This window comes from Papaver somniferum, chromosome 10, assembly GCF_003573695.1.
Source record: "Papaver somniferum cultivar HN1 chromosome 10, ASM357369v1, whole genome shotgun sequence".
Lineage (NCBI taxonomy): Eukaryota > Viridiplantae > Streptophyta > Magnoliopsida > Ranunculales > Papaveraceae > Papaver > Papaver somniferum.
Window position 1 is genome coordinate 148,053,172 of NC_039367.1, and position 72,089 is coordinate 148,125,260.

Genomic DNA, 72,089 nt, shown 5'->3' on the forward strand with positions numbered 1-72,089 from the left:
AAAGTCCCGAATGTACGATGGCCCAAAAATCAGAATTTGGGAAAAACTTATACTTTTCAAATTTTGAAATTGAAATAATCGGAAGTATAATTAGTTACCCAAACTTTCGAATATGGGCTGTCTAACATTCTATATTGGCCCTTGGAACCACCTAGAGCCATGGCGTCACTGGCGTGGTTTGTTTTGAACTTGAAATATTCGGAGGATAATTTTTTTGTAAAGTTCCGAATGTACGATGGCCCAAAAATCAGAATTTGGGAAAAACTTATACTTTTCAAATTTTGAAATTGAAATAATCGGAAGTATAATTAATTACCAAAACGTCCGAATATGGGCTGTCTAACATTCTATATTGGCCCTTGGAACCACCTAGAGCCATGGCGTGGTTTTTTTTGAACTTGCAATATTCGGAGGATAATTGTTTTGTAAAGTCCCGAATGTACGATGGCCCAAAAATCAGAATTTGGGAAAAACTTATACTTTTCAAATTTTGAAATTGAAATAATCGAAGGTATAAAACATTATATTGTCTTCCGAATAAATACTGGCCCCAAAATGGGATTTTTTTTATATCAGAAATTTTGAGATTTTTTCAATATATATATTCGGTAGTGAGTGTACTTCCGAATACTGTGTGTCTACTTAAATATATTCGGGAGCCAAAAAATTCATTAAACTACCGATTATTGCCAGTTTGTATCCAGGAAGATATGGCCAACAATATTCGGCCGATAACCATCAAATATTTCTCCCGAATACTGTCGATGTTCTTGAGAAATGAAGAACACGACTACATTCAGAAGTAAAGGAGCATGAATATCGCCCGAATCTGGATAAATAACCGAAAGCCCTAGAATTTTTTTTTCTCGATTCGTCGAATTAAAGCAAAATAAACCCCAAAAATGGTAGATTCTTAGTTTCTTACCTAATTGGGGCCATTTGACTTTGGAGTGGAATTTTTTTTTTCTTCCACAATCGGAAGATAATAGGAAACTGGAAGAAGAAGAGTTGAAATGAGTAGAATTGTTTTTGATTTGGTTTTTATACAGTTTTACCAGAAGGGCATTTATGTAACTTCAATATCATATAGAGTACCCCTTAACTAAAGTCTTTGGCTGGGTATAAATTGATGGCCCCTAAATCCTTTCGGGTGGCCCCTAAAAACGCCAGGTTATTTTGGGATCAAATCGGTTTAGCACCGTTCTTCTAGATTGGTTGTTGCATCTTATCTCTGTACAGTTGAATTTGCTGGATAGTTCGGATGTTTTACTTATCATGCATCTGTTTTTCATTTTAGCTCGGACTCTATTTTCAGCAATGGGTTATCTGAAACTCTAATTTCGGCCACCTATACACTTTTATGGTGCCTATTGGATGGTGTGTTGTTTCTTGGCTTATCACGTCCTATCGTTTTATGAGAAACTCTATTTTTAGAAATGTATTCTTTTTAGAGGTGCTTTTGAATGGTTTTATCTAGGTTTTACGGATTGGTTCGGAAGTTATGATTTAGGAACTAGAACAAAATTACATGGTAATATGGTACATTTATCCTTGGGATGAAAATAGGATGTATGCGTTTTTTGATGCATACCCATGTTTATTCATAACTGTCATTTCTATGTAAAAAATTACCGAACTACGTAATATAATACATGTTTTTTTTGGTGCACATCAGGATAGTAAGCATTAGAGAACGCATCCCGCTGAATAAAAACTAGTAAGGATGCTAAACATAAGCCATATCCGATGAGTGATCTTGCATTCTATAATTTTTTTTATCATTATTTTTACACAAAATTGGTTAAAAAGACCAAATCAACAATTTCCGGGTGAAAATGACATTTAGATTTTGATACTGTTTAAAATGGAGAAAAATGTAAAAATAGCCACCATGTAAACAGTTTCATCCTACCCATTTTCAAATATTTTTTCTTATTTTTAATTTACATCAGGATGCATCCAGTTTCATCCTCGCTATTTTTTAAGTTCAAGTCAGGATGAATCCAATTTCATCCTTGCTATTTTTTAGTGTCCATTTCACCCATAATAATTTTTACTGGTCCATTTAAACCATGTTTTAAAAATATTTGGACAAATGACCAATTTTTCGTTATTTTTACTTGTCAGCATATTTCAGACAGTTATCACATAGTAAAAGAATTGTACCAAAATTTTGGCTCTTGTGTAGGGATGCGGAACACATAATATGCAGATTGTAGCACATAAATGTGATTAAGATGAGTAATAGCAACAGTCTCAATCCAAATCTTAGGTTTACTACATGTGTGGTGTTTTTTTTTTTGGACGGTGAAATATGTATTCTTTAGATACTCAACTTTTCATTTGTTTTTCTCATTGTCTTACTCACGAAAGTTCAATTATATATCCTTCTTTTTTTAGTTTAGATAACTCAGTTTTAATTATCCTAAACGGAAAATAAATATCTAGATATTGAGCATATTCTAATATCAAAAATGTTATATGTCTGAATCACTGCTTTGGAATAGAATAATGTTTGAAAATTATAAACCCGAATTATCTTAATTAGGAGTGGTAATCCTTTTGGATTATCTAAACCTAAACATGCCAACAGGGTGGTTGATTTTATCTCTTCTTCATAATTCAGACTTTAATAGTGTGTTTGCGTGTTTGGATACAGGAAATCAAAAGCAAAAGTATTTTGCTTCACAAAAAGCTAAATTTTTTTAATTCAAAAAGTGGTTCTGAAAAATTAATGCCAAATTGACTTTTAACAAAGTCGAAAAGCAACTTTTGAGTGTATATCAGTAACCTACTAGCACGTCTGGATACCATAAGCAGAAGTGCTTCTACTTCTCCTAAAGCAGAAGTTAGAAGCAAAGATATTTTGCTTCATAAAAAGTCAATTTTTTTTTGCTTTTAAAAAGGTCGTTCTGAAATTTTACATCCAAACTAACTTTTTGCTTTTTGACTTTTAGAGGTCAAAACACTATTTCTGGATGTGTATCAAAACGCGTTATACACCTTAGTCGACTTTGAAGGCTTGAATCTTGATCAATTCCACTACTGAACTCACAAACGAATGCGCAAATTTATTAATTTCTAGAAAAGTGCACAAAATTATTTTTCTCTTTTATACTCACTTGACATGTTTATGACTTAGTTTTTCGGCCTTTTATCTGAGAGGATTATTGAGCTCTGATTTTGTGTATGTTTCTTTTGAAAGCTTAATTCAGAAGCTAAGAGGGTGTTTGAGTGCACTCACAAAAATTGCTTTCAACTTATAGAGCAAAAATATAAAATAATTAAAAGTTAAGTTGATAATAAAATTTAAGAATGTATTCCAGAAACAAATAAAAATGAACTTTTTTAGCATGTTTGAAGTGCTTCTACTTATCCAGAAACAGAATGCTTCACAAAAAGTTCACTTTTTTATTTCTAAAATCATAACTTATGACTTTTTGATTTTGAAAAATCGAAAAATAAGTTTTGAATAGGTCCAAACTTTTTATGACTTCTGGAATTGACTTATCAACGAAACTTAAATGTTATATAATGAAGCTACACCTACCTAGGGAAACCCGGAAAACAATTTCATCACTCTTTCTCGCTAAGTGCCAATAATCTCACACGAAAGCGATGTAAACCCAATATCAATCTTTGAATCTAGCCACATAATTTTCCACGAAATTTCACATAATCAACTTGAAAATTATTTCAAAACCTAAGAACATTTCTGCACAAACCGAGCCACAGACACTTTCAAAACAGTAACTCTTAATTTGGAAGTCATGACCAAATTCGAACACAAAATATAAGGTCTTGTGGTTCACACTTGAATAATTACGCGTTAAGTGACTGCTAAAACATGCAAAATCCACCTAGTCAGAAAATTCAATCCTGTTGTCAGACTTGAGTGGATAACTTGTTGGACAGTTGCTTTAGATGTTCCTTTAAATGGTAACCGTCAATTATACAATGTATCTTAGATCATCTTTTCTTCTCCCCGAGAAATGGATATTTCTGCATCTGGGCCCACATAGAGATATTTTGACTCCAGTAGTGAGGGGTCCATTCGGTTAACCAATGCGGTACACTTTTGGTTAGACAGTCGACAGAAGAGATGAGATAAGGTGTACTGTTTTAGAATAACCAGTGAAGCAGAGAATTCATTTCTAGTTTGATCATTTTTAGGGAAATCGGTTTTTAGAATTTTGGACATGAAGCACTAGTGAATTTACAAAATCAGGACTGTTAGAATCTTTTCCTTGGCACAAGGGATTATTCTTGCAATGTGCTACACCCTCGCCAAAAATCTGGAATCTTGCGGGATGGTCATGGACTTTTTTTAGTTAATGAAAAAATCGGTGTAGAGTTTCGAATTCAGATCACTGGTAAAATCATTCGATAATTTTAGTGATTTTTGTTTTTTTTAAAATTTTAATCCTTAAACTATAGTGGATTTGAGCAATTACATGGTTCGAACTCCTGTCTCCTCTCCGCAGTGAGAGGAAGCATGCCAACTACTAGACCACTTGGTGATTGGTTAATTTTAGATGTAGCTAGGAGACCTTTTACGGTCAACTTCTACAAGTTTTAGTAATTTAGTCATAAAGTTTTACTAGTAAATTGCAAAGATAGTGAATGAATGCAGAATCTTTTCTTCAGCGTTGAGAGATTATTCTTCACTTTTGCATTGTGATTACTTGGAAAGTGCTAGTAATCAACATCAGCTTGACTTTTCTGTGGACTAGAGGGAGATAATGGATTACAAGTGAGCCAATTGGAGTTGGACAAGTTTGTGGTGTGATAATCCGATTTGGCAGCAGTTGATTATTAGACGTGGATAAAAAGGGATAAGTTGTTGTTGGATCGGTTGGTTTCTGACTGCTTTCCAACAGGGATCCTCAACATCATTCGACCCGGATGGTGCATGCAGCATGCCGCATGAGCGTGCAGTCATTGCGAGTTATGTGACAATCATTTTGATATCTAGATCTAAATGATAATTTCTTTGTAGTAAATTAATGTCATGATTCAAAAGCTACGTGTCTCCCGCGGCACCAAGAGCTACCATATTGTTCATCATTTTAATTTTGAACGGCAAAGGTTGAAGACAGATGAAAATCCTACAAGGAGTATGAAAACAAGGACAAGAGCTACAAATTGACAACCATATTGCTTAAGACCTACAAGGAGTATAAGCTAACGGTTATCAAGTTGATCGGCTGCCGCTCGAAATTTTGTGCACTCTTGCAGCTAAAAGTATTTATGTCCGGAGAATGAAATTATTTTCTGAGCCTTTCTTAACTAACTGACCCATTTGACGTAGTTGCAATTCTGGAAAGTAAATCTGTAAGCTTGAAGAGTGATGAATACATATAAGTGGATACTAACGATAAAAGACTAATGCTATCATACATATAAACAGGTGCGGAGCCAAGAATTATGGGATGGGTGCAAAACTTTGCTATGGAATGCAAATAATCATTTTAGAAGGTGAAAAAAATAATCAAAAATAGGCTTATTTATATATATTTTTTTAAATTGGATCTAAAATAAGCTTTGGAGCCAGCTGGACTGGGGTTGCAAGTGCGCACCCTCAGGGGCGGAACCATGCCCGGACTAGGACTGGCTCAAGCCAGCCCCAACGATTTTTTTTTTTGCGTACATAGTAGTATTAGTCAAGCCCAATTCGAAGCAAATCCAGTCCAAGCAAGTCCTAGTCTTTATCCCAAAAAGTCACGGGAAAAGAAAAAAAAATCATTATTCTCTGTGTGAACAGCGGGAGAAAGACAAAAAAAGGGAAACGGGAAAAGCTGTAAAGGAAAACCCTAATATGGAGGCTCGCTATATGATGGGTACATGTCGTTCTTGTCAGCAACGTGATAATATCACAGTAGATCATCATTATCGTGTTGATATATTTACTGCTACCATTGATTTTCAGTTGTCAGAGTTAGATCGTTGGTTTCCAGAGGACACAATGGAACTACTCATTCTTAGATTGTGTTTGGATCCTCGATAAGGGTGCACAGGAACCGAACCGGACCCGATGGAACCGGACCCGATGGAACCGTACCTGATTTTGGACCGAACCAAGGTACAAGGTACAAGTACCGGTCCCAAAAATAGGAACCGAGCTCTGGGGGTACAGGTACACGGTCCAACACATGAACCGTCTCGTACCGGACCGAAGTCCCGAATAATTCTGACCGTTAGATTTAGGGGATAAGGGATCTGTCTCAGCCATTGGATTAATAGGGGGTATATAAGCTCACATTATTAGATTAGGGTTTCAGTTCCCTTAGTTTTTTCTCGCCTTTTCTCAGTACTTCTCTCTGAGAAGGAGAAGAAATTCTCCCCTTCTTCTGATCTTCATCTTCTCTGTTAACCTTCAATCAAACGATTAAAAGTTCAAACCGTATTACTTCGTCTGTTTCTTCGTTTTTAATTCCGGTGTGAAGAAAATTAGAAGAACAATTCCGGTGGTAAGTAATTTTTAATTTTTTGATTTTAATTTTTGTATGCATTTTGATCAAATCAACTCTTCTCAAGTATATATAAAAACATAATATACATGCAATGATCAAGTATACAACTACCATTGAGGATCCAACAACTGTATCTGTGGCAGTGGTAGGTGTAGAAGTTGTAGGTGTAGGAGTTGTAGTATCTGAAAGCGAGTCTTAAGTCCTTGTAGAAGCTCTTTATCTACAAGGACAGTTGAGGCATTGCTTTGCACACAAAGCTGGCTAAGGAAGCAAATACAACTTGATCTTCTATCTGATTACATACCAGATGATGATGTTGAAATTGAAGAAGGTAACATATTACATTATTACTTGTGTTTGGCAGTAATAGATATAGTCTAATGGTTACTAACTGCTATTATTATTTTTTTGCAGCGTTACTTGGTCCTATCAACAATGATGACACCACAAGTGCTGCTGACATGGATTAGAAGATCAATATTCAAGGCTACTGCAGCACTGCTAGACTGCTAGTTGTTCTTTTATCAGATTTTCTCATTTTCAAGACTTAGTGTGTGTCTGTGACTACTGCTACTTCTTTTTTAAGATTTTCAAGACATTGTTTGTTTGGTTTGCTATTAATATTGCTACTTATTAGTTGTTGCTTTGAGATATTGAAAAATAGGTAAAATAACAGGTAAAAAAGTAAAAAACAGGGCAATAGATTTCTGTTTTTTTTTCCCCTGAAATGGAACCGGAACCGACCGGTCCCGGTACCGGGACCGGTCCATTTTTTTGGTACCGAAGGGTGTAAGGTACAGGTACTCGGTCTCGGCAAGAACCGAGCCGAACCGTACCGTGTGCACCCTTAATCCTCGAGATTCTTTTACGTCATTCGATGTTGACAGTCTATGTAGTCTCGATGAGAATTTTTATCCTCTAGATCTCAGTCCGCAAGAGGTACACATTTTGAGAAATGAGTTACAACATTATGGTCATGATGTAGTTAATCATATGAAATTTCAGAACTTATCAACTATTTTCGAGTTATGTCGGCAACTAGTAGTAACCAAGAAGGCAGAAGCTTACCCTATGATTGACAGATTGATTCGTATTGTGCTTACTCTCCCTGTTTCCACGGCATCTGCAGAAAGATTTTTCTCAATAATGAAATTGGTTAAATTAACTACTCGCAACAAAATGGAACAAGATTTTCTTAGGGATTGCATGATGCTCTACATCGAACAAGACATTGCAGGGGCTATCCATACTGATTCAATCATAGATGAGTTTGACGAGTTAAACAATCGTAGGGTACAACTTAAGTACTAGTCATGGGTTGATGATAATCACTTTTTGGTAAAATATAAATGCGGGTTGGTGATATTTTTTGGTAAAACATTTTGACATGTATATTTGGAAAAATTGATATATATATATATATATATATGATAAGAAAACCCTTTTTTCGGATACATGGTCTTTTATGGTCTCTCTGTATTTATACATTGTTACTTCTTACTAACAAGTGCAGGCTAATATATCGTTAGCAAAAAAAAAAGGCTAAGCATTTTAATCCGATAAATCATTAAAATATCGTGTATGTTGATTAGGCAATTATTATATTTCATTTGCTAGTCGTGTTGTCTTGATTGAATTGTTTCCCAGAAGGCAAGAAAACAATCAGAACTACGTTAGGGAGCCGGTGCGCCAGGTCAGGTGGAAGCAAGACTCAATTTCCCGAAAATAGAAGATAATTTTTTCTCTTTTCTTTACTTGTGTGTAGAATTATTTTTTTTAAGCCATCTCTAGTCTTAAATTTTAGTTCCGCCATTGCACACCTTTCTAATGAGCTGGCTCCGCCTATGCATATAAAATACATATAAGTGGATAGTTATGCTAACGATGAATAATCTGACGATTTAGAATTGAATACTCCATCTATTGTATTTATGCCCACAATAAGCGTAGAGTATATTCCTTTAGCTAGGACCAATTATTAGCTGCTCGTTCAAACAAAAGTTGGTACTCTAGTTAGTTGTTGCACTAAGAGAAGAATGATTGCACGTGACAATAAGATTAAGATCTAATTCCTGATCTAAGGATGCTTTGTAATCTACTAATCTCTATGAACTAATTGATGATAAACCGAATTCTATAGTGGAGGCTGAGTACCAAACAGATATAATATGTTATCTTCCCCATAAACTTGTCTTTAAGAAACTAATTAAGTTTTGACCCCTTCATTTTAATATTCCTCCGATCATGTGCTCTACCCCAAATATAATATCTTTGCTGTTTTTATTTTGTGCAGACCATTCCTTCTCTTACACACATGACTAGAGATCTCTGATGCTAATATCACAGACCCCACATGCCAAACCTTTTCTTCCACTAGGGAGTTTTTTGTTTTCTTTTGTCAAATTTCTTCATTTTTGTTCTTGTTGAAAAAAAAATCGACAAATATCAGCTCAATTAAACTCCTCTGAATCACAGTCGGCAATCCCATAAGAATTCTCCACTGTGGTCAATTCACTCATTTTCCAAACAGAAATGACTCAAGAATTTGGAAAAAAAGAAAATTCTCATTTACATGTTGTAGGTTGACTTGCCTTAATTTTGACATGTACTGTGCTCTAAATCCTACATGCGAGTAAAAAGTGAAATCTCCATTGTTAACAGTGGATCATATCGCTTAGAAAAACACCAAATTTCATATAAAACAAAATATTTACTGTATCGATTTACTTTCTTTTTTCCCAAGTAAATGTGAGCGTGTTAAAGTGAAGAGTTTTGAGAAGTCCCTATTAACATAGTGATCCTAAAAGCATTGCTAGTTAATTTCGAGGGCAATACTACACACCGGATTACCTGCCTAAACCAATTTTATTTTTATTACTGCCTCCGTCTTCTATATAAAGGTGAAATACCATTTGGAAGATGAATTTTTCCTATATATATGCCCATATTTATTATACATACATAGATAATTATGTGTGGACTGAGACAAAGGTTAAAAAAGGAAAATAGATAGATATTTAGAAAATCAAGATAAATTTTTTAGTTTAAAAGATTCTGTAACATCGGAGTTTATATTAGGGACGGAGGGAGCCGTATATAGTGAATTCAGCATTTCAGCTCAACCTCAAGTAAAACGGTAGTCAAGCTTAAATTCTTTTGTGTAACCCGATTTTGTTTTCAAGCCCTTTCTAGCTAGTCTCAAATCCCAGTTCGGCCACAGGCTAGTTAGGCGGGCCACATTCTCATTTATCAGGATTACAACAAAAAAAATCATCATTTTTCATTTTAAATTTCTTATATCTGGTTTCAGACCTATCCACATGGATAGTCTCGAGCCTCATCATCACAAGATCAGAAGAGATAACTGAAAGTCAGATTTTCTTTCTTTTAAGTAAGAAGAAATGGAAGCAAGCGAGCAAAGTTTGATGATCTAAACAAATGAAAAAAAGAAAAAGTCTAAATTTTGCGGGAACTTTTTTATGTGCAAAACTCCAAGCTATCAACTGTCAAGAGAAAAGCATTGAATGAGAGAATTAGAGATAATAAAAACTAAAAAAGACTTCATTTTTACTACTTTTCTTTATGAGATTGTTGTGGGTGGTGGTGGCAAGAGTGTGGGACTTTAGGAATCTTTAGTCATCGTTTTTTATTTTATCTTCTTAGATAGATAGATTTATAAAGTTAATTAGTAATAAGATAAGCAGCATATTATTGCATCTCGAATGATTAATCTAAATAAGTAAAGTTAGATTAGATAGAGAGAAGATGTTGATTTAGGTTGGTTTGAATAGTAGATTTTGACATCCCAGCCCAAATCATAATCCATCCACACTAATATCTTCTTCTTCTTACTTTTAAGCCGCCCCCGCCTGGGTTCTCGAATTTCGCGTGAAAATCGGTACCAATCTAGTCTACACACGTGGAAATTATGTGTCTTCTTTGAAATGGAGACTTCCGCTTATTCTTCTTGTGTCGTGCTTGGATGGAGTAACCAAATTTGCTTGGGAAAATTGAGTATAACTCAGTTTTTGGTGAATCTAGATTCAATGGAAATATGTACTTGTTCTTTGATGCGGATGTTGTGTTTTATTTATAGGGACAGACAAAGGCTATGTATTAGTGATCCATCAATTACGGATGCGGTCGATGTAAGGCATTATTCTATTTGAATTGGTGAAAAGTTTGAATGTCATAAGATTTAAAAACCAACTTGGTTTAGCCTTACGAGACATTATCAATAGTTTTGAGTACAGAGGTTGGAAGCAAATAAATTTCTGCGTGGGTGTTTTGTATGTGCTTGAACACGTCAGATCATCACCGTTACAGAGGATCCAATGATTGATGATTCATCCACCTGGCTAGCTAATCCATTTTGAGTTGAAACTTTTGTGAGATTAATGGGCTTTTAGAGCCACTGTTCATTGAACGATTTTCTTGTTGATAGTTTTTCTTCTTTAGTGTTTTTGTAGAACACAAGTTATATAAGTAGGTTTGAATTTTTCATAATCTTTCTGTTGCTAGGTTTGTGTAGTAAAGGGATCAATTTACTTTCGCCGCGACCACCCATTATCCGCCAAATTCGATAACGTATTTGAAGTACTAGAAAATCGCGGTCGGTGGATGTAAAATCACGGCATAATACAAATTCACAGGTAAAAGAAAATAATTAACAACGGTTGACGTGGCCGTGATGGCTAAAGCTGTTATTGGGCTTAATTAAATTTCCCGACTCTAAACAAAAGCCCAAATTTTAGGTAGTACTAATCCTGGTCTGGGTAGTGCAACGGCAGAGAAGGCAAGAGTTTGCCACAAGATAGAAGTTAAAGTAATCTTAAGATCAATATTCCCATATCAGATATAAGGATTCCAAGGATATTTCATATATAAGATTAGGATTGGAATATCAATCGCCAATCAGTGATGATTTGGATGCTTAACAGCTATCAGTCAACTAACAAATATTTTCAGTTGGAAATTGAACCAAGGCCTCTCCATCCATTCCCGATTGGTTTTTGTTTTGGTTTATGTGTTCAGGGTTTTGGTAAAGATAGATGAAAGATCATTAAGCTTCAATTTGACGAAATAGGAATTAACGTTTAATCCCAAAGTTATTGGGCTTTGGACGTTCTAGTCCTAGCGTCTGAGGCATAGTAAAGATAGATGAAAGATCATTAAGCTTCAGTTTGACGAAGTAGGAATTAACGTTTAATCCCAAAGTTATTGGGCTTTGGACATTCTAGTCCTAGCGTCTGAGGCCTAGTACTCGTTAATCCTAATTTTCAAACGCGCAAATAGTTTAGTCCAGTTCTCTACGAGTTAGTCCAAAATTTCAGTCGATTTAGAAATTGCGATTTTTCTCATTTCCCTAATTACCATTTTAATGTTTTATTCATTTTTGAGATCTTAGATTTTTTGAGAGAGAAATAGAGCTGTAGGCGATTCAGTGTTGTTGTTTTTTTTCCAGCTAAGATTCGTGCTTCATTAAGCGTTTTGATCTTTTCATTTAATGTTTATTCGATTGATTTCTTCATTTCTTCTTGTTCTTCTTTTTTCTAGGTTTATTCAACTCCGTTTAGCCTTCAATTTTTCATTCAATTTATGGAAATCTCAGATTCGTCGTGACAAAAAAAGATGAACCAAGAAGATGTGATTGCAGCTGTTTGCGAAAGTAAGTTTCATATCTAATTCAACTCTTCCAGATTCTTGCTTATTTTTTATGTGTCCTGGAGTTGTTTTTGTTGAATTTTGTCATTGCTTTTTTCTTTTTAAATCTCATCTTTCCATTTATAATGCATGTGAATTTAATCTTATCTCTATATTAAGATCTATAACTTCTCTGTCAAAATCAACTAACACTATCGTAAATTCCTAATTTAAAAGCATTCGCAAGTTAACTGAATTGATGTTTTTTAGATCCTAACTACGATTATCCTTGTGATATACTTGGAAATGAAGTACCCCCTTGAGATCGTTGCTCTAAGATCGATCTACATATGAAAATCATTAGTCACTTATCCATATATATAAATAAATGTGAATGAGACAAGAATTTAGCATTAGTTTGTAGAGTTCATTTCTAGATTATTCCTTTTTAAACATAAATCATATATATAATTTTTAGTGGTAATGAGTAGTGACTAATGGCACACATGTACAAATAAATTGGGAATACATGGAGAAGCCACTACGTATGCTGAAATTTTAAAAAAAAAAGAAGAAGAAGATATATACTGAGGTATCTAATGAATTTTCTTAGCTGCGATGCAGAAAACAGATCAATGGGTACGTGAATCATAAAGAATCCAGCGACTCTATGAAAAGTGCAGTTGTATTATTGCATTTAAATCAAGCTGATTCGCATTGCTACTGGATTTTAAGCCGATACAAATGTATATTGCTTTTAGTAGATTGCATTTTGGATAATACATATTAGGACATAGGATCTCACTTACTCTGTCTTTTACTAAATGTACCAACAAGGAAGAAGATCCTACCTAATTATAATACTCTTGGTATTTTCCGTTCGTAGTTGATTTTTTAATCTAGAGGTAATGGGAAATGAATTTCTTATCATTTGCAATTTGCAAATGCTTTCAAGATGATTTTCATGGTTCAGATATTCCTCCTGGATTGTGTGGAAGAAGCAGGCAGGTCAGTGAGTAGATTTACATCACATTGTGCTAATAAAGAATTTTTAGTTTTGCCAATAGGATCAGGCGATAAGGAATCCTCTCTTCTTTTAGGAAAGATTGACTTCTTATTGTAAATAGTACTTTATGGGGGATGCATATATTCTACGAGGCTTCTCTTTTACAGGCACCCTATGTTTCAAGTATGTAAGGATGGAGTAAGTGAGTGTTTGACTCGGTATACTCTCTGTCTAATAATATGATTGTATTTTATTAGTATGCATGATGCTCATTCTAAGACTAATAAGGAACTGCAACAAAAAACTGAAATATGAAAATACAATACGGTGATAATTAAGTTGTCTGGTACGACGTATTAACTGTACTATTTATATTCTGCAGTTTGTTTTGATATTATATGGATTTATAGTCCCTTTTATTTTCTCGTGGTCTGTAAGTGTGGTGATATTTGAAGTTCCAACCATAAAAGGGTTTAGTGATTAGCTCGACGATAACATGGGATAGTTAGGGTATGTATGAATTAACATGGGATAGTTGAGGTATGCATCTGGATTTGTCTTCTTTTTTATTGAATATGTAAGAAATGTCAGTTCGATAGACTTGTTCTGATATTGAAACTATAAATGTCGGTTGTTAGGCTAATTCAATAGGATGAAGCCTGTTTCTCGGTCTATTTCTAATTATTATTTTTTTGAACATTTACATTTTTCTTTGGTCCCTTGTACCCTGCTCTTCTCTTGGAGTTGCATTCAACATCGGATGACTTTACTAATTAGTAGAGATACATCACTGATACACCTATATAAATTTCACGTTTTTGATAATGTGCACATAGTTGTACACTGCTATTGTTAGTGGGTACATAAATGTACACATGTTATTGTTAACGTGTAAGTAGATGTACACATGTTGATTTTAACGTGTATATAATTGTACACATGATGAATTTTGAAACTTCCAGGTTTCAAAGATATTACTCATCTCCTTCTTGGTCCAGGGGAAGGATAACTTGGATAAATGTTTTCTTGTTGGTTGATATTATATGTTGTTGCATTATTATATTCCATATTGACTGTGTGGACAACTTTAATGAACATTAATTCAATCACATCAAATTTGAAATGCAAATATGATGCAGAATAGTGTTGATTATGCAGTATACATAAATACGGTTCAAGAGTTTGACATGAGTGATTCTGGAGGTAGTCTCGATGGGTAAAAGTATGAGTATTTGATTAGATGGTTAAAGTATGTATATACCTTAGTGTTTTCATTTATTTTCTTGTATTGTTTACTAGGATGGTGAACCTTTAAATGTTTGTACCACAATAATTTGACAGGGATAACCTAAAGTCTTGCCTTATCATTGTGTGCAGATTTTGATTCTGGAATATGATGAGACGAAGATGTTTATGATTCTGGAATACGATGTGATACTCTAAACTCTTGCCTTATCATTGTGTGCAGATTTTGATTTTGAATTATTAATGTGCACACAATGGTACACATGGTTGTTAATGTTCACGTAATTATAAATATGTTAATACACGTAACTGTACACAGGTTCAAACTTGCAGGTGTGGTCATAGTTGTACACATGTATTAATTGGGTGTACAAAACTGTACACATGTTAATTCACATAGGTGTACACATCCTGATTATTAATGTGCACGTAGTTGTACACTTATTGATTCTTAATGTGTACATAGTTGTACACCTAGTGATTGTTAATGGTACAGAACCATATTAGACCTTGATACACATCTGACATCAATCCTTTTTTGTAACAGATGCATGAATCCCTTGGTCGCAGTTAATGAGGACTGTTGAAAATAGAGACAACACAAAGATGATTACCTTTTGATTAATGCTTGCAATCTCTTGAAAGTTTTAGAAGTCGAAGTAATCTTAAGATTAGTAATAGTCCTATATCAGACAAATGGTTGCAAGGATCTTCCATATATTAGATTAGGATTGACTTATTAATCGCCAATCAGTGATGGTATGGATGCCCAAATAGTCCTACATGGGCTATCAGCTAGCCAACAAAATATTTCAGAGCGAATTGAAATCCGGGCCTCTCTATCCATCCATCCATTCCTTTTTTTTTGAGCAAAGAAGAAGGAGATTTATTGAAAACACAACAAGAGAGAACAACCACGACAAAGACAACACACAGAGTACAAACTGACTCAGACAAACATCTAATTCTTGCTTTCTATTTCTAGGATACTAGCTATAATATTTGGAGGATCTTCTCTCCAAACCTGAAATCCAATGCTAGTTCTAGCAAACTTAGCTAACTTATCTACTACACTGTTACCAGACCTTTTATGAAAAGAAACTAGACAAGACTCTAAATTTTGGAGGATTTTTTGACAATCAGTGATAACATTTTGATTCTCCCATTTAAAGACATCTATACTACTATTACAACACTCAATGACTGACCTATTATCTCCTTCTATGATAACATTCTTGAGCTTCATTTCATGCACCCATTGCAAATCTCTTAGCAGAACTAAGGATTCAGCTTGATTTACATCTCTGGCTCTTGCTGAGAATGCCATTGCTGCCAAGAATCCCCCTGCAGAGTTACAAATTATTAAAGCAAATCCTGCATTAGTATTCTGAGAAACAAAAGATGCATCTATGTTATTTTTATCCAGTCATATGGTGGTTTCTTCCAATTTACATGCTGACTAATGCAATTCCTGTTGAGAGAATTGTTTTGAGAATCTGTGCAATTTAGGCTTATGCTATTTATGTATTCATGAATTTTAAGCACAATAATTCTAGGATGATAAGTTTTGTTTTCAAAGACTTTCTCACATCTTGCTTTCCATATATTCCATATGGTGCAAGCAGCAAGATTTGCCAGATGATTATTAGTAGCTTCTAGAGAGTTTTCATCAGCAAACCAGGAGATAATCCACTCTTTAACAGTATTGTGATTCTTCTTGGATTGATGCAGGGATGAAGATATTCCAAACCAGATAGCATCTGAGAAACTGCATTCACTTAGCAGATGAGTTGATGTTTCTTCTTCTTGACCACAGAAAGAGCACAGGCTGCTGACATCTTTTCTATATTTGCTGACCCTTTTATTAACTTGTAAGATGTCTTGACAACACTTCCATAAGAATTTTTGAACTTTATAAGGTATTTCCATATGCCAAAGTTTCAACCACTGAGATTCCTGAAGAATAGTATTTTGTTGAAGAGGAGCCCGAGTCTTTATAATCTCTCTGTATAAAGAATTGGTTGTGAATTTCCCACATTTGGTAAGGGACCATCTCAATTTGTCTTTGCCAGAGCCGGGAATTCTCATATTTATGATTTGATACACTTGAGAACTATTGAAATGATTGTTGAGCTTGCTGACATTCCAAGTTCTAGTATCTTGAGAGATTAAATCAGCCACCATTATGTTTTTGTGTATTTGTTGAGTGGAAGAAGCAGCTTCAGGGTTCACATCTTAAGAATTTGGATACCATCTATGCATCTGAGCTTTCACTGAAGTACCATCACCAATTTCCCATATGTAATACTTTTTGATAATTTCTAGCCCTGTCTCTCTGCCACATCCAAGAACTTCTCTTTTTTGCTGTATTATCTAACAAAAGATCCTTTCCCTTGAAATATCTTGCTTCTAACACTTTGTACCACATGGCTTCTTTTTCATGTATGAGTCTCCAAGCCAGTTTAGCTAGGAGTGTATGATTCACCACCTTCAAGTCTTTCAGACCCAAACCTCCATTTCTTTTTGGTTTGTTTATTTTCCTCCAAGATATGTTGTTGCCTCCTTTTGCACTCTTTTTGCTCCAGAAATAGTTTCTTTGGATTCTTTCCATTTTAGTTATTGTTTTTTCCGGAACTTCAAATAAACCCATTTGGTAATTTGCTTTTTAGTGCTGAGAGAAGCTTGTATCTGAGTTGTTCTGCCAGCTTGTCAGGTAAGTTTCCCTTGCCATGTTTGTATCATAAAATCCATCTGATTAACTGCATTGTTTAAAAACTTATCTTTGCTTCTGGGAGTTGGTAGAAGAGTTCCCAGATACTTTTCTTTTTCATCCATTTTCTTCATTTGTAACCAATTGATAATGTTGTTACAATCATCTTCATTGAGATTCTTGCTGAAGAACACACTTGATTTTTCTAAGTTGACCATCTGACCAGAAGAAGAAGTAAACTTGTTAATTAGCTCCTTGAGATTATTTATAGATCTTTCAGTAGCCTTTGTAAAAAGAATGCAGTCATCTGCAAACAGTAAATGTGAAATTGTTGGCCCTGTTTTTGCTGGGATCACTGGTTCTATGATTTTCTGATTAGCAACATTTGAAAGCAATCTACTGAAACCTTCCATGCACAGAATAAACAAGAAAGGAGATATAGAATCACCCTGCCTTAACCCTCTTGTTGGAGAGAAGAATTCCATTGGATTTCCATTGATAAGAATAGAGATTTTTGCAGTACTGATACACTTGTTTATTAGATGACATCACTTCTGAGAAAACCCCAAATGACTCATAATTTGATGCAGAAAATCCCACTCCATTCTATCAAAGGACTTTGCCATATCAAGCTTGACCCCCACCACACCTTGAGTAGCTTTTGTTGTCTTCATATATTGCATCATCTCATGAGCAATAATGACATTATCATGAATGTTCCTTCCTGGTACATAAGCTGTCTTCCATGGAGAAATGACCTTGTGAAGAATAAGTTTTAATTTAGTGGCTAGAATTTTTTTTATAAGCTTGTAAGTGATGTTACACAAACTTATTGGCCTCAAATCAGTGGGTCTAGTCATTATTTCTTTCTTTCGAATCAACACTTGAAAAGTTTCATTTATTTGACTTGGAAGATGGCCAAAGGAGAAGAATTCTTGAATCATTTTTGTTACTTCCTTACGAACAATGTTCAAGTATTTTGACAAAAACCAGCTTGGTACCCATCTGGTCATGGTGCTGCCCATGCTCTGATGGTTGAAATAGCTTGATGAATCTCCTCTTCACTTGGTGTTTGGGTTAATATTTGATTTTCTTCATCTGTAATGCAAGGATTAATCAACTGAAGAATTTGTGGATCTACAACATGAGGGGAAGAAGTGTAGGTGTTGCTGAAATACTTTGTGATTAAAGACTGAAGATCTTCTTTTGTTGAAACCCATTCTCCTTCTTCATTTAGAATTGTATCTATGTGATTTCTTCTTCTTCTGAAGTTTGCTTTAGAATGAAACAACTTGTAATTTCTGTCCTCTCTCTTCATAATATTTTCTCTGGCCTATTGATATTGAATAGCTGATTTCTTTTTGTACCACTGATCCAAATCTTCTTCAGGAGCTTTGATCTTGTCTTCATTTTGATTTCTGGAGGATCTTTCTTTCTGAATTTGCCTCTGAATCTTAGTGATTTCTGTGTTTATATGACCAAAGACAGTGTGGTTCCAAGTGCCCAAAGCTTTTGTGGCAGCTTGCAATTTCTCTGACAGGTTCAAACTTGTATTCTCTGTGGAGTTCCAAGTATCTTCAATCACTTCTTTGCAGGTAGGGTTTGTGAGCCAAACTTGATAAAATCTTCTTATCTTTGGATTTTGTTTTGAAGTAGGTTGGGTTTGAAGGAATATTGGTGCATGATCAGAGCCATGAGGGATGAGATTGTTAATGATTGAGTCAGGGTAAGAGATAAACCAATTGTTGTTAGCTAAAGCTTTATCTATCCTGGTCTTAACATTTTTTGGATGCTTCTCTGATTTGACCATGTAAATGGAGAGCCTGTGAAGGGAATATCTCTTAAGCTATGAAAATATATGGTGTCATGAACAATCTTATATGATGGTAAGGGGTTTGTGATAAAGCTTTTCTTTTTTGAGGTATGAAGAGTGATGTTGAGGTATCCTAAAATGAGCCAAGGGGTGTTTATATTCTCACCCAACTTCTGTAAATACTTCCATTGTTCTTCTCTTTCATTCTTTTTTATGAGAGCCATACATGCAAGATAATAACCAGCTTCTATCTTGTAAATGAGAACACACTGTTAAATGCATCATGTTGCTAGAAGTATGAATGATTTTAACTCCTAGACCATCTTTCCAAAGAAGAACTAGACCTTCAGCCTTACCAAATGTGTCTTGACATTGTATATTTGGATATCCTAAATGGGCTAAGAATTTTTTGACTTTTTCTGTTTTGTTTTTTGTTTCAGACAAAAACAAGATATCTGGATTATAATGATAAACACAATCATTTAGATGCTGCTTAGTTTTCTTATTTCCTATTCCTTGGACATTCCAAGTTAGAATTCTCATCATGCAAACTATATTTTCACTACTTTTAGAAAAAAGAGGTTTCTGAATGTTTAAATGGGAGATATATATGCAAAAAAATGAGAACTAATGTTAATAGACAAATCAAAATGAAAGTAGTTTAGAGAAAAGATTAAAACCTGATCATTCTGCCATCCCTGGTTGCCCTGCTGCTGATTGATAAAGTTGTCCCAATCTCCAATTTCGTTATTATACCTCTGATTATAGTAATCTTCATAATTTTCCATGTTGTGGCTGCTTTCGTGCTGTATTTGAGACTCTTGATCTTGAACATTTTCCTCATAATTTGCCTGAGAGGAGCTTCCATATTCTCTGCACCTTTTGTGGCTTCCGACATTTGAACTTTCCGGTCTATTTGAAGAACCTTGAGAATAAATGGTTGAAACCAAATGATCATCCTCTAAAATAATGAAAGCTCTTTTTTGACCAGTCTTCTTCTTGTTGTTTTTTTTAAAAAAAGCTCTTTCTCCTACTGCAAATTCTGGATTATTCTCCCTTGGATCAATGATTTCTCCAAAATTTTCTCCACCAAATTTGAAAATGTATCCTGCTATAATCTGAACATGGTTTGCTTTTTCATCACATTCTCCTTCATTATGATTTTTTGCAAAGCAAAAAAAATCTACTAATGCACATTTTGGTTTTTGTTTTTGCAAACTAATGAACGCATGGTTTTTGTTTCTGCAAACTAATCTACCTATGCACATATTTAACATAGTAGAGAAGATCTAAACACAGGTATATGTCACATATGATTGGTGAATCTTAACAAAGATCAGCAAAAACTCCACAATTAATAACGCACAAAAAGTCCATTCAAGCAAACTCAGATCGCAGCCAAACAAAGAATGTTTCACCAGGAAAAGAAAAAGGCAAAATGCACGTACATAACAACAAACTCAAATTTGCAGCCAAATAAAGAATATTTCACGACAAGCAAAAGGAAAACTATATATGCACATATATAATAAAATGGTACAGTGTTATTTTAAAACACAAAAGAGATACACATATGGGATGGATACAGGGAAGTATGATTTCCCACTTTCAAAAAGAACCAAAACAAGTTTCCTAGCCAACATTCACAATATCTGCATACAGGCAATAGACCATGTCATGTGGCTTAGCGCAAAAACCCGAGTTAAGTGAATACTAGAGTGACTTTTGGCGAAGTGTCTCCCAACATTATGCTAAGTCCTGAATTCGGTCATCTTGCCCAACATAAGTACGTGAGTTGAGTGAAAATAAGCTCGTTACGTAACTCTCTGCTATGCACGATCCATAAATACCAGGAATCGTCACTTTTTTAGCTTTATCATGTCTCGGATTATATAAGATGAAACTATGATCATAATTTGCCAAGAGAATTTCACCATTCTCAAATGAGTGTACCAGAGAATTGATGCGAAAAGGATAGTGTACAAGCAACTGATTATTAGTAGTGTAAAGTATAGACCAAGATTCTTTTACACCATATTCCCGCATTACCCACATATCAACACGACGACCAGGTTGTTGGAGAAATAAACAAAGACACCCATCTAGTGCTCCAAGTAGCTGTTTTTTTACTACACCCTCATTTTCCACGGCTGCTGGCAATGCCAAGTCTTGAAATCTGTCTTCACAAATACCAAAAGAAACAATAACATCAGGGATTCTTTGCATTTGCATATTTTCAACTCCTGGCCTGGCTAACCAGTGAAGAGATCCATGAACGGTAATGCTCGAACGTCTAATATACCACTGAAAACAGTAAGGTATGAATTGATAAGTGTTATTCCATGAGTTTGATCCAAGATTATAAAGCTGAACCCCACATCTACTAGTGACTCCAACAAAACCCACGGCTTTAATCAACTTAAAATCACCAATCTTACAATCATAACAAAACCCATATGTAACTCTATGTTTATCGATTATTAAATCACATGGAAACTGATTATTTGGCGATTTGGGTACTCTCTTATATTCTTTAGTTGTTGGATTCCAAATACAAATGATATTCTCATCAAAATATTGATCACCAACAAGAATGCACAGCAAACCATTAGAAGAACCCAAAATATCAACATGACATGCAGATTCGAATGGATAACGTATTTCAGTACCCTTTTCACATTCTTCAGATGCTGATAAATTCATAGAGTAGATTATGTGTTTACCATCCAAAAAACATTTAAAAATGGTATTAGGATGATTATGATTATTTTCAATAGAAAGATCATAGTGAATTTTGACAAAACTAGGATCGGAGAGTAGAGTGTACCAGAGTTTGCATACACACCTACATAGTGAGATAGACTTAAATGGTAACCTTAAAAGGATGTTCATGAGAATGTCCTCCGGAACAGGAATGCTTGACATGATTTGTTCTTATTCTTGATTGTTTGTTTGTTCGATTGATATTGAGAATATTTATGGTCAGGGCTTGGTAAACAAGAGTTGAAAAATGATTAAGCTTCCATTTGTATGAGCTGAATTTGAGATTTTATCAGAGAGTTCGCGAGCATCAACATTTTGGTGCTATTAACAGCAAAGACTCAGCTACTAGGTTTATATTTGGGCGGCAGGAACAAAGTACTGGTTACACGTGGTAACAAAGTGAATGGGATTGCCTGAGTTGTACAAACACGTGTTAGGAAACATGCGCACAAACCGACCAAACCAAATTAATTTTCTTAGTTTTGGTTTCCCAAAATGTTTTTTTTTCCCTGAAAATTAAAATGTTCGGGAGAGTTTTTCTGGTCGGTCTAACGTGCGAAATTCTTGATTAATATTCAGTGCGGGTAGAATAATTGTTCAAGTAGGCTTTTATGCATGCGAAATCTCAAAGGCATCGTACAAGCAATTCCATGAATGGTGATGTTACAGGTCAAAGTACATGAGTAATATGCTGTTTCGTAGTAAAGCCAGTTATTAGATGCCTAAAGTCAGGGGCAGAGCCGTGAGAATGCCATCCAAGTGCATGCTTTTAATTTCCATTGGACTATCTTTGTTAACTGTGCATTTTAACAATACCAAAATCGTATACCTCAATTGGAAATGGGTCCTTCCTCGAGATCCCAACAATAGTAAATCTCTAGATGGTGAATCATCTGCCGCTCTAACAGGGGCTACACTTGTCTGGGAGACTCTAACACGTATGCCTGAACTAGAATCTGACGAACATGGCTTCCATTAACCGTGTCGGAAACTGGGAAAGCTTTAATTAATTCGTACGCTGTCTAGATAAGACATTACAAGAACTTGTAACGTAAGAACATCAACTATAACAGTAACATACACCACCGCAAATGTGCTAGGTTTGCTGCAACGCTAACATAGTACTGCAATGGAACCTAGAGAAGGAGTAACAAACACAAACCCACATTCAAAATCAAAACAACCCAAGATTGAAATGGAAGAAAGTAAAGCATTAGAAGTTACAGAATTCAACGCAGTGATAATAGCAGAAAAAGATGATCAAGGAAGTTTAAATATGAAACAATTAGCACCACCAAGAAATAATAGACATAAAAAAGTTGATGGTAGAGGAAGAAAAACAAGGATGCCAGCTTTACGTACAGCTAGAATCTCTCAATTAACAAGAGAATTAGGTCATAAATCTGATGGTGAAACTATTCAATGGTTATTACAGCAATTTGATTATTGCAGACACAGACAAGAAATTGTGGGAACTGAGCGAAATGACAATACACCACCCTCTTTTTTCAAAGTGATGATGATGGGAGAGTTCGAAAACAATCTTGTAAGTTGCTCAGATTTCTTATATTTGATGTGAGCTAAACATGCAAGTCGCTTTGAAGATGGTTTATCTATATAATGTTATAATTACTCTCTTAATTAACTTGTAGTTGCATGAATTGTTGATTAATTGTCTGAATTTGTTTAATATTTGACTCAATTATGCAGAAGATACCAGTAGATTTCGTTGGGAACTTTAACGGGATGATACCGTACGATTCTATCCTTCGAAGTCCATCAGGATGCTGGAATGTGAAGGTTATAGAAGAAAAAGATGGTGGTTTATATTTCCGGAAAGGATGGCCTGATTTTGTTGAAGCACATTATTTAAGCCATGGGGATATAGTTACTATGAAGTATGTTGGCATTTCGCAGTTTGATGTTAAGTTGTATGGTACAAACGGATGTGAAAAGATATTACCTTCTATGGGTAGCAATGGCGTAAAATTGGAATATGGAGAAACAAGTAAGGGAAGATTGACTAATTATGGTTCCGAGTTTGATCAGCACAGTTGTCGTGCAGGCGATTTTGGAAGAGATTCCTTTTGTCAGGACAAAAGGAATTGTGAGTTATTCTTGCAATATATGCATCTGTCTTTTTATTAATTATTTATAAGCTCAGGCGATTAGCGTAATCCTATCTAACAGTGTACACATGTTTCTTATGTATGCATGCTTTAGGTGGATTGTTTAAGTGCGATGAGCTGAAGAGAAAAGCAAATGTCATTGAGGGAAGGACAAAGGTCGATCAAGCAGAGTGTTTCTGTGAAGGGAAGCCGTATTTTTTCGCTAGTTGGACAGAGAATAAGAAATATCAATTGGTGAGATTCCTCGTATTATTTTTCTCGTGTTAGAACTATCCGAATGTACCATGTTGGTCATCGTAGTGTTTATGTACTTCAATTTAACTAAAATTGAGTTGGATTCTGTATTATTTGATGGTTTATGTCTCTTGCAGGAGATTCCTGAAAAGGTGGTAAGGAAATTGGAAAGTAGATTGTCTGATATTGTCGCTCTGAAAAGCACTAATGGTAGACTTTGGAATGTTGAACTGAAGAGATCTGAAGGCAAGGTTTGGTTTTACAAAGGTTGGAAGGAATTCACAGAACATCACTCTTTAAGGGATGGTTATGTTTTAAGAATCAGTTACAATGGGAATTCACAGTTTTATGTCCGCATTACGAATTTTTTGGAGCCTCTAGATGATTCCGAAACCCAAGGAGAGTCTAATCCAAAGAAAAGGTGTCAATTGAGCAAAAGGGAAGAAGACGATAACGTGATATTGCTGGACACATCTCCATCTCGAACTCATGTTGAAAGTAAGACAAATGAGGAAAGATCAAAGTTGTCAGTTCCTCCTGGTTTCGATATCCCTGTGCAACTCAACAAAAATAAGGGAAAAAAGTCTTTAGTATCCGATGAAACCAGGTTACTGTGTCTAGGAAATGAAAGAACTACATCAGGTGATTTTCTACCAGTTGCTAAACAAGATGAGATTAAAGACACGTCCGATGCGCCCGCATCAAAACTTTTCCGTAAATCATCATGGAGAACCAAAGGCAAAGAAATGGTGGCTGAAGTAACCAAGTCATTCAAGCCCCAGACTCAATATCCTTTCTTTGCTGTTTATATGCGAGATAGCTATATAACTAGTGCGTATCTGGTAAGAGATCTTGACCTAAAAACTTCACTCTTTTATAAAAACCCTTGATTATTGTCTTGTCACTCTTGAATATACAAAAACAAAGAAAACTAATTCGCCATCTACTTATGTGGTGTGTTACCAGAAAAATGAAAAATTTTCCTACTTGTGCAGCATATTCCTAGCAGCTTCGCCAAGAAATATCTTCCGAATAACATAAAGAATGTCATGGTTCGAAATTCAGACAATAATGTGTGGACGGTTGGATATTTTTTCAGAGGTTATAGAACACATCTAGCTGCTGGTTGGAGTTCTCTTAGACGACATTTATGTATCTCCGGAGGAGATGTTTGTGTCTTTGAGCTGCTCAAGGAAAAAGATGCAGAAATGAGAGTTTCAGTTTTCAGGGAGATTGACAATGTGATAACCAGGATATGATCGGGTTACAAAAGGTGTCATGCTTGCTTTTATTTTATTCTATCGAAGTACTTGTTAAGTTTGGTAATTCCCTTGTGTTTCATTCATTCATCACGTTTCAATTTATACAAGACTCAACTTGGGTTACAAGACACAAACCCTAAACCTGCCGACTTGAGACCGATTACTTGGGTCTCAAGTTTGCTACGTACGGAAACAGACCCTTTACATGGACTGTTCAAGTTGGTCCAGAAATCCAGACCGAATACGTAGCACTATGTATCCCGTAATACCCCCTCAAGACGGAGCATGTAGGTCACAAATGCCCATCTTGGACAAAAGACCTTGAAATTGAGCTTTCCCTAAGGATTTGGTGAAGATATCTGCCAATTGCACCGCCGCAGGAGTGTAAGAAAGGGATATAATCTTCTGTACTATAGCATCTCGAACAACATGACAGTCCACCTCTATGTGTTTGGTTCGTTCATGAAAGACTGGATTCTGAGCAATGTATAATGCTGATTGACTATCACACAGGAGCTGCATTCCATGTGGATGACGAACCCCCAAATCACCAAGTAATTGTTTCAACCACTTCAACTCACATGTTGCTGCTGCCATGGATCGGTATTCTGCTTCAGCTGAACTCCGAGAAACAGTTGGTTGCTTCTTTGTTTTCCAAGACACCAGTGAATTCCCAAGACGAACAAACCATCCTGTCAATGAACGTCTAGTCAAAGTACAACTTGCCCAATCTGAGTCATACCACCCTTGCAAACTTAGGGTACTATCAGAGCGCAACAGAATGCCTTGCCCAGGATTCTTTTTCAAGTATCTAACCACTCGAAATGCAGCCTCCCAATATTCGATTCTCGGTTGTTGCATAAACTGAGACAGTGTATGTACCGATTATGTAAGATCAGGTCTAGTCACTGCCAAATAAATCAGTCTACCAATTAGTCTTCTATATTTTTCAACATCAACGAACAAATCTCCCTGCGCCAAAGCCAGACGATGATTAGTCTCCATTGGAAACTCAGCAGGTCTAGCTCCTAATAAACCTGTTTCCATGATAATATCCAATGCATATTTCCTCTGGCATATATAAATACCCTGTTTGCTGCGAGCTATCTCCAAGCCGAGAAAATATTTCAATTTTCCCAAATCTTTCATCTTGAAACATTGTCCCAAGTATGATTTAAATGTATGAATCTCCACTAGATTATTCCCTGCGATAATCAAATCATCTACATATACCAAGACATTAAGCTGTATGTCTCCCTTGGTCATAGTAAAAAGAGAGTAGTCCGAGTATGCTTGCTTAAAACCATATTTCTTCAGGGTTGTTGATAGTTTGGCAAACCAACAACGAGGAGCCTGTCTTAAACCATATAATGATTTCTTCATTTTACACACCATATTTGTCTGACCTTTGGCAAATCCAGGTGGTATCTTCATATACACCTCTTCCTCCAAGTCTCCATGAAGAAATGCATTATGTACATCCATCTGATGTACTTCCCAACGTTTAACTGCTGCGACAACTAAAAAAGTACGTACCGTTGTCATTTTTGCAACTGGTGCAAATGTCTCTTTGTAATCCAATCCTTCAACCTGATGATTCCCAAAGATCACCAAGCGTGCTTTTAATCGCACCAACTTCCCATTTTCATCATACTTCTCCGTGTAAATCCACTTACTCCCTAGTGCTCTCTTGCCCGGCGGTAATTCTTGCAATTCCCAGGTACCTTTTTCTTCCAAAGCTCGGATTTCTGCTTCCATGGCTTTCCTCCACCCTGGATGCTTCATAGCTTCTTTAAAGTTGCGTGGTGCATACCCAGCTGATATAGCTGCAAGATATTTCTTATGCACAGAAGAAAATTTATCACAACTAACATAATATGTCAAAGGATAAGGCGTACCTGAGGATGATGATTGTGTAGAATGAGGATGAGGTAGACTGTTTTCTCGAATGGTGTGCGTCAAAAATCCTTTTAGTCTGCTAGAAGGGATCTTCTGGCGCTTCCCTTTACCCATGTCACCCTCAACTACAACATCATTGCGAGAAGCAACATTTTCTTCATGCTGTTCATTCTCGGACTCAGCTGAAACACCAGCACCTTCAGTTTCAGTAGAAGGACCAGCATCCTCGGTCGCAGCTGAACCATCAGCGCTGCCTGTCTCAGTTGAAACTCCAGCGCTATCCGTCTCAGTGGAATCTCCACCTTGAGGAGCTAATACAGCTCCTTCTCTGCTTTCATCTTCACTACAACACTCATCCGGACTGTACTGAAGCCTCTCAGCCAATACACCTTGCGTATCAGTCGCAGATGAAGCATTAAATTTCGACTGCATCATCTCAGTCGCTATCTTACGTGACACAACCTCAGTCTGAAACGGAAATTGATGTTCAAAAAACTTGACATCTCTTGACACCCTAAATTGTTTCGTGTCTAAATCATATACTTGCCATGCCTTTTTACCAAACGGATACCCAAGGAAGAAACACCTTCTTCCTCTACTCGCAAACTTATCCCCTTTACTACTTTGATCATGCACATAGCACAGGCATCCAAATACCTTCAACTGATGATATGGAGGCTGTTTTCCAAACAAAAGCTCATACGGAGTTTTATGATCTAAAATAGGTGTAGGCGTACGATTGATTAAATACGCAGCTGTCAATGCGCATTCCCCCCAAAACCTTATTGGCAAATTGGCTTGAAATCTCAAAGCCCTTGCCACATTCATTATATGTTGATGTTTTCTCTCAACTTTTCCATTCTGTTGTGGTGTACCTACACAGGATGTCTCAAACACTATCCCATTAGTTCGGAAGTATCCACGCAATGCATTGAACTCAGTTCCATTATCACTTCTAACAATTTTGATTTCATTATTAAACTGACGCTTCACAAGAGCAATGAAGTTAAGAAATGTCTGTTCAACTTCAGTTTTGTTTCGAAGCAAATAAATCCACACACCTCTTGAAAAATCATCTACTATTGTCAAAAAATAATGTGCTCCACATGATGACTGAGTCTTATACGGACCCCATAAATCTATATGAACCAACTCAAAAATACAACTGTATTTACTGAAACTACTAGCAAAACTACTCCTATGATGTTTTGCTTGTGGACATATATCACAAGCATCATTATTCTTCTTTATTAACCTACTTATTCCTTGTAACTTCTGCAACACTTTCTATGAAGGATGTCCCATACGCTGATGCCATAGCTCATACGTATCTCCATTAACAGCCATAACTTCAACTTGAGGCACACCACAGAAAATATACAGTCCACCTTGTCTCTCAGCCACTCCAATCATCCTCCTCGTCAACCGGTCTTGTATAAGACATAAACTGTTAGTACATTGGATAATACATCTTTTCTCATCAATAAGTTGTGTAACCGAGATTAAGTTACAAGTTATCTGAGGCACATAAAGCACATTCTCTAGTCTCAATCCCCCAGGTAGAATAACAGTTCCTATCTTCTTAGACAATGCAGACTTCCCATCTGGAAGTCCAATATTGCATGCCTTTATATCTTTTATCTCTATCATGTCATCCTTTTTATATGTGACATGATTTGTTGCCCCCGTGTCTACAATTCACACAGTTTTATTCTTCTTACCTTGGAGCTGAGGCGTGGATTTATTTGAGTTTAAAAACTCAAGCACCTGTTGAAGTTGTGTTGCTGTGACTCTAGTCAGACCTGACGCTTCTGATGAGGATGCTCCACCTGACTGCCTTGCATCTGATATGTTAAGGTTGTGTGCTCGAACCTGGTTGCCTGCACCTTGTCCTCGACCTCCTCTACCACCGGTAAAGTTAGTGCCACCACGCCCTCTGCCATTGGTTCTGCCTCCACGACCAGATCCTCTTCCACCTCTAGGTCTGTCTCCCCACCATTCTGGGTATCCAATACGTTGAAAACACCCATCCTCTGAGTGTCCATCTCTGTTACAGTACTTGCAATGCTTGTTAGGATCATATGTATTATGACGTTGATCAGATTGCACTCTGAATGCCATCACATTGTCATGCACCTCCGTAGACATAGCTATTTCTCCTATACGCAGACGCTCCGAGTTGACCATTGTCTGGTATGCTACATCTGCTGATGGCAACGGGTCTCTAGCCAATTCATCATAGTTAGTCCCCTTTAGAACATGGCGTGATGATGATACCTGGACCATCACTTGATCCTAGATGGTAGACTGGATTCTTCTTCTGCATATCATACTCTATATTTTTCCCTTTGGATGACTCTGTTTCACCCTCCATTGTTTTCTGTTAGGGTTCTTAACCGGCTCTTGATGCCATGTTAAGTTTGGTAATTCCCTTGTGTTTCATTCATTCATCACGTTTCAATTTATACAAGACTCAACTTGGGTTACAAGACACAAACCCTAAACCTGCCGACTTGAGACCGATTACTTGGGTCTCAAGTTTTCTACGTACGGAAACAGACCCTTTACATGGACTGTCCAAGTTGGTCCAGAAATCCAGACCGAATACGTAGGTCTCAAGACACAGTCTTGATCCCAACACTACGTATCCCGTAATAGTACTAATGTATGGTATCTCAAAATTTTAACTGCTGTCATGAAAAGAAAGTTCATATGTTATGAAGTTACGAGTATACGGGAAGATATTTCTATACTTAGTGATGAAGATTTAGTGAGTTCCCGTTCGAGCAAACTCAGAGTTGCTGCCAAACATAAGAATGTTTCACCAGAATAAGAAAAGACGAACTGTCTTATGCACAGAACAAAATGGTAATATACCAAAACACAAAAGAGATGCACATATCGGATGCACGCTGAGAAGTCTGATTTTATACAGTTCCACAATACTTCTTTCAAAAAGAACAAAAACAAGTTTCCTAGCGAGTAGCGAACATTCATACATGCAATAAAACCATGTCATGAGTTAAGTGAATGTAAAAGGCAAACAGGCAATAGGTTGACCTTGACAGAAACTCAGTTTCCTTTTAAATAAATCTCTAAATTAAATAATAGGATGAAATTGAAATAGCATGTGAACACTCGTTAAAGAGGTTGCAAAAAACGGGACTCCACGAGCATCTATTGCATTTACATACTATTGAAGTTTGAAGCAATTGCGGAGTTGTACAGCTCGTGAGAGCATATCCAAAACCAACCATCTAATTAGCTATTCACTTCCTTACTGTAAGTTTGTTTGACAGTTGTAAATGGTAGTTGAATCATGCATACAATTTTACCCATCATTCAGCTAATAATGAAGGATATTTTAACTCCAAGTCTATACTCATTTGTTTGTTCAGCGCTGAGTTTGACTAATTTAACAGTCCCTTTCTCTTCCTTACTGCACAAAATATATACTTCTCAAGAATAGAAAGATAGAGAGATCAGAACTCAGAAGAACTAAGCTGGTAATCAGATGGATGATACAGTTAAGGAGCATGAAGAAAAAGAAGTGATGGAGCAGAACAAAGTCCGCCAAATGAGATCCTTGGTTGAAAGTCAGGATCCCACTTCTAAGGTCTCCTTCTCACTCACTCATTTCAGTATAATGGAAAGTATAGATTTTTCAGTTCAATCATATTTGATTAACTTCTTCATAGATTTTTGTTAGTCCAATTTATTATTGTACTACTTGTTTGATTTAGGTTTCTTAATTTAGTATCTGTTAATTGATTTTCTCGTGGAACTTTAAAAAAACCAAACCAGACAGTATTTTCCAGCACCATTCTGCAAACAAGATCTTGCAAGTTCTCTCCCCTCTTGCAAAATACTGATGAGCACTGTGAGTGAAGTGTGAAAATAACAAAGGGAGTTTGATATTTCCATTAGGACAAAGCATTGGATGCACTTACTGAAAATATTGCTTGACTTTATAGGAATGTTTGTTGTTGTTGCTGCTTGCTTAACTGTTCATTCGAGTTATGGGTCTCATTGTTGTGGTGCATCTTATTTATTTGCTTGGCACGGCCCATTGTTTGCATCTTATTTTCACTATATATATTTTGGACAGGAAGTGGACGATCTGATGATAAGAAGGTTTTTACGTGCTCGTGATTTGGATATCGAGAATGGTTCTGCATTATTTTTGAAATATATCAAATGGAGACGTTCGTTTGTGCCTAATGGTTTTATCTCTGAATCGGAGATAGCATTTGATTTATCCCATAAGAAGTTGTTTCTGCAAGGATTTGACAAGAGTGAACGCCCAATTGTAGTCACTTATGTTTCTAAACATTTTCCTAACAAAGAAAAGGGGAGGTGTTGAGGAGTTCAGGCGTAAGTTCTCACATCTACCGTCGAGTCAAGTTTGAACGTAATATCTCTTCCAATCAAAATAAAAAGTTTGAACGCAATACAGTCGTTTTAGTACTTGTTTGGTATTTTCAAACCACATATCGTAGGTGAAAATACACTTGATCTAAGTCGGTTTCTCTTGATCATTGCAGGTTTCACAGTATACGGTCTCGACAAGATATGTGCACGGTATATTAAGATAGTTATTGTTCTTCATTAATATTTTGAATCATTCCTGTGTTCTGACTATGTTTTCTTTAAACCTACAGGATGCCCGCAGGACAAGAAAATTTGTAGCCATAGCAGATGCTGAAGGCTGGGGATACTACTCAAATTGCGACGTGCGTGAATATCTAGCAGGTTTATCCGTTTTACAGGTTTAGATAGAGTAACACATCAACAGCATTTACCGAACTGTTGTCTGCATCTTAAAACAGCTTAATAGATTAACTGTGTTGTAGACACCAAAAACCATACTCGACATGTGGTGTAGGTACACGAAATAGGATTGCCACGTGTCATACCAAGTAAGGTAAGAAAATCCTAGCCAAAGATCCGTGTCAGTGACCTGTAAAATCGGTCAACATCAGAAGGCGAAATACAAATCCTAAACGCGAGATAACTCTCCACCTCGAATAAAGTAGAAGGACCATCAAGATACTAAGGCGAAGCCACGAAAAGATTACTCGGCGAAGAAGATAAACCACGAAGTAGGAGCAGTAGGGCGCAAGAAAAAGGACAGGTGTCCCGACAAGACCACGTGAAGTCAGTGAAAGGTTGGGAAAAACTTTATGGAATATGCTCCGGGCGAAGCATAAAGTAACCTCGGCGAGATGATATGAGCTATATGCCACAAAGGTTGCTCAGGCCTATAAATAGATACCTTTAGACAATGTAAAGGGAGAGATCTTTTGGAGAGGGAAAGGTCTAGCATAGGAGAGAGAGAATTAGGGTTTCCTTGTAATTCATAGGCTGGGAGAAGGGATTAGGGTTTCCTTCTAACCCACAAGTGTAACTTGTATTTCGCTTGAGATTAACAAATAAGTTTAAGTTCTAGTGTTTATTATGTCTTAGATCTTGCATATTCTCCATTTGGGTGTGTTGTTGGATTTCCAGTAGCCACATTTTGGCGATAGAAGGAGGGGTCTACCTTATTTTGTTGATTGAATAGGGTTCCATTGAAGTCTAGCCATTGCTAGTAACAAATCTCACTGGATCTTCAAATATTACGGGCAAAAACGGAAGTTTCAGTTGAAAATATTCATCTTCAGACAACGAATATCACCAAAACTTGAAGAAGACAGAGAAAAGGAAGATCCATGATACTCATTCAAAACAGCAGCACAGTACAAAATCAAAAGGATCTTCATCAACAAGGAATCAAGAACGAAGAAGATCGAAAGAAGAGGCACAACAAAGAGAAGTGGCATAACAATTGCTCCAGCAAGGGCATCTCAGAGGACCACGGACGAAGAAACGATACTTCACTCAAGTTTACATCATCAGCAGCTCCGACGAAGATCATGGAAGGTGATGACTTTCAATAAACAACAGAAGAAGCAACCTGCGAAGTAAAGCCACTCACAATCCACGAAGGGAGAGTTTATGAAGATCATTAGAGAGACGAAGCAACCATCACGACGAGAAGGAAGCAACAAATACGAACTGTACTGGCACTTAGGAAAGGTTTTGGTGAATATCTTCCACAAAATACTTGTGGAGATTTGATTCTTATTTATATTAGGAAAACATTGGATTTGTTACATATTTTGAATATATCCTAACAAACAAAGAAGAGTTCAAAACCTCTTTAAAGTCCTAGTTTGTAGCCTATGGACTAGAGTTTTTGAGAGTCTTTGGGAAGACTTAAAGTGTTAATTAATAGGAAATATATCACGTACTAACACCGCCCCTCAAGTTGTACTGGAGTTGACGGATGTGCAACTTGGACCGTAGAATCTGAAATCTTGGTGACGAGAGACCCTTTGTAAAGATATCCGCCAACTGATCACGAGAACTAATGAAACGAACACATAACTTCTTGCATGCCACACGTTCGCGAACAAAATGATAATCGATTTCAATATGTTTAGTACGTGCATGAAAAATCGAATTTGCTGTCAAATAAGTGGCTCCCAAATTATCACACCATAAAATCGGTGCCGAAACCGAAATTCCTAACTCTTTCAATAACGATTGAATCCAAACCAATTCCGACGTCGCTATCGCTACACCCCTATATTCTGCCTCTGTGCTTGATCTGGAAACGGTTTTTTGTTTTCTGGCACTCCAAGAAACTAGATTACCACCAAAAAATACACAATAACCACTAGTAGATCGTTGATCATCTAAGCTACCAGCCCAGTCAGCATCTGAATACGCCTGAAGAGAAAAATCCCTTGATGGTCGAAGATGTAAACCATAGTCTATAGTGCTCTTCAGATAGCGTAGAATACGTTTGACACTCTCCCAATGTTCAACATAAGGATTATGCATATATTGACACACTTTATTCACAGCAACAGAGATATCAGGCCGAGTAAGATGAATATATTGTAAAGCACCAACAACACTTCGATATAAAGTAGGATCAGACATTTTTTCCGTACCTTGTTGCCTTAATCTAGCAGTAGATGATAATGGGGTAGCAACCGGTTTAACGCCATCCATCTTCGTTCGCTTTAGCAAATCCAAGACATATTTCCTCTGCGTGAGAGCTAGCTCACCATTTTTTCTCATCACTTCTATTCCCAGAAAAAAGTGCAAATCCCCCATATCTTTAATAGCGAATTCATTACTCAGATCCTGTATAAGTTGATGAATGGACTGTGGGTCGGATCCTGTGACTATAATGTCATCAACGTAAACAAGCAAATAAGTTATCGAAGATGATGTGCGTAAAACAAACAGTGATGTATCTGCCACAGAACCTTTGAAGCCCAATGCAATTAAATATGTGCTCAACCTCGAGAACCAAGCCCGGGGAGCTTGTTTAAGTCCGTACAAGGACTTGTGCAATTTACACACATGAGTAGGACGATTTGGATCAACAAAACCAGGGGGTTGCTTCATATAGACGTCTTCCTCCAAACGACCATGCAGAAATGCATTTTCAACATCTAGTTGCTTCAAAGGCCAATTATTCATTACGGCAATAGATAAAACCAGTCGAATAGTGCAAGGTTTTACAACCGGGCTGAAAGTCTCACTGTAATCAACACCCTCCTGCTGATTAAATCCCTTCGCAACAAGCCGAGCTTTATAACGTTCAATGCTTCCATCGGAGTGTTGTTTTACGCGGAAAACCCACTTGGAGCCCACTACATTCATGCCTGGCACATACTGGACAAGAGAGTACGTACCATTTTTGATGAGAGCATTAATTTGATCACCCATTGCGGCTCGCCACTGAGGTAGTTTACTAGCCTCTGTATAACAAGATGGCTCCATGAACACATATTCCAACAACGGATGTTTGGTAGTCACTAGGCATAACTTTCGTGCAGGCTTTACGATCCCTGATTTTGATCTTGTCTGCATTGAATGTGTAGGTACAGCTACACTGGAATTGACGCCTGTTGTTGGGTCCGACGCAGTAAGCTCCTGAATAGCTGATGACGACGCAGAAGCAGCAGCAGTCCGTGTGGCAGCTACATAATCATGAACTGGAGCACTCACAGTACCTCCTAGTTGGTCACTAGCAGCAGCGTCAGCACTTGACGTCTCAGGAGAACTGGAGCGTGAGTCATCAGCAGCAGTGGGGACAGCACGTGAAATTAAGTGAGCACTAGTAGCAGCGTCAGCAGTTGAAGTCACAGGAGAAGTGATTCGTGAGTTTTCATCAACAGTGGGGACAACACATGGGGCGTCCTCAGTAGAAACGGGAGCAGCAGTCACAGGCAATTGTGCCTGTTCATCTCCAATGGACACATTATGAAAAGGAGGCTGAAGAAAGACACTGGTGTCAGAGGGTGACATACCTTGGGATGACGGAGTTCCTTGCTGCTGCTTGGCCTGGAAGGGGAATGTCTGTTCAACAAACCGAACATGACGAGAAACATATATTCTTCCTGATTCCCGGTGGAGACAAAGATATCCCTTATGTGCATTATTATACCCTATAAACACACATGGCAAAGAGCGAGGTTCTAATTTATTGGAATTGTAAGGGCGCAAACAAGGATATGCTAGACAGCCAAAGACCCTAAGAAAAGAGTAATCAGGTTTCTTTTTGAACAACAATTCTAAAGGAGTTGTAGAGACACTTTTTGATTTTGGTAGACGATTTATTAGGAAGCAAGCAGTTGAAAAAGCATCCGACCAATAGGAGTAGGGCATTGACGCTTGGAAAAGAAGTGCTAAGCCAGACTCAGTGACATGACGAATACGCCTCTCCGCAATACCATTTTGCACAGAAGTATGCGGACAAGTGAATCTGTGCTGAATGCCGGACTCATTCAAATAAGCAGTGAATTTTTTGTATTCTAAAGCATTGTCAGACTGAAAAATTTTGACCCTATGATTTGTCAGATTTTCAATTTGCTTTCGAAAGAGAATAAATGTAGATAAAGCTGAAGAACGTTGAACCAAAGGAAATATCCAAGTGAAATGGGAATAGACATCCATAATTAACATGTAATATTTAAAACCAGTTCTAGACAATTTTGGTGAAGTCCAAATGTCAGAAACAACTAAACTCAATGGAGTATCATAAGAAGTACTACTAAGAGAAAAGGGTAATCTCTTACTCTTGCTTACATGACACGAATTGCAGTAATCAAAAGATTTATTCGAAACAGGTAAAGAAAATCGACGACAAATGTTTGAGACAGTTCTTATCATTGGGTGACCCAGACGTTGATGCCACACTGGCAGAGATGAAGCAACATGTACTTGAGGTTTGATGATATGATCAAACTTTTCCAAGTCATCTAAGATGTAAAGACCATTCCTATTCAGGCCGCGCAACAACAGCTCCCCCGTCAAATTGTCCTTCACAAAGAAGTGAGATGTGTGAAACTCAAAAAACACATTATTGTCTTTACAAAACTGAGAAACAGACAACAAGTCTCTTTTGATACAGGGAACATGAAAGATATTATTCAACAAATATTGCCTGGAATGTAGGTTGAATGTTGCATTACCAACATGAGAAATAGAAACAGTATTACCATTACCAACTTGGACTTGTTCTGTCCCCTCATACTCATGAGGGATAGACAAATTTCTGAAATCCGAAGTCATATGATGTGTAGCGCCGGTGTCAGTCACCCAGTTAGCATGTTGATCTGAACTTGGAAGCGCAATATAAGCAGACGGATTCCTCGTTTTGGTTGTGGAGGATTTGTCGTACCTAAACCAGCAGCGTGGTGCCTGGTGGCCATCTTTTTTACATATTTGACAGGGATCCTCAGATGTTTTTGCTGATTGTTGACCACGGTTTGGCTGGTTAAGACGTCGTTGTGTATTTGGGAACTGGTTGCGCACAAAATTGAAACTTTGTTGAGGCTGTGAACCACGACCTTGCTGGTTCATGCTGGAAGGTGACCTGTATAATGATCGGGAGGCTGCAACATTGACAGCGGGTTGCTGGATGGAAGACAGTTGCTGCTCAATGCGCATATCAAACGTCAGGAGATGAGAGTAAAAGGACTCCATATCCATGTCATCTTTCGTACTCAGTGCCGTGAAAATTGGATCATAGGATTGATTCAGACCATTGCTAATGGACTGCATCTTTTCATCATTGGATACATCATATCCAGTAGCTGCAAGTTGTTCAAACAGATTCTTAGCATCATTCAAAAACGTTTTGAGAGACTTGTTACCTTTGTTCAAAGAGTGGAGTTGTTTCTTAAGGCTCATCATGTGAGCTCTTGTTTTAGGAGCAAAGTAGCTTTCAAGTTTATCCCAGACTCCTTTGGCAGTGCTAATTCCACGGACATGACACAGAACTTCTGGTGTTAGTGTCGAATTGAGCCAACCAACAAGTAGAGAATCCTGTATTTCATATTGAGCAAAGAGAGGATTTATTTCATCTGAATCTGGCAGAGTTCTAGGTGGTATTTCTTTGGTTCCATCTATGAAACTAGTGAGACCGTAGCCTTTTAAAATGGGTTGGAACTGGGTTTTCCAAAGAGAGTGATTTGTTTCTGTAAGTTTTAAGGTAACAAGGTGATGAATCTGGATATTGCGCATGCTATTTGGTGAATATCAACTTAGGAAAGGTTTTGGGTGATTGATAAATGCAGAAACGATGTTGGATCGAAGGCTGATACCAACTTAGGAAAGGTTTTGGTGAATATCATCCACAAAATACTTGTGGAGATTTGATTCTTATTTATATTAGGAAAACATTGGATTTGTTACATATTTTGAATATATCCTAACAAATAAAGAAGAGTTCAAAACCTCTTTAAAGTCCTAGTTTGTAGCCTATGGACTAGAGTTTTTGAGAGTCTTTGGGAAGACTTAAAGTGTTAATTAATAGGAAATATATCACGTACTAACACTGGCGAAGCAAGGAATTCAGAGGGGAGTTCGGGCAGCAACGACCTCATGGAAGATTAACTATCAACGAAAAAGCTTGATGAATATGGTTGCAGTAGTAAAGCCACTTCGTGAAAGAGCACGATTAACAAAGCAAATCTAACTTCTTTTTCAATTGTTTATTTTACAGCGAAGTACAACCCATTCTCGTCAGTAACATTAATCCAATGGAACGAAGAGAAGTTGCTCGCAAGCAGCAAACTTTATCTCGTCACAATAATTGATTTCATGATAAAATTATCTTGTCAACAACGAATAGAGTCCAGCCTAGACGATCAGCAAGGAGAAGGTGTGACAAAGATGGAGTCTACTTCGGTTAAGACCCAACTGGCGAAGACGAAATCATGGCTTTAGTGTAGACGAAATGAAATCCACTTCGTGGTTTGTCTTGTACTTCGATGACGAGGCCGTTTCCTACGAAGTAAAGCCGACGAGGCCGTTGCCTACGAAGTAAAACCGACGACGAAAAGGCGACGACGTAAGCTGTTGGCAGAGATGAAAGATGCTGCTATAGTTGGATTGAAAAGAGAGGAAGATTGAGCTTTAATGGAAACTGGTGCTGCTGCCGGGAACAAGGGAGCAACCATGGTTGATAAAGCTTTAATGGACGATGCGAAGACAGAAGAGGATCTGCAAAGAATGAATAAATCCGTTACATGGTCAGGAAAATTGAAGAACAATATAAATACTATGGAGTGATATTTCGTTTCGCAAACTAGAGGAACAACAGTCGGCGAGAAGTTGTGTTTACGAACAACAGGTCTCGAGTTCAATCCCTTCGTGCAACTTTGCATATTTTCCTTCCCCTTCCAAGGGCGAAGGAAAATAAGGGTAGGGTGTTGTTCATTTCTTTGACAAACAGAAGTTGGCAAAGGGTCTGAATTGAGGGTTACAGAATACGAGTTCGAGTCTCACTTCGGGCAAGGTTTTTGCTCCACGAATATTTACTTCGTGGAAACGAGATTTTTGCTTCGTGGACAGATTTTCTACTTCGTGGAACTAAAGCTACTTCGTAGAAAGCCATAGCAAACGAAGTAAGGCAACTAAGTAAGGCCAACGAAGTTGATGCAGCCGAACCAACTAGAGAACACATTAACTCGGACCTGGTTCGTCAACTCCAGCAAAATGAAAGGAGGAAATCAGAGCACATAGAAGATAGTCCCGGAAAATTCCAACATGCAATGACGCACAAAATATAGCAAAGATGATGAAGTAAAGTGTTATCACATCGTCATCCTAACCAACTTAGGAGAAACACCATCTTGGAAGCAAACGGCAAAGAAACCAAGCATGAATCGCGGAAAATATGAGGATAAATGGAAACGTGACGACGAAAAAAAAACGAGCTCCTCAAAGCGTTGATTACTGTTCCGGAATGGATCAGTTAGAGAAGAAGAGATATTAAAGAAGATTACTTCGGCAAAGCTTCCAGCGAGGTAAGATAGTTAACAAGCAAACGGAAAGTGAAAGAAGGCGCGCTTCGTCAGGAGTGGAGTATAACGAAGCAAAGATCATTTTACCGGAATACCATTAGCCAAGGACAAGTTTGCAAGACGAGGGAAACCTCCGGCTACTCCAGGAGCAAACAAAGGAGAATGGTGATTTACAAAAGCAATCAACCAAAGAAGAAGGCGGTAAGATGAGAAGCGAAGAAAAGGCTGGGGAAATCATATGGGTTAATGACGGAAGCTACGCTATGTGGAGTGTCAAGGTCCCGGTTCACGATGATTGGTAACGAGTATCCAAGGACTAAACAAGGAGACCACCCCTGCGAAGTTGATAGTTCTAGCGAAGCTAAATCCAACCTAAAAGGGCGAAGATGATGGAAGGGAAGACGACGGAAAGGGGCGAAATCAATCGATGAGGACGACGGAATCACCTCACAAAGAGATGAGATAGAATGACGATAAGGACGACAGAATCAACTAAAGAGGACGATTCATGCAAACAAGGAAAGATGAAATAGTAATTACACTTCGTCGAATAACTTCATTATGACCCGAAGAAGACAAGGAAGGATGTGTCGATGTGGAGGAAAGGATGATTGCAATACCAAAGAGGAAACCCGCAAAGCCGTCGATATGATAAATCATTGACGAAGTGGAAGAAAGGATGATCGGAATACCAAAGAGGAAACGCGCAAAGCCGTCGATGTGATAAATTATTGACGTAGAGGAGGAAAGGATGATGGTAGGAAACACGCAAAGTCGTTGATATGATAAATCATCGATGTATGAAGGCAAATAAGACCAACACCTAGAAGTTATTAATCGGTCAAAATGAGACCTCAAAACAAACAAGTAGGACCTCACATTATGAGGCAAATAAGATCCACGAAACGGTTTAAGAGAAACCTTAAAACCTTCGCCTAGGAAGGATGGGAATCCACGGCGTGCACCCTAGTTCGCACGAAAGTGTAAGAGGAAAAGTCCTAAGGCGCGTCGTGAACAACTCTCAGACAGAAAGCTAGGGGCAATAATAAGACCTATCTGATGAGGGTCCCTTTTATGATGGCCTTAGGTAAGGGGTGCAGAAATATGACCAAGGCGCCGACGTATTCGGTTGAGCTGCGGGTGCCTGGGACGTCTGGAGCGTTACCGGCCATGTCCGTCTGGCAAGTCTTGGCTACAATGCACTCGGTCCCAAAGAAACCTCAATTAGGGTGTGACTTCGTAACCAATAGCCACATCGGCGAAAGGGATAAGAAGTCACGAAAACAACTGATTGTCGTAATAACCGGATGGGAGGAGACCAACATGCATGTTAGGGTTAACCTCCTTGAAGGGGCAATCAGGGGGAACATAAAGGGACGGCACCCTCCAGATTAGGGTGTTGTGTGACCAAAAAAGACGGCAATATCATGGGGCTATTATTCATGTGAATAACTAGGCCTGTCGTATTGTCGCGAAGTAAGACCTCAATAGAGAATGTTAAGGCGAGGTTGATGGATCGTTATTCGCAAGAATAACGAGCGCCTGAGGCTTCGTTGAATTAAGACCCTTAATGAGAGGGTGAGGCGCAATAAGACCTTAACTATGAGGCGCAATAAGACCTCGTAGAGCATCAAGGGAAACAAAATATATTCAAGAGGCAAAAGAAAGAAAACAAAAGCAGAAAGAAAAGAAATAAAGTACATGAAATGAAGAAATACGATTATCAAGTAATACAATTGAAGGCAATGAAGTGATGCAATGCAAGAGTTAAAGTTGAATGAAGTCGTGGAGGAAGAGAACTTGGAGCAAAAGAGAATCGATGAGGCAAAGAAAATGGGCATGCGAGGAACAACGAAACAACACGAATCAAGATCCAAACAACGCGAAGATCAATGGATGAACGAAAAACCAAAATCATGCAACGAGGAACCAAAAACAACACGAAACGAGACCAATACCTTCAATACTTGACGAACGTAAGGCGGAGGCGACAAAGGAGCAATATATTACTTTTGCTTTGGATAGCTTAAGTTCCTTCATCCACAAGGAGGCACACATATAGCGGAAAAGGGAGATATGGTCACGAGGACGACGATGAAAGGTGGAAATTCGAAGATGAAACGAAAGGTAACACGAAATAAATCGGAGACACGAGGAAGAGCTACGACGAGGAGAAGGAAGGCCTGACGAAGTGACAGGCAAACGTCGCGCAGGAAATGAAGGAAACTTGAACCAGGAGGTCTTGGAAGAACTGCGAGAGATGAGGACCGAGAGGAGCAATTCGCGAAGAGGTGGTACGGATCAAGTGGTTGAAGGTCCGGAGAAAAGGAAGGACATCAGTGGTAGGGGAAGGACAAGAAATCATAAAACGATGAAAGAACAAGCCGAGCGAAGAAAATGAATCCATAAAGAAACCTGTCTGAATCATGAAAGCCGGGGCTGTTGCGGAAGAGGGTACGAATCAAGAAGAGGAGGAGGAGGATGATGTTGATAAGGATATGACATCGAAAGAACCAAGTAAGACACCCCGTCGAGTAAGGTACCAACCGGAAAAGCATGATGGAATGGAAAAACGAGGCGACCAGATGACACAACAAGGGCATGGACACAACAACAAAGTGGTGATGGGAATATCACAAGAAGGAGATACAAATTCAGAAACAATAACGGTTTCGTCCCAAAAACATATCCTATATCAAGGGGAGGGACCTTATGAAGATTACGAGGAAGAAGACGAACGGGGAATGCATAGGAAAAGGATACTAGAAGGATATAACCGGGAGAGAGACCTAAGGATACGGCTAGTGGAGGCGAGATACGAAAATCATAGGCTAAGATGCGAAGAAGGAAGAAGGCGCGAGGATGAGAGCAAACGAAATAAACGAGAAAGAAGCATTGGCGGGACAAGATGAGGGAATGTGGATCACGAAATATTACATGAGCTACAAATATTGAGGGTACAAGTGGAGTGGAAAGCTCACGGAGGAAAAATGAGTCGCAATGGACGAAGGAGGAAGGCGTTCCAGCCACTCTGACCCATGCAGGGTTGGAAATAACACTAGGGGAGAGCTGAGATGGGATGACCAAAAGCAAGGCGGGTCACTGCGAAGAGACCGAAAGTCGCGAGGTGACGAGACCGGTAGTCACCAGACTAAGAGTATAAAGCCAACGAAGCAGGGACTAAACATGATAGCATGGACGGAGCTAAAACTCACGAGGCTCAACACGACTGTGGAGAGAAGTAGTACTGATGGAGGAAATCCCGGTGCTGCCGAATTCGGGAAGAGAACCAACTCCGGGGACTAGGAGTCATGAGTTCTGCAGATATCAACGTTTTTACGGACACCATACAAACAGTTGCAGGAGTATCAGGAGGAATACATAGCCTTGGAGGAAAAGCTGAGGCAAGTTAGTGAGGTTATGCCGATCCCGACAGAAGAATGAACTTCTCGGCTCTTATTGAGGACGATACGCGCTGTGGAAGACGACTTAATATACGAAAAAGGGGAGCCGTCGAACGTAATCTCTGCGAAGTGGGTAGATGTGTCGAGTAGAGATCATGATTGGATTGATCAAAATCTTAGGCATGAGGAGTCAAGAAGAAAGAATTATGATCCACGAAATAATAACGCATGAATCAATAACCAAACATATAAGGGAAAAATCGAAGCGAAGCAATGAATGGTCCCAACAACAACTCATGATCGACATCAACAAGATCAAGAAAGGGTGCATCTATACAACAACGAAGTTCGGAACTTCGCAAAAGAATAAGAGGCAAGTATATACTTTTCAATTAATTATTCTTTCGCTCGTTCCTTCATCAGCAAAGGTCAAAGTCATCCACTCAAGAACCACACGTCTCGCTCCAAGGACTATACCAAAACGAATTTTTCCTTAAGGATCGCTCTTCAAGCAATACTCAAGGAAAAAAGGGCAAAATGTAGACACCAAAAACCATACTCGACATGTGGTGTAGGTACACGAAATAGGATTTCCACGTGTCATACCAAGTAAGGTAAGGAAATCCTAGTCAAAGATCCGTGTCAGAGACCTGTCAAATCAGTTAACATCAGAAGGCGAAATACAAATCCCAAGCGCGAGATAACTCTCCACCCCGAATAAAGTAGAAGGACCATCAAGATACTAAGGAGAAGCTACGAAAACACTACTTCGCGAAGAAGATAAAACGCGAAGTAGGAGCAGTAGGGCGCAAGAAAAAGGACAGTTGTCCCGACAAGACCACGTGAAGTCAGCGAAAGATGGGGAAAAACTTTATGGAATATGCTCCGGGCGAAACATAAAGTAACCTCGGCGAGATGATATGAGATGTATGCCACTAAGGTTGCTCAGGACTATAAATAGAGACCTTTGGACAATGTAAAGGGAGAGATCTTTTGGAGAGGGAAAGGTATAGCATACGAGAGAGAGAGAGTTAGGTTTTCCTTGTAATTCATAGGTTGGGAGAAGGGATTAGGGTTTCCTTGTAACCCAGGAGTGTAACATTTATTTCGCCTGAGATTAACAAATAAGTTTAAGCTCTAGTGTTTATTATGTCTTAGATCTTGCATATTCTCCATTTGGGTGTGTTGGTGGATTTCCAGTAGCCACAGGTGTGACGAAAACTGGTTCGTTGCTGGAAAATTATCCAGAGAGGCTTCAAAAAGTCTACCTAGTTCACGTACCTTCTCTTTTTATGGCGGGGTGGAAGATAATCTCCCCATTTATCGATAGTAACACCCGGAAGAAGGTAATTCCTGATGCACCCCAACTAGATCATATCTTGGGTTTAGATTAGATGGTGGCGTAAATGCTCAAGTTTGTGATGTTTGACACAATCTTGCAGATTGTGTTTGTGGAAACAAAAACCTTAGGTCAACTCTTCTTGAAGACATCGATGAGATCCAATTTCCAGAAGTTTATGGAGGTAAACAACCCTTGGTTCCCATTGAAAAATGCTAAGGTTTTAGCGTTTTTATTTCCCTTATGATATTCCTGCACATTCCGAAATCTTATCTAAGCAATATCTCCGATATCGATTCTGAGAAGTTTGAGGTAAAGGATCCTATGATTGACCTTAAATTAAGTATCCATTGTTGTTACTTCAGTTGTGTATCACAGCGCTTCGGACGGTATACGTATTCATTTATTTTATTTTTCATGTGTAAGTTCCTACGATTGAGATTCTACATATATAACTGTAATGGTGGGAGTGAAAAACATTATGTCGCACCACCCATCTTGTGTGACTTGAAAATGCAAGTGTTTTTTTTTTTTTTTTGAATCCTTGATCACTAGTTTCATGATGCTTAATACGATTCCTAACTATAAGAATCTTTTCCTTTAGAGAATCTTGTAGATTATTAGGTTGTCGAGCATCATGAGTTTCAGTCATGACCGATGCACATAGTGCCAAGTCATCAAGAGTTGAAGCTGCTTTCACCGATTTCTCAGTCTTGTTTGTACCTAAAATTACTTTTAGGCACTAAAAACGATTGATTTGGTTGATGATAACAAATTAGGGTTAACAACACGAAATAAGCATAAAGATGAATACATGGGTTAAACCCTAATTTCGTGATAAACTTCCTCTGGAAATAACTTGATCAGCAAGTTATCTGGAATATTCAAGAACTTCCCTCCAACAACTTGGTCAACAAGTCATCTAGAAACTTCCAGAATCTTCTTCCAGGGTTCTTGCACTGGATCGATGGAAACGGGCGAAATTGACAAGGGCTTGTGGGTTTGACTATCGACCTTGACTTTGACTGTCAGGGTTGACTTCCGCCATTGACTGCGACTATCGACTTTGACTGGAAGAGTGCCTTGACTAGAGACATGGCTGGAGACTGGATGAAGGATGGCTGGCAGGGCGGCAGAGTACGCACTTAGTTGGAAACTGGTTGGCAGCACCGCTGGAAACATGGATGGAAGCTCGACTGTCAACATGACTTCGACAGCTGAACCGACGGTTGACCGGACGATGACTTTGACGGTTGACTGGTCATTGACTTTAACCATTGACCGTTCGTTGACTTTGACCCTTTACCGGCCGAAAAATTCGGTTATCCTGTATAGTGAGATGGTTGGATGAATAACAAACTTGAACGAGACTCAGATGATGGTTCAAGTAGTAATCTAGCCCAATATGTAGCATTTTCACTCATGGTACAAACAAGTCTCTTTTTCGAACAAGAAAGATATATATCATGAGATATGAGAAAATTAAGGAGCGATATATTTAGGTTTATGGAAACTAAATATATTTATCCCAAAACCTGTGAAAGATATCGATCATGAGTTTATTGTTACCTACTAAAAGAACATACTTACAAATCCAGCCCAAGTTTATGCCTCCTCGCATATAAAATTTTGGGCAAAAAGTAAGGATGCGTTTGTCAACACAGTCAGTATGTATTGGGGTGAGGTTAATCTCACCACAGGAAACCAAAACATCCTTATGATGATTTATGAACACAATAGATTGTTCTCTTTTATGTTCTTTCTTTCTCTTGTAATCATAAGAGTCTGCAACTTCTTTTCCGGATCTATTAAACTCATCATCCTTCAAAATCTTTATTCCCCTATGAAGTGTCTTGATGAGTTTATTATTTAGTTTGAGATTCCAACAGAAGTTTACAGAGTGGCCATCTCTTCCACACAAAGAACACAACACATTATCAGAAGATTTTCGAGTTCGGTTTTAGGCTAGGGTTTGATTCTTCCCTGTTCGTTTCTATCTCGATCATTCCATCTATTTTTTGTCTGATTGAAATAGATAGAAGTTAAAAACCTCACTTTAACGGCTTGTGCAGTAATCATTTCTTACCATCTTCTGATTTTTATTTTATCAAAGAGTAGAATAGAACTACATGGTCTCTGTCTCCGTTGGATTTTTAGATACATGGTCATTTTTTTTTTTTGATTTTCCGAAGTAAAAATTAGGGCTTTTGTTAGATCTGCAATTGCATGTGTATTTGAGATCATTTTCTGGTCCGATTTCAACTGTGATGGTCAATCCTGAGTTGAAAAAAAAGGATTTCAAAAAAAAAAAATTTGAATTTTCTGAAGAAAAGTTAGGGCTTTTGCTAAAGTGCAATTGCATGTGTATTTGAGATCATTTTTTGGTCCGATTTTAACTGTGACGGTCAATCCTGAGTTGAAAAATGAGGATTTCAATATTTTTTCCTTTGATTTCATAGTGTTGCCTATTTTAATTTTGATTTTTATTATCATTATGAATATATAGTTCGATTTTTAATTTTAGTTTTTTTTTTAATTATTTTTCCCGATTTTTTCTATAAAGAAACCCTTTCTCTTTTCAATTTCAGGGTTTCTTTTTCATCTAGCTAGTTTTGATTTGTGGGTATGTTGATTTTTATGTTTCAGTATCTGGGTCAGATGATAAGCAGCTTGTTTATGTTAAATGTTTTCACTTCAATAAGTACTTTTATTCTTCTTTTGAAATCATTTGGCTTATGCATATGGTTTGGAATAAGGAGTGTTCAGAGTGAAAATTATGTGAATTGAAGTTTTTAATTCTAGCATATATTTCTAGACGTTTATTTCCATACGACAAACCTCCTAAATCTTGCTGATGTTATGTAAACCAATATATGTGCAAAACTTGTTTGGATGTTCTAAGTTGATCCATTACTGGTAACTGGTCAAATTTTTAAAACTATTATTATTTATAACAATCAGTTATAAGTAAGATGTTTCTGAATTTACTTTTTGATATGTTTTATTTGGGTATTCTCTTATTCTGTTTGTTTTTTTGGTTATCAACAACTCATGTTGTGCATGATAAGGAACATTATATTACTCATGTTCTTTGAAACTGCTTTATTCATAAAGGTACTCATTCTCTATCTAGATGCAATCTACCACTGGATTCTGTTTTATTAATTTGTGTTGATACTACCAAGTTTGATTTGTTTTCATAGTTAATTCGGCTAAAGGGTCCCAAAATTCAATGTTATATAGTTTTTTTAGGCACTCAACTGTTCCCTCAAGGAATATAAACCACATTATGCGATCTTATATGCAGATATCAGTGTGTACTCTGCTTTCAGTATGCACTTAGTAGAAATAGGGATGTTTTTGGGCACACGACACCATGGCTTAGATTTTTATGAGTAGGAATAGTTCTATAACTTTTTCTCAGTTTAAACGGTTTGATTTTAAGAGATTTTTTTTGTTCTGTAGCTTTTTCTCAGTTTGATTTTGATTTTCATGTCATCAATGATTTTTTTTTTGACGTAGTCATTATGATGGGAAGACATAGAGGAGGATCATCACAAAGACCTAGCGGGCGAGTGGGTCCCTTGCACAATTCCGTGCCAGAGAGAAGTCCAATTGTAAGAAAGAATCTATGAACAAACGGTAATGAAATATTAAGGTATAGTTTTATGTTCTCGTAGAATGAATATTGATAGTTATAATAGAAAATATGATTTAGAGCAGTGACAGTCTGTATTGCCCATACAATATTTGTCGTACCACAGTGAACTTGGATTGATTTTATATTCTTGTATACCTGTTTTGAAGACTCTTGCCTTTAGAAGACTACTACTTGAATTGCATATAGCAAATGATTCATGCACTAGACCGACTAGAGGTGTAATTAGCATAATTTAATTGCAGAACATATGCGAAACATGGGCTTAATTGCGGGTGGATTTAAGTTTTTTGCAAAATGCACCCTAAAATTTTGCATGAGGAATTCGTGGGTTTGATCCGAGAAATGTGTATAGGGACTGCATTAGTGTTTGGATCTTCTTAATTTTAGTATATTTGAATCTTTAGTATGTACATTTTGTTCTGTTAGTTGTTTTGCTGTTTGGTGACTGATTTATTTGATGACTGATAGTAGGGAAAAATGAAAACAATGCAAGAGCAAGTGGAAAAAGGAGAACTTGACATGTCATTGGAAGACATATCACGCAAACATTCCTTCGTCGAGTTCTAGCAGAAAAAGGCGTCGTGATAATTAAGGACAATTCTCTGTGCTATTATTCAAAAACTGAGGAACAACTGGCTGAAATGCATGCAAAGCTAGATGCAGCTAACTCTGAAAGAGCAAGACAAGCAAAAAAAATGTACTGAAGTGAAGCAGCTTTTAAACCAGGTGTTTGTACCGTGTATTTTATACACGAAGAGCCCGTAATCAAGCCCGTCGAACCGTCCCGTTACAGAAGATTCCAGAAGTTTACAGAAGTCTTGTTGCCAAAGTTGCTTGCATATCAAGTTTACATCAGAATTAGAGTTACATAAACACTATAAATACATGTATGCTAAACCCTAAAGAGAGAAGGAATTCTAGGTTATCTAACCATACAATTGTAAACCACATATCAATACAATTTCTCCCTATAGGATTCCACCGTGGATGTAGGCACAACTTGCCGAACCACATTAAATCTTTGTCTCTTTTCTTTATCGTTTATAGTTTCTAGCCCTAATTTTCAATAATCATCAACGATCAATTGTGTTTAGTGCCTAGAATTAATTTTAGGTACAAACAATGGCGCCGACTAAGGGGATTCGTAAAACACTTTTTACTATTGATAAAAGTGTGGAAGAAGTCCTGCACGAATTTCCATGAAAAAAAAACAGCAAGAAAAAACAAAAAACAAAAGTTAGGGTTCATCAGAAAACTGTTGCGATCATAAAGAAACTGTTGCAGAAACAGTAACAGAAAGCATCACGAAAGCGTAACAATTATAATTGTTGCAGAAGCGTAACCAAAGCACCTCTCTTGTACAACCACATAGGTCCAGCCTCTGTACACCTTCATATCCAGCCAATCATATTTGTCAAATCGACTAAATCTGCACTGTTGGATCTGTCCATCCACTGATCCAGCTCTTGGTTCACAGAACTGGTTCAAGCCAAGACCAAATCGGTTCAGCCAGATTGGTTCAGTTCGGTCCAACCTGGTCGAGACCGTTAATGTCCGACCAGTTGCCACATGAGCGATCAAGTCAACACGATAAATATGCATCCATGTCATATGTATGGGTCCAGTCAGACCGCTACGTCAGCATGAATGCCACGTCATCGTCCAATCTGGATTTTCGAGGTACGGTTCTACGTAGCTTTCCACGTCAGCAATGTTGATCTAGTCAGTAATGTTAGCTTTCCACGTCATCCAGGCGTCCAATCATCCGCCACATATGCAATAGCACGCGTGCTTCGTTCAAATTCTTGTTTCGTCAATAACTTCTTCGGTTTAAGTCCGAATTGAGTGATTTTTGGCTCGTTAGAATCGTCTTTCAATTCCCTACAACATGGAAGCAAATATTCTAGTGTTCGAGAAGATATGCGCTTGGAGCACCAATATGGTCGAGTTCGAGGTTCGTGTATATCGACATGATCGAGTTCGAGGTTCGTGGATAGCAATATAAACGAATTCGAGAAGAGTATTGTTTAGAACCTTCAATATTTAGGCTTGCATCACATCGCAAGAACCTAAAGCCTCACCTTGCACGTGAGCACTTAAGTGTTGCTTTTATCGCAAGCATAAAATCTCGTCTTGCTCGTGAGTACGTAATACTTGCACCTTGGCAAGCATAAAGTCTCGTCTCAACCACGAGCCCAACGCCCAATGTTGGTCCATCCAAAATCTCGTCTCAAGCACGAGCCTAATGCCCGATATTGGTCCAAAGAATCGTACTCAACACAAGCAATACAACCAGCCTGCCCGAGCAGCGAGCGCTACAGCCTTGCCCCAGCCGCAAGCACACTACATTCCACTCAAGTCTCGACTAGATCTCGAGCATCATCAAGTCCACCACGTGGAAAAAAGTCTCGCCTAGCACGTGAGCAAATTTTAGTGCAGGTTATCACAGTTGGGGGCGTCTTTGTAATATCTCTACAAACACTTGAGGGAGAGTTACGTCATCAACGGTCATCGTAGAAGAAAAAACAAACTTCTTAACCCCCAACAAGTTGGAGGTTAATAGGGGGCGATGTTTTTACCGTGTATTTTATACACGGAGATCCCGTAATCAGGCCCGTCTAACCGTCCCGTTAAAGAAGATTCCAGAAGTTTCCAGAAGTCTTGTTGCTCAAGTTGCTTGCATATCAAGTTTACATCAGAATTAGGGTTACATAAACACTATAAATACATGTATACTAAACCCTAAAGAGAGAGGGAATTCTAGGTTAGCTAACCATACAATTGTAAACCACATATCAATACAATTTCTCTATGGGATGCCACCGTGGGTGTAGGCACAACTTGCCGAACCACGTTAAATCTTTGTCTCTTTTCTTTATCTTTTATAGTTTCTAGCCCTAATTTTCAATAATCATCAATGATCAATCATGTTTATTTCCTAGAATTAATTTTGGGTACAAACACCAGGTTTTTGTGAGTTTGGGTCGTGAGCCCTTACCAGAACTAGATGAGGAAGAGGAAGATGTTTATGAAGATGTGGATATGGATGAAGATGTGGATAGAAAAAAATTTGATAAAGAACTTGTGAATGAGGAAGGTGGGCATGGTAACATGGACGATGATGGGTACATGAAGGAGGATCAAATTTTTGATTGACCAACTCGTGGATGTCAGTGTAAGTACTCACTTAATCGTTCTTATTGTTTTCACATGAATGTGGTTGACAAAATACATTATCAAGCATAGAACTTACGATTAGGGATTGAAGTATTTTTGGGATATAAAGTATATATGTTGGAGTCATATATCATATTTTGGGATGTGAAGTCTTGATGTAAAGTTTACCTATATCTTGTGAAGTCATATTTTTCGATGTAAATGTCTAGCTCTTTGGACAATGCTATGTTGAAAATATCTTTTAGAAATATTTTGGATACTAATGATGTAAATAATTTCTTAAATTGAATTATTTTTGTGCTATTTATTTTTATTTTTAAATCCCATGATTTATAATTTCTAATTATTGTAGAAGGATGAAGCTTTGAGCGACAACACTAGTGACATAATTACTGGTAGTTTAAAAGTAGAGGGTTTAAACCTTTTTTAACAGAATTTGCAATTAGTGAAACCCTTAGCCAACAACACAAAATACCTCAAACAACTGGATCTTATGCTGGAAGAGCTTTTCATCAACGTCAGAACCAACACTTTCACCAACCACAAACTTAGTGCATAGACAACTTGTCCAGCCTAGAACAAGGCGGTTACACCCTTGAAACAACTTAAGAAACAGCGGTTAGACACCTTTACCATCCCCTTGAACCAAAACAACGGCTAGAGACTTTGACCAGCCCCTTGAACCAACTTAAGAAACAACGGTTAGAGACCTTGAACATCCTAGACGTAGGCGGTTACACCCTTCAACCAACTGAAGAAACAACGGTTAGAGTACTTGACCAACTAGAAAAAGGTGGTTACAACATTCAACCAACTGGAAAATGAGAGGCTGAAATTCTAATATTAGCGACGCTATAGAAGCTTAAATTCTTGAGCAACTAAAATTCAGTGGAAGAAACTCTTCTTTGTTGGAATATTTAGTGGTTACAATCCTTAACCAACACCTGCAACAACTAAAATTCAATGGGTGAAACGCTTTAGCTACTTACGATATTTTATAATTAACCACCTCTACCAATAATGTATAACTCTTCAGCAACAAACTCTTTTGTGGGTTAAATATTTCAGCAACAATGCTTTCCGTACTCTACCAAGGATAGTCCAAAGTTATCGGAAAATTGCGCTAACTAGGACTTGAGTCGCTTCATTGTAGTCGGAAAATATATGTTCCAGCAACATGGTTGTTACAAAATCTTTAGAAAATTAGTCTTCCAACGGTCGGTTCCCATGTTGATTGCTACGTAGCTTCATCCACTAAAACCTTCCCTGTACCAACTGAATCCAGGTAGTAGCTAAAGTTCAGTTTTCTTGTAGTGTAAGTATTACCTTTTTCTTTGTTAACTTCTGATAACGGTGGTTGATTAATTTCTTTATCTTTGAAATCAAATATGTCAACTTGCTTAGATTTTTCTTCTTGAGTTTAATCTAACAAGGTTTTTCTAAGGTTATCAAGTTCCCCTTTTAACTTTATATTTTCCTTAGTTTCCAATTCAAGTTTTTCTAAACAGTCCTTTAGGAGTTGATTAGACTCACTAGAAAGATCACTATTAGTTTTGGAAAAAAGTGCATCATAATTTGATATTCCTTCATAGGGTTTCTCATCAGGATTAGCATCCAGGGTAGTGAAATAAGCTTTGTTGCACGTATGAGCCTTTTTGATGGAACAATTTCCAGCCATATGTCCAAAACCACGACACTTGAAACATTGGATTTTTCCACCATCCTTTTCACGACAGAATGATGTGTGTCAGGAGTTTTTTTATTTTTCAATAAAAGATCCTTAACTTGTTGTGTTAGGAGTACAATTTTTGAGTCAATGTATTTTTCAACAAGTGCAATATCCTCTTGACAACATTCCTCAGCCCAATTTATACTTACTTCTTTCAGATATTGATTAGTATTATTTGAGGCATTGAATCCAATATTCTTGTTCTTCAGCAAAATTTCTTTATCAAATATCTTTAACTTTCTTACAAGAGAGCTTCGACAAAGTATAGAAATATCATTGTCTTCCATTATGGCATGTTTCTTATACTCGTATCTGGATGGTAACGATCTGAGAATCTTGCATATTATTTCCTTTTCAGATATAGTCTTTCCAAGTGAGAAAGAAGCATTGACAATCTCATAAAGTTTATCATTAAACTCCTCGAAGGTATCTTTATCATCCATTCTGAGGAATTCCCATTCAGAAGAAAGAGATTGAAGTCGAGCTTCTCTTTCTGAAACATTTCTTTCAAATACAGTCTCAAGAGTATCCCATGCTTCCTTGGAAGTTTAACATGATGAGACATGATGTAGAAAATATTGAATCACTGCATCTATTATGGCATTCAAACTGTCAGAATTTTTTTTGGAAAGAGCTCTTTCTTCATAAGTATAGAACGCTAAGCGTTTAAATTCAGTTTCCAAATATTCCACTTTCATTCGTTCATATCCTTCTTCGATTAATAACCAAGTATTAAAATCGCGTGATTGAAGATAAGATCTCATAGCAGATTTCCATAATAGGTAATTTTTCCCATCAAATCTTAGTGGTACGTTAACTGAATCAACCATTAGATTCAAATCTTATAGGTTGGATCGCACTAAACACAGATTGTTATATCTTTTCGTGTTTTCCTTCTCTGATACCAATTGAAAAGACTAGGGTACCCAAATACACCACAATCTCTTATTTATAAATTCGGTTCATACTTCGTTTGATTGTACGAGACAACACAACAACAAGGTCACTTGTGTGATTGACTATGGATACAAGATCGAGACGATACGACAACAAAGTGTGCACTTGATAATAAGTTCAGTAATAACTGAAACTCTATATGATCAATATCAAGTGTTACGAAAATAACGTCCGTGTGTAATTCAATTAATTATAATAACAATTATAACGCGGAAAACAAAGTAAATGACACAACAATATTTTGTTAACGAGGAAACCGCAAATGCATAAAAACCACGGGACCTAGTCTAGTTTTGAATACTCTCATAATTAGGACGCTATACAAAATCTAATACCAACTTCGTATAGTCGAGTCCAAGAAGACTACCCCTAACTACTTAGTTTCGTCAGTATCCATGCGCCTTCGACTTCTACAGTCACGCACCTGAATATCAAGTCATTTGGATCGTATTCCAAACAGCAAAGGAAGAATATGTTTGGTAACCACTCTAATCAATCTTGCTATAAAATAAGTGAGTTGTTGAAAAAGGCTCTTCTATTTAATCTAATAAGCTCATTTGTTTGGTTAGATCAATCTAAATATTGATTACCAAAATAATCAAACTCTAGATTCGCAACCAATTAATATATGGCTCAAAGAGAAACTATAAAGCGATGTCGATCTCACGCAACTAATCAATCAAGTTTATCAAAGATAAATCGATTCTAGTTGGGTCCTAGACGATCAATTTTTGTGCACTAAATCCACAAGATACGAAAACCAATAAGAAATTTTCTTCGTCTTCAGATCTTCTATTGCCTTCAATAACCTGCACAACAACACTTGAATGCTTTTGTGATCAATCACTCACAGAACGGAGTCTGTTAACAATGGATTATCACAAGATGTCTTTAGATCTGAAGATAGTTTTAAAGATCTTGTCGCTACTTTGATCTAGTTTGAGTGAGCCTTATATCAGAAGAGAAGGTTCTCATGAATAAACAAACTAGGTACAATCAAAGTTACAACAACCGTTAGTCAATCAAATCAAAAACTGAAAACTAATAACACTGCGATTATCTAGTTTCCCACCAACGGTACTCGTAGAGATTCTTGATCCCACATAAGTCTTTAAATGAGCGGTTGTAAGAGATGTCACCTAATTAGGGTACTTTCCTCTCCGAAAAGACGGCTCCACCAGAAACTACAAGAAATGAAGTTTGCATGGCTCTTAGGATAGTTTGCAAGAAATGCAAACTTAAGTATTTATATACCAAGGTTGTTTTGACAACATGGAAATTCCCAAATCGAAAATATTCCCAAGATATGCATTAAAGTACCTAAATTCGGTTTTCCTATTACCAATGAATGTTAACCAACATTTCCGAGAACTCACATAGAAAAAATTCTATTATTAGTCTAACATATTAACTAATAATATTTTCTAGAGGATATGCTTTAATTGCTGGTAATTAAAACATACATGATGAAAATCATAATTAAATGCTTTTCAATATTGCGTACCAGGAATCACCTTGAGCATCAAGGAATATCTTTGAACAATAAATGATAAAATTTATCTACATGTTCAAATATGTCGACATATGGAATCTTCTCAACTTGACAAACCCAAAACCCTAATTGACACACACCAAGAAGAAATATACGAACCTTGATATTGGTGTCGTACATGGAACCGACTAAACCATCACTCCAAAGTATATTGTGACCGTTTATAACATGATTCCTAATACATGCTGTGATAATCGGTTATACCTTTCTCCACAAAGTAGCTTGTGACCGGTTACACCTTGCTTCCCAAAGGAAGCTTGTGATAGTTACAACTAACTTCCCAATATATCTTGTGACCGGTTATACCTTGGTTCCCAAAGTAACTTGTGACCTGTTACATCTTGCATTCCAATATAGCTTGTGATAGGTTACACCTTGATTTTCAATGTAGCTCATGACCGATTACAACTAACTATATTAAATAGGCTATGACCGGTTATACCTCAAATCTCAACAAAGTTAAGATAGGTTCTATGATGTGATTTTCAATTGAGTTGTAGTAAAAAGGTTCGTTGAAACTTGTGAAAGCAAAAGAATTCAGTCTTAAAAATTAAAGAAAACTTAACTCAAAGTTTGGTTTCAAGATATGAGAAAATAACCAAGACACTGATTCCACTATTACACATGAATGAATGATGGTAAATAACCCAAAACTCTAATTATCTTTAAGTCCCTTATTTTCTTAACTCACAAATAATCAGGAAAATTCTCAAAAATTAATTGTATCCCCTAAGCATAGATTATCTAATCAAAGCATAACCTATCTAATTGAATCACAACTAATGAAGAAAATTATGCAAACAATTAAAAACTCTGCAAAAGCAGTGATTGAGTGAATTATAATTAAATATTAGAGAAAATATAATAGTTACCAAATTATTCATGTGTAAATAGCTTCCTCATTTCCTTGGTTGTGAGAGAATTAGCAGATGGTCATGTTGGAAGCACGCTCGAAATTCATTATTATTGCTCAAAAATGGTTTACAAATGATGAAAAGGGAGAAATATAATGAAAACCGGGTTTGTAACAGTTATATGTGTTACAAACCAGAAAGACACACAATATGTGTCACTGATACTGTAACAAATAATTCTGCCTCTGATGTACGACCCTCGGCTGTGAGTCATTATCACTGTAGAAAAATGACTGTCTTTGCTGGTCTGTTCTTCGTGTTCTTCAGCTATGCAGCAGCAACAGAAATGGTGACTCTCTGTAACTTTCAATTTCTCGCCTCTGAGATGTTCTAAATCCTCCCAATTCTCTCTGTAACCCCCCTCTGAGTTCCCAACACCCTATATATACTCAACATGACCAAAATATCTCGCCACAACTTCATATAATCTTCCATTACTCAGCATTATTCTTCACTGTCTGTTTAGGAAATAATTTAGATATTTGATTTCTCCACGAGTTCTAAAGCTGCCAAATTACCATATTTATCTCCTTCACACTCCAGATGGTTGTTAGAGTCATCCTAGAATACGCAAACTCATTCCAAGTCATGCAAATCCCGTGAATATCTTCATTCAATGACGTGCTCCCTGTTTTGCTTCTCGCGGAATATCTAGCCAATTTGGATCGAACCAAAGGCCTTTACCAAGCCTGATAATCCCAATCACGTCATCCCAAAGAGTTTCAGCCATTGAATCTCTCTAAAACATCACAAAAATCTCGAACAAAATTTCTCAGCTTGCGGCCATGTCTTCCCGCCAAAACTGAAATTCAAATGATGAAGATGAGGCTGCCCCAAATCCAAAACGTGGGCTCCTTTAACAGATGGGGTGCTAAAGATGAATATGGGCTACACATATCCGTGGGTGACACTTAGCAAAAATGGGGGTCTGTATAGCAAATGTCCTCTGGGGGTGCTCCGAGCAACTTTTCGAGCCGAATTTTCCAGCAATATTTATTTCCAAAAAAATACCTACAAACACACAAAACACCATAATAAGGACAAAATCGAGTACCAACAATATATAGTATTGAGATCAAATTAGACACAAAAATGTGTCTATCATTCTACCATATTCATCTTCTATTGGTCATTTAAAATATATTCAATGAATAACAAGACCACTCATGATTTCCCTTTCTATTATGAAAAAAAGTTCATACATCTATTTCCTTAAACTAATGTAAAGATACATAGTTTTCTAGGATGAAATCACACCTATATAATTCACACATTATAAAATAACTATATACAATAGATTATGTCGATGTCATATTTACGAAGTTCCAAAAGATAAGCCTTTATACTTCGTAATATGTTTTCCTTGATAATTTTGATCATACTATTATGACTAAGTCTCACCACTAGAGTATTATATACAATATATACAGCTTCGCATGTTATGTTTTTCAATACAACACGACTTGATAGATACGTTAGGAATTGAAATAAAATCAATTCAATATTACTAACCTCAAGTGGAAGGATGAAGTCATCGTTGTAGTCGTTACTTCTTCTCATTCTTCGGGTCTTCGGAGTAATACTCGTACATCTCAACATTCCTAGACTTTCTAGTCTAACCTACACGAAGTTGACTCTAGCATTTAATCAAGAGACTCTAGACGAGTATTGATAATAAAATATGACAACCAAAATTGACATATCAATGCTCGGAGGGTTCAACCGAGCTATGCTCTAACAATAAGCAAGTTATACGCTTAACTAAGAGTAATATACAAAACCACTCATAAAAAACACAATGAGAATTAAGTTACTTTTATCCAATTAATCAAATAGTGCCGCAGAGTTTTGTTTCTCTTTGATGAAAAACAGAATGAAGTGCGAAAAGAAAAAGGGAAAGACGCGATAATAAAAGAAAAGGCAGCCTTATCAAAAATTATGCCCCCAAGCTTCGGAGCACCCAAACCATCATTAAAAGTTTCAAATACAAAATAATCTTCAAGTTATATAAGTCAAAAAGATAAGTGTCATAATCAAGGAGCAACATTATTCTTATGGGGATCGATTTGTGAGACCATCCTTATCAGCCGAGGTAGGATTAGTGTCGGGAGTATTCTCAGAAACAACGCGCGAAGCATCTTAGGTGTCTCCCTCACCCGTTTGAATATCGGCCTCCAATTTCACCCTACTGCTACCATTAATTTCAACCATCTCTGAAGGGGTGAGCTTCGAGTTCTCACCTTTATCAAGATTAATTTCGGCGCTTCCACCAAGATCATTATCATCTTCTTCACCTTCAACGTCACTGAAAAAACGGGGGTCTAACAACTACACCCGATATTTCGATTAGCAATCTGTATGGACTAACTCCAATATACTTGCTAGAGAATCAACTAGACAATCAGACTCAATCTAGAGAAAAGTATATCGAGGAGTTAATATCTCTCTCTTGATTTGATTTTATTCAAGCAAATAGAAACCTGCGAGTCTTTATCAAATACAAGGATAATAAACCTGGATGGTACCAAAGACCAATATCCAAAGATCAATCAATTTCCAATCAACAACCAAAGGTTGGATTTCACAATTGATCGATACAAACGCACAACCTGTGATATTTCAATTATAACAAAATATAATGCGGAATAGAAATAACACAGACACCAGAAATTTTGTTAACGAGGAGACCGCAAATGTAGAAAAACCCGGGGACCTAGTCCAGATTGAACACCACACTGTATTAATCCGCTACAGACACTAGCCTACTACAAACTAACTTTGGTCTGGACTGTAGTTGAACCATAATCAATATCACACGTATTCAAGGTACAGTTGCGCTCCTTACGGCTCTGATCCCAGTAGGATACTACGCACTTGATTCCTTTAGCTGATCTCACCCACAACCAAGAGTTGCTACGACCCAAAGTCGAAGAATATAATAAAAAAATCTGTATCACAGAGAAAAGTCTACGATGATAGATAAATCTGTCTCCCACAAATAAACCTAATAGTTTTGTTCCGTCTTTTCATAAAATCAAGGTTAACAAGTACCAATCAATAACCCGGACTTATATTCCCAAAGAACAACCTAGAATTATCAATCACCTCACAATAATCCAAATTGTATGGTAGCGAAACTAGATATTGCAGAATCACAAACGATGAGACGAAGATGTTTGTGATTTCTTTTTATCTTTCCCTATCGGAGATATAATCTCAAGTCAATCTTATAATTGAACTCGTACGATAGAAAACGGCAAGATCAGATCGCTCAACTACAAGAGAAGTAGTTTCGTCTGGCCTCACAATCCCAATGAAGTCTTCAAGTCGTTAACCGACAGGGTCTCGAGAAGAAACCTACGCTTAAAGGAGAATCGACTCTAGCAAACCAACTAGTATCACACATGAGGTGTGTGGATTAGATTTTCCAATTGCTATATGTCTCCTTTATATAGTTCTCAAATCAGGGTTTGCAGTCCAAGTTACCTTGGTAACAAAGCATTCAATATTCATCGTTAGACGGAAAACCTGATTTATCCAAGTTAATATCTTTCAACCGTTAGATCAAAACTAAGCTTGTCACACACAAATGAAATATATTTATTTAGGTTTGAGTAACCGTACCTAAACGTGTACACTTAGTTGGTTCACAAATAGTTAACCAATGGTTAGCCATATGAGCACTTTCATATTAACCGTATTCATCTTCTGCATAACTAGTTCAAATGACTCATAAAAACTAGTTCAAGATTTGTTCAATTTCTTACATCTTTATTCATAGACACAATTGAAACAAAATCGTTTTGATTCATTTGAATCAATTCATTTGAATCATGGGAGTACTTAGAAAAGTTCTGCCAGTACGTGTACGGGTACGCGTACCTAGGTGACTGGTTCATGAGTTCGTAAACTCCAAACTCAGCAGAATTTTCCGGGAGGAAAAGTTCCGACAGTATGCGTACGGGTACGCGTACCTAACCCATCTCCTTCACCAATACCGTATGCACACATATGCACACACTTGGTTTCCGGTACATGGATTTATACACTAATGTGCGAACACACTATATATGATTATATCCATAGTTGGTTACGTAATATCAACTCTACATTTCAATCATTGAAACATTCTTCTATAATGTTATAATAGTCATTAGACATAAAGAATCGACTATCGTCATCAAAGCTATTTTCAAGATTGAAACGTCATGATGACTTTCGTCACGGGTAAAGATGAAAATGGTTAAAGAAAAATCTTACCAACAATTATTTCGAGAAAAAGATAGGCGAGTAAACTCGGCTCGAAATAGCAAATGTGTATGTATGAAACTATCATACTGATACGACTTTTGTCTCAAGAGTAGGAGATAGAGTAGATAGAATTTTGAGTGACAGATTAATTCAAGTCTCCACATACCTTTTGGTCGGATGAAGTTCCACTGGTTCCTTGAGTAGTTCTTCGTCTTCGTAAGATAATCTCCATGGAGTCTGGAGCTCAACTATTCCTAACTATACTAGAACGAGACTTAGTCATAAGTATACTAGAAATCAAGACATATAGTTTTGATCACTAACATTGACAAACATGCTTGAGATAGCAACGCATGCGAGTACGCCCGAGCAATGCTCTAACAGTCTCCCCCTTTATCATTTTAGTGACAAAACTATCAATACATATGGATTACAAAATAGATAAAAACTTTGTAGTTTCTCGTCTACATGCTTGATCTCCTTGGTGCTTCAACATTACTCGAAAACTTCGTCTTTTCCAAGTACTCCCATGATTCCATAGATATTCAATTCAACATCATAGTTGTTGAAGTTCCGTAGCCATAACAATGAGAAAACAAAAGCTCTCAATCATTGTTATACAGTTTCATAGTATTATTACACATCATCAAAGTTCTTATATTTGTAGTATGAACTACATATTAATTCTCCTCCTTTTTGTCAACAAAATTGGCAAAAGTACGAAAACGAGATCCTAATGAAATTTCCACGAAGACGCTTCAAGACCAAAGAAAAGTATATATCAACTTATTTAGATGCAATCATAAAGCCGAAGCTAAATGCATTCATCAAGGAGTTTATAAAGATATAAGATAACCCCTAAAATATTCCACAGCCGCACTCCCCATAAAGATATGGAAATTAAGCGCAAGTTCAAAAGAATTCTCCCCCATTTGATGTCATTCCGAGAGAACAACAAGAGCGACCTTACTTTTACAAGAAAAGAAGTATTTTATTGGACACCAAAAATCATAAAGAAATGATTTTCTATATCCAAAATTCTCGATTAAACTAACCACAAGAAAATCCATGATCAATTTAATCGGAATACACAATCATATTAAACACAAAAGTGATCAATTTAATCGAACATGCTCGACATAAGAGACCTTACGGAGCTACGACTATGTTAACCATAAAAGAATGATTAACTCAATCGTTTTATGCTCAACACAAGAAAACCTTATGGAGCATTGCAGTATACACATAAGATATGGATCAGGGAAAGATCAATACTGCGGCATATACAAAGATTCATTCTATTTTCATCACTATTTGCATAACAACATATAATAGACATAATCTTTGTAAACAAAAGATTTTAACCTATCTTCTATCAACGAATTGACATAATAGGCTTAACTTTTGTTTGTAAAAAGTTCATCGATCTTGTATCAATACATGCATATCGACATATAACCGAGATAATTTTTGACAATATATAGGACAATAATAGTTCACGGACGCAAACACACATATCCCATAACGCATTGCAATATATAAAACCATAAAGATTAATACTGCAAAAATCATCTTCCAACCCAAACTTTAGAATTTAAGCAAATAAATCTAACAACATGAAGATGTAAACGTTGGACATAGCTATGTGTACTCACAATAATGGCTATTCCAAACTCTAGTTATTCTTCTAAACAAAACACGAAAATAGAAGATTTACTAGATATTAATAGCATTTCACTTACTTTCAGAATTCTTCTCGTATTCCCTATAATCTCCAATCTCATCTTCAATCAGATCAAATCTTGATTCGAGGTTTTCAATCTTCACTTCCAATCTTTTGGAAGATAGAATCAGTTCTTTTTTCAGAGCACTCACTTGTTCCAAAACGAGATTCATGGTTAAAGAGAGCTTCTCAAACTGGGATACAGACGGATTTCCATCAAAAGAACCATCATGTTTGTCGGAGCACAACTCATTATCAGATGAGTCAAAACGAATCTTCTTGGATGGAAATAGAACAGTCCACACATCACTTTCTTTTCTTGAAAGACTGGATGAAGACATGATGGAAGTGAGAAATGAAATGCTCAGTCTTTGATAAAAAGAAAGTTCTTAAAAGGAGAAAAGATATTCCAAGAAGGTCTTTTGACTGAAACCCTAGTCCAAGGGTAGGTCAGAGATAACGGTTTTTAAAGGAGAACCCGTTTATGAACACTCATCGGAAGAAACTATTAATCAAACCTAACAGACTAAGAATAGATATACAACCCTCTCAGTTGGATATGGTCCTTGTTTTAAAGAGGGTACAAGAACCATTTCTTACTCTTATTACTGAATAAGTTCCTTCCTACGCAGACCAGGATCGGAAGGTCTCCATTTCAAAGATGTACTTTGATTTTGTTTTGCCTTTGAGAGACCAGAATTGAGAGTTTTATCCATTCTTCTTGGAACAGTTTGTAGTGTTCTGTTTGTTGATTTAAGTGGGCAATGAGTAGCCTTGGAAAACTCTCTTGTACTATTAATAGTGCTCATGGAAGATTTCTTTTTCCTCTTTGACAAGAGTTTTTTGATGGAGGAAACAATTTCTTGATTTCTTGTGCTCAGATTATCTAGATGATCCTGTTTTTCACACAAGGTATCAAATTTTTTTGAAACAGTCTTATGGTTTTCTATATCATTCCTTTCGTTGGATATAGAGTCAGGAGTAATTTGCTGAGATGAAATAATCGAGTGATGGTATTTCTTATGTGAATCACTATTGCGAGTTGCAATTTCTTATCTTAGAACAGCCAGTTGATCTTCCAAAACTTCAATCCTTTTCATTAAACTTTCTTCCTTTGGAGTGACAGGATTGAGTGATTTGGAGAGAACTGGACTATTAGGAGGACATGTGTGATTGTCAGCAAAGAGGTTAATGGAACTTATACAGACTTCTTCCTCTGGACAGTAGTCAAGAATAGCCATCCAAGCTTTTTTTAACTCATAAACCTTCTCATCAGAATTTTTTGAAGTATGAGCACTTCTGTAGCACTTTAAACAATATTTTTATGATTCTTTTGATCTTTATTATTCTCCTTATTGATTGAGTTATTTTTCTTATGAGACTTTCTTTTACTCTGTCTGAGTGTCTTTATCAACTGTTGTATGAAAACTGAAAGAGATGAATTAAATCTATTCTCATTTTCTTCAATCATATTTTAGCGGCGAGAATTCTTATCAGTTGTGGTAACAGAGTTTACTACCAATTGATTTTTCTCTCGCTGTTGTAATTCAAGATAAAAAATCTTTAACTTTCCAACCAGAGTATTTATGGAGAGATTATCAAGGTTATTTCCTTCAACGATGGCATGCTTCTTAGAATCGTATCTAGATGACAACGATCTGAGAATTTTCGTTTTAATGTCCTTTTCAGGAATAGTCTTACCCAATGCAAAAGATGCATTAACAATTTCATACACTTTGTGATTAAACTCATCAAATGAATCTTCATCTGCCATACGAAGGTTTTCCCAATCGGAATTAAGGTTTTGAAGCCTAGCTTCCTTTTCACTGGTATTTCCTTCGAATATATAATACGGTTTCTAAGATATCCCATGCATCTTTAGACCTAGTGCAATTTGACACATGGTGCTGAAGATTTGGGGTAATGGCATGTATGATGGCATTCAAACCGTCAGAGTTTTGCTTTGCAGCAAGTATCTCAGCAGCATCGTTCGCCAATATTTTTTGGAATATTAACGCTACCTACTGCAACAACGGGAGCATCATAGCCATTAACAACATATACCCATGATTGAAAATCACGCGCTTGAAGAAAAACTCGCATATCAATTTTCTACCATAAGTAATTGGAGCCATCGAAGACTGGTGCTACGTTAATAGAGATAGCACCTCTGTCCATAGATTCAGATCGCTACAAACACAGACTTGTAAGGTCTTGAACGTGTTTGCCTGCTCTGATACCAATTGAAAAAGCGGGGGTCTGACAACCACACTCAATATTTCGATTAGCAATATGTATGGACTAACTCCAATATACTTTCTAGAGAATCAACTAGACAGTCAGACTCAATCTAGAGAAAAGTATATCGAGGAGTTAATATCTCTCTCTTAACTTGATTTTACTCAAGCAAATAGAAATCTGCGAGTCTTTATCAAATTCAAGGATAATAAACTTGGATGGTACCAAAGACCAATATCCAAGGATCAATCAATTTCCAATCAACAACCAAAGGTTGTATTTCACAATTGATCGATACGAACGCACAACCTGTGATATTTCAATTATATAACAAAATATAATGTAGAATAGAAATAACACAGATACCAGAAATTTTGTTAACGAGGAAACCGCAAATGCAGAAAAATCCCGGGACCTAGTCCAGATTGAACACCACACTGTATTAAGCCGCTACAGACACTAGCCTACTACAAACTAACTTCGGTCTGGATTTTAGTTGAACCCTAATCAATATCACACTGATTCAAGGTACAGTTGCGCTCCTTACGTCTCTGATCCCAGCAGGATATTACGCGCCTGATTCCCTTAGCTGATCTCCCACAGATAAACCTAATAGTTTTGTTCCGTATTTTGATAAAATCAAGTTGATCAGGAACCAATCGATAACCCGAACTTATATTCCCGAAGAACAGACTAGAATTATCAATCACCTCACAATATTCTAAATCGTATGGTAACGAAACTAGATATTGCGGAATCACAAACGATGAGACGAAGACGTTTGTCATTTCTTTTTATCTTTACCTATCGGAGATATAATCTCAATCCAATCTTACAATTGAACTCGTACGATAGAAAATGAAAAATCAGATCGCTCAACTACAAGAGAAGTAGTTTCGTCTGGCTTCACAATCCCAATGAAGTCTTCAAGTCGTTAACCGACAGGGTCTCGAGAAGAAACCTACGGTTAAATGAGAATCGACTCTAGCAAACCAACTAGTATCACACATTAGGTGTAGGGATTAGTTTTTCCAATTGATATATGTCTCCTTTATATAGTTCTCAAATCAGGGTTTGCAATCCAAGTTACCTTGGTAACAAAGCATTCAATATTCACCTTTAGATGAAAAACCTGATTTATCCAAGCTAATATCTTTCAACTGTTAGATCGAAACTTAGCTTGTCACACACAAATGAAATGTTTTCATTTAGGTTTGAGTAACCGTACCTAAACTGTACACTTAGTTGGTTCACAAATAGTTAACCAATGGTTAGCCATATGAGCACTTTCATATTAACCGTATTCACCTTCTTCATAACTAGTTCAAATGACTCATAAGAACTAGTTCAAGAGTTGTTCAATTGCTTAGATCTTTATTCATAGACACAATTGAAACAAAATCGGTTTGATTCATTTGAATAAATTCATAAACAACGTAGCCACGGTTTGCAAAGATTGCATTCCTTATTGATTTGTTGTTTAAATTCAAGAAACTACCGATTTGAGAAATATAACCAGCTTGGGTACGCGTACGGGTATGCGTACCTAGCCACCAGATTTGAGTTGGCTTTTGGTTTCTAAACTCAGCAGAATTTTTCGGGTAGAAAAGTTCCACCAGTACGCGTACGGGTATGCGTACCTAGGTGACTGGTTCATAAGTTCGTAAACTCCAAACTCAGCAGAATTTTCCGGGAGGAAAAGTTGCGCCAGTACGCGTACCTAACCCATCTCCTTCACCAATACCGTATGCACACATATGCACACACTTGGTTTCCGGTACATGGATTTATACACTAATGTGCCAAAACACTATATATGCTTATATCCGTAGTTGGTTACGTAATCTTAACTCTACATTTCAATCATTGAAACATTCTTCTATAATGTTATAATAGTCGTTAGACATAAAGAATCGACTATTGTCATCAAAGCTATTTTCAAGATTGAAACGTCATCATGACTTTCGTCACGGGTAAAGATGAAAATGGTTAAAGCAAAAGATTACCAACACTTATTTCGAGAAAAAGATAGGCGAGTAAACTCGACTCGAAATAGCAAATGTGTATGTATGAAAACTATCATACTTGTACGACTTTTGTCTCACGAGTAGGAGATAGAATAAATAGACTTTTGAGTGACAGATGAGTTCAAGTCTCCACATACCTTTTGGTCGAATGAAGTTCCACTGGTTTCTTGAGTAGTTCTTCGTCTTCGTAAGATAATCGCCATGGAGTCTGGAGCTCAACTATTCCTATCTATCCTAAACCGAAACTTAGTCATAAGTATACTAGGAATCGAGACATATAGTTTTGATCACTAACATTGATAAAAATGCTTGAGATAGAAATCATGCGAGTTCGACCGAGCAATGCTCTAACAGTCACTCTCACTACCCAATCTGTAATCGGATTTCTCATTATCGCTATCATCGCTTGATACACACTCTCTGCGACTTCATTTTCACTCACCGGAACAGGCTCAAGGTCAAGAGGATCGAGGTAACATTGGCGAGAACCTGAGATTGGAAGTTAAGTTGTCATTGAGCATCCTTTTTAGCATTAGCAAGGGAAGCCTTCTTTCTTCACTTGAACTTCTCATATTTGGAGTTCATAATCTCAAGAGAAGACCGCTCAAGCTCTAGTGTGGAAAGTCTGTTGGAAAGATCACTCACCAGTTGCGCTAAAGAATCTCTCTTTCCCAAGACCTTTGACAGCTTCCTATGAGATTCCTCAAAATTTTCTTTAATTTCCTTCAACTCCCTTTCATAAAATTTCTCAGACGCTGCAAAAAAATTTTAAAAGGGTTAAAACATCGCACAAATATCTAACGCAATATAAGATAAAGAATAAAGAAATAAATTGAGGCAACTCATCAAAACAACCTTCCTTCTGGGAGAGGATGGATTTAAGGGTCCATATGATTGCATAAAGAGTTAAAACTATCCAATAAAGACGCATCGTCAATAGGATAGTTGGCTGCTTGGTTAGACAAATTGAAGACCTCTGCATACAAAGCGATCATTTAGTGCTTCAGGTCCATATTTCCATATGATGAACCCCCAAGTGCGAATAATTGGTAGTGAATCCTAGACAACATTCTTTGTAGCAGCAAAACCGAAAAAAGTTCAAAGAAGATTCTCCTTGAAGCCTAGAAACCTCTCTTTAAAGGTGATAAATCGTTTCGCCTTGAGTTTGGATCTTCGCATTCTGATCTTGGATCAGAAGTTGAGATTCTTCCATATGCATCAGGCGATAACGAAACCCTAAATTTGACAAAGGTATGTTAGTAGACATAGTGCGGTATGTAAAGAGGGTTAAATGCGAAAGAGATGAGAAAATACCAAGAATTCAATGGAGAACTGTTGTCTAGAGCTCACATCAGAGGCAATTTCATTTCTCGCTTTCTTTTCAAAAGAAGACTCAGAACATAGCTTTGTCATCACACCACATATGGTAAGATTAGGATAGTTACTGGATGATTGTGCGGAGCTAAAGATCTTTGAAACCAACTCTTTATCAGCATAAATATCTTCAAGAGGGAAGACGTCCGATCCAGGAAAGTGCATATCCATCGATAAAAAGGTGCTCATATGTGCACGAGAAGCATTGGTAGAAAAATTGTTAGGCGAATCATCTACAGAGAAGACTTCAAGTTGAGTTTTTGTGATATTCACATTACGCATGTTAGATCCGCCTGCAGAAGATTCAACCAGAGCAGTATCCTTGATCGCTTGAGAGGTCCCGAGAGCACCATCTGTCCTCCCAGAGCCTTGCTTCTTGGAAGCAGTTTTCTTAGGAACATTCATCGTAGAAGAGGAAGTTCCTCTAGCTTGAGGCTTTACCACTTTAACGCTCTGTAGCTGAACTTGTGGTTTACTTTTGGTACCTCCACGAGCCATCTTTTACTTTGGAGGGGAAGAAGTTTCCTCATCAGGATCACTTTCATCGGATTCACTCGCATCCTCATTCTCACCCAATTCATCCTTCACGTACCATGATAGATAAGAAATAGAGGCAACAATATTGTTTAAGAAAAGTAACGCGAACTGGCAATTCTTACCCCCTTGGAGCACGAAGATTTCCTTTTGCGAGAGCCTTCTTCTCCTGGAATTTACAAAGCTCATGAGAAAAGAAGCGCGAACATCACTAAAATAGAACGCGAGGATAAAAGTAAATACCTCCTTCACTACAAGAAACTTAATATAGGATTATATGCAGAAGTAGGCCTCGTTTGGACCCTCACTTTCATTTCTAGGCCACTTTTTTTATTTCTTGCAAAATTAGGCAAGTTAAACGGATTCCATCCACTTTAACCATCTCGGTCAATTTATCGCGTTGACTTGTCAATATCTCGCCAAAATATCATATAGGGAGATCTCATACATGTGGTAAGATTACTGAAATGTCCTTTACACGTGTGTGTCAGTCACGTGTTCGATCTCATTCATTCTTCTTCTTCTTATCTTCTTCTTCTTTGTTTTCTTCTCCTTCCGTTTTCTTTCTTCTGCTCATTAGTGAAGAAAAAGGGTTTGATAGAAATTGAGAAGCAAACTAGATTAAGGTTCAATTTGTGAAGAAAGTATTGATGGTGTTTGGCAGTGATGGTTTCGATAATCGAAGACTAGGGTTGAATACGAACTGAAATTGGGTTCTTGGTGCTGGTTTTGAATGATTCTGCTGATATCATCCTCCGTTAGTTTTCTGCTGACTCTATGCGAGTCGTGTGTTATGTCTATCTAAGTACATCATATGTTGAGGTGGTATGATTTTTGAAGAAGATGGTGTGGTTGAGGTTTATGAAGAAAATCAATTAGAGATTTTAACGGTTTCGGGATTAATCTGATAAAATCAGAGTTAGGGTTTGGCATGAAATTGAGAAATGAATTGAGATCTTAATGGATGAGGAAAAGAGGGGTTGTTGATGAATTGATGATATGAAGCAGTTCTGGGAGAATAGTTGGGAATTGAGTTACGGTTTCTGAGAAATGGAATCAGAGTTTAATTTGAGGATGAATAAAAAGAAGTTAGAAGATGGGTTTGTTCTAATTGATGTTTGATTGAAGCTGTCCTGAAGATGAATCAAAGAATTAGGGTTTGCTGGTGATTTCAGTTATATGAGAAGAGTATGTAGAAGTTGTTGATGCTGAATTGATGGAAACAATGAAGAGTAATTCAAGATTAAAGAAGATTGGTGGTGGTGCTGGAGTTGATTGAAGTCAGGAAACCGAGAGAAGGGTTCGATAGAATTTGTTATGAAGATTGAGAACTGTTGGTGATGATGGGAGTATTTTGGTGTTGGATGAAATAAGTTGGTGGGATGTTGTAGCCTTGAGAAGAATTGGAGAATCCAGTTAAGAAAGAACAAGAATTGAATTATATTTGCTGGAATGGATTTATCTTGAGGTAATTGTTCTTCTCAGTGAAAGGATTGTATGAGATGCATGAACCGTAGATTGGTGGTGTTGATAGCTAGAGAATGGTGGTGTTGTTTGTGTAGATGAAACTGTAGGTGTTATGGGATGGCCTGAATGAATGAGATGTTGCAGGAAGTATGGGTTTGGTGAGATGATTTTGAAATGGTTATGAAACTGAGAATGAATCAAGATGTGTATTTGAAGTTGTATATACTGATTTGTGTATGGCATACATATTCCAGGCTCCGCTCCTACTGAAGTATCTGGTTTAAAGAATTTTCTTCCTTCTACATCAATTGATCCTTTAGAATTAGATGATGATGAAGTTCCTCGTCCTGCTGATAGTGATTATGATTATGAAAGAGGTGCAGAGGATAATTTCCTGGAAGATGAAGAAGAAGTTCCTTCTAAAGAAGTATCTGCTGGTGTTAATCAAAATGAGAAATAAATTTCTCCTGAAGAAGTAGTTGCTGGCGATAATCAAGATACTAGTCAAGTAATTGCGGGTGATAATCAAAATGCTAGTCATGGCGAAGATCAAAGCCGAAATGAAGGAGAAGCTTGCGAGAATGTTGGCGAAGAATTTCTGTCATCTCCTGCTACTGATATTGACATTGAAGCTTGAGCTTCTTTTCTAGCTTTGTTTTCTTGAGCTGTCTTATTTTTATCACTTTTGAGAGCTACATTTTTCAATCGACTTTGGAGTCAACTTTTGCTTTTAATATTTTGTTGATAAGAAAGATAATGGTTCTTGTATATCGATTACCATACTTGCCTCTCATTATCTTTCTTGCAAAAAATAATCTGTTATGAATGCTTATAATTAGTTTGTTTTATTATATGGTCTTATTTTGCCTTCCTAATTAAAGGTATTATTATGCCATCTCTTGTCATTGCGACAAAATCGCAGGACGTCCTTGCACTTTCATACAAAAACCCATTGATCTTTTCTTAACTTTTTCTTTTGTATTATGACCTCTTCAGGAATGTTGCGACAATATGACAGGCCTAAATATTCTTGCGAAAATAAAGCCCCATGACATTGCCGTCTTGCGATGAAATCGCAGGACGTATTCGCAATTTCATACGAAAACCCATTGATCTCATCTTATCTTTTTATTTTGTATTATTGCCTCTTCAGGATTGCTGCACAAATATGACAAGCCTTAATTATCCTTGCGAATAATAAGCCTCATGACATTTGCGTCTTAAGATACTTATCATCTCCCTAATGGAGGGTGCCGCCCTTATCTTCCCTCTGGTTGCCCCTTCAAGGAGGCGAACTTCTACCATACAAGGTTAGCTACTCCCATCCAGTCTTAAAAACAACCAGTTGTTTTCGCAGCCTCTTATCCCTTTTACTTATAGGGCTTATGGTTACGAGACTGCACCCTAAGTGGGGTTTTCTTCAGGCCGAGTGCAGTATAAGCCAAGACTTGTCAAGAATGGCAAGGACGCTTCAAACTCCCTCGGCACTCTTGAATCAACCGTGTACCTCGGCGCCTTGATCATATCTGCACTCCTTGGGAGAGTCCTTATTACCTTAGTCGCCCAACCCAAGTCATATGCTCAAGTTGAGAATCCAAGGTGCCTTTCCCGGATGGGTTTTATTGACCCCAAATCTTCATGACTCAGGTTCCGGGGGCGGTATAGCCTTTCCCTGAGCCATGTAATAGGTACCCCCTAATATGACGTACTTTAGGTCTTACATTTTCCTCTTGCGAAATTTTATTCGCGAACTAGGGTGTACGCCATAAAGGTTCGCCCCTTTCTTTTATGTCACTGTTCTTTGTGAAAATTTCGCACATCATGATCTTGTTTTGTCATGAATAATCCTGCAATTATTCTTTCAGAATTCATAACTTCTCAAAGCTTCTTACGGATAATATCTTTTTAAATACAATCTGTTCCATGGTATGTCTAATCTATGACCAACATCTCTTCCTTCTGAGTCCATTAATCTATACGCTCTTGTTCCAACTATCTCCTTAATGATGTAAGGTCCATCCCATTTTTTCGCTAATTTTCCACCATTTTCTCGCTGATATATTGGTGTTTCTCGCCGAACTAAATCTCCTGGTTGAAATTCACGTATTTTGACACGTTTATTATATTCTCGAGCTAATCTTCGCTGATAATTCTCCATATGTTGTAAAGATTTTTCTCCTTTTTCTTCTAA

At 37.2% G+C, this 72,089-nt stretch overlaps 3 protein-coding genes and 1 pseudogene across 3 annotated transcripts; 2 read left to right on the forward strand and 2 right to left on the reverse strand.

Moving 5' to 3' along the window:
- Positions 1-15,225: 15,225 nt before the first annotated feature.
- LOC113316927 lies at positions 15,226-20,334 on the reverse strand. The gene is made up of 2 exons (XM_026565088.1): positions 19,571-20,334; positions 15,226-15,711 (listed from the first exon to the last, which is right to left on the reverse strand). The coding sequence occupies exons 1-2, from the start codon at positions 20,165-20,167 to the stop codon at positions 15,664-15,666; spliced, it is 645 nt and encodes a 214-aa protein (XP_026420873.1). The 5' UTR covers positions 20,168-20,334; the 3' UTR covers positions 15,226-15,663.
- A 302-nt stretch (positions 20,335-20,636) lies between these two features.
- LOC113316474 (F-box protein CPR1-like) lies at positions 20,637-21,593 on the reverse strand. Its single transcript, XM_026564644.1, has one exon. The coding sequence runs from the start codon at positions 21,591-21,593 to the stop codon at positions 20,637-20,639; it is 957 nt and encodes a 318-aa protein (XP_026420429.1).
- Positions 21,594-22,782: 1,189 nt separating this feature from the next.
- On the forward strand, positions 22,783-25,275 carry LOC113316475 (B3 domain-containing protein Os03g0619600-like). Its single transcript, XM_026564646.1, has 5 exons — positions 22,783-23,199; positions 23,364-23,760; positions 23,877-24,016; positions 24,154-24,858; positions 25,012-25,275. The coding sequence occupies exons 1-5, from the start codon at positions 22,783-22,785 to the stop codon at positions 25,273-25,275; spliced, it is 1,923 nt and encodes a 640-aa protein (XP_026420431.1).
- Positions 25,276-30,691: 5,416 nt separating this feature from the next.
- LOC113316476 lies at positions 30,692-44,513 on the forward strand (annotated as a pseudogene).
- The last annotated feature ends 27,576 nt before the right edge of the window (positions 44,514-72,089 follow it).

Coding starts and splice junctions, on each gene's coding strand:
- LOC113316927 (XM_026565088.1), bottom strand. CDS start 20,167: ATGTTAAATATGTGCATAGGTAGATTAGTTTGCAGAAACAAAAACCAT. Junction 15,712..19,570: donor AGGGATGGCAGAATGATCAG/GTTTTAATCTTT, acceptor GTAACTCTGCAG/GGGGATTCTTGGCAGCAATG.
- LOC113316474 (XM_026564644.1), bottom strand. CDS start 21,593: ATGAATTTATCAGCATCTGAAGAATGTGAAAAGGGTACTGAAATACGT.
- LOC113316475 (XM_026564646.1), top strand. CDS start 22,783: ATGGAACCTAGAGAAGGAGTAACAAACACAAACCCACATTCAAAATCA. Junction 23,761..23,876: donor TTGTCAGGACAAAAGGAATT/GTGAGTTATTCT, acceptor TGCATGCTTTAG/GTGGATTGTTTAAGTGCGAT. Junction 24,859..25,011: donor ATATAACTAGTGCGTATCTG/GTAAGAGATCTT, acceptor CTACTTGTGCAG/CATATTCCTAGCAGCTTCGC.